Raw genomic sequence first — 72,089 nt, forward strand, 5'->3', positions numbered from 1 at the left:
TAGATCCTGAAGTCTACAGGCTCATGCTTTTCCCTTTTGCTGTAAGAGACAGAGCTAGATTATGGTTGGATTCTCAACCCAAAGACAGCCTGAACTCTTGGGATAAGCTGGTCACGGCTTTCTTAGCCAAGTACTTTCCTCCTCAAAAGCTGAGCAAGCTTAGAGCTGATGTTCAAACCTTCAGACAGAAAGAAGGTGAATCCCTCTATGAAGCTTGGGAAAGATACAAACAGTTGACCAAAAAGTGTCCTTCTGACATGCTTTCAGAATGGACCATCCTGGATATATTCTATGATGGTTTATCTGAGCTATCAAAGATGTCACTGGACACTTCTGCAGGTGGATCCATTCACCTAAAGAAAACGCCTGCAGAAGCTCAAGAACTCATTGACATGGTTGCTAATAACCAGTTTATGTACACTTCTGAAAGGAATCCTGTGAGTAATGGGACGCCTATGAAGAAGGGAGTTCTTGAAGTTGATACTCTGAATGCCATATTGGCTCAGAATAAAATATTGACTCAGCAAGTCAATATGATCTCTCAGAGTCTGAATGGAATGCAAGCTGCATCTAACAGTACTCAAGAGGCTTCTTCTGAAGAAGAAGCCTATGATCTTGAGAACCCTGCAATAGCAGAGGTAAATTACTTAGGTGAACCTTATGGAAACACCTATAACTCAACATGGAGAAATCATCCAAATTTCTCATGGAAGGATCAAAAGCCCCAACAAGGCTTTAATAATGGTGGAAGAAACAGGTTTAGCAATAGCAAGCCTTTTCCATCATCAACTCAGCAACAGACAGAGAACTCTGAACAAAATACTTCTAATTTAGCAAACTTAGTCTCTGATCTGTCCAAGGCCACTGTAAGTTTCATGAATGAAACAAGGTCTTCCATTAGAAATTTGGAAGCACAAGTGGGCCAGCTGAGTAAAAGGATCACTGAAATCCCTCCTAGTACTCTCCCAAGCAATACAGAAGAGAATCCAAAAGGAGAGTGCAAGGCCATTGACATAAGCACCATGGCCGAACCTGTGAGAAGAGGAGAGGACATGAATCCCAAGGAGGAAGACCTCCTGGGACGTCCAGTGATCAATAAGGAGCTTCCCTCTGAGGAACCAAAGGAATCTGAGACTCATCTAGAGACCATAGAGATTCCATTGAACTTCCTTATGCCCTTCATGAGCTCTGATGAATATTTCTCTTCTGAAGAGAATGAGGATGTTACTGAAGAGCAAACTGCCAAGTTTCTTGGTGCAATCATGAAGCTGAATGCCAAGTTATTTGGCATTGATACTTGGGAAGTTGAACCTCCCTTGTTCATCAATGAACTAAGTGATCTGGATCAACTGACATTGCCCCAGAAGAGACAGGATCCTGGAAAGTTCATAATACCCTGTACCATAGGCACCATGATCTTTAAGGCTCTGTGTGACCTTGGTTCAGGAATAAACCTCATGCCCCTCTCTGTAATAGAAAAACTGAGAATCTATGGGGTGCAAGCTGCTAGAATCTCATTAGAGATGGCAGATAATTCAAGAAAACAGGCATATGGACAAGTAGAGGACGTATTAGTAAAGGTTGAAGGCCTTTACATCCCTGCTGATTTCATAGTCCTGGATACTGGAAAGGAAGAGGATGAATCCATCATCCTAGGAAGACCTTTCCTGGCCACAGCAAGAGCTGTGATTGATGTTGACAGAGGTGAAATATTCCTTCAATGGAATGAGGACTCCCTTGTGTGTAAAACTCAAGGATCTCCCTCTGCAACCATGGAGAGGAAGCAGAAAAAGCTTCTCTCCAAGCAGAGTCAACCAGAGCCCCCACAGTCAAACTCTAAGTTTGGTGTTGGAGAGTCTCAACAAAGCTCTGCACATCTGTGAGGCTCCATGAGAGCTCACTGTCAAGCTATTGACATTAAAGAAGCGCTTGTTGGGAGGCAACCCAATGTTTATCTAATTCTTATTTTTATTGTTTTTCATGTTTTCTTAGGTTCATGATCATGTGGAGTCACAAAATAAATATAAAAATTGAAAACGGAGTCAAAAACAGCAGAAGAAAAATCACACCCTGGAGGAGCATCTGTCTGGCGTTCAGCGCCAGAACAGAGCATGGTTCTGGCGCTGAACGCCCAAAATGGGCAGCTTCTGGGCGCTGAATGCCAGAACAGGCATGGTTCTGGCGTTCAACGCCAGAAATGGCACACAAATGGGCGTTGAACGCCCAAAATGGCCACCAACCTGGCACTAACGCCCAGAGTTGGGTACAAAGGCATTTTTACATGCCTAATGGGTGCAGGGATGTAAATCCTTGAACACCTCAGGATCTGTGGACCCCACAGGATCCACTCAGGATCTGTGGACCCCACAGGATCCCCACCTACCCCCACTCACTTCTTCTCACCACTCTCTTTCACACAACCCCATAAACACTCTTCCCCAAAAACCCTTCACCAATCACCTCAAACTCTCTTCCCCATCACCTCTTCACCACTCACATCCATCCACTCTTCCCCATAAACCTACCTCATAAACTCCACCTACCTTCAAAATTCAAAACCAATTTCCCACCCAAACCCACCCATATGGCCGAACCTTAACCTCCCTCCCTTCCCTATATAAAGACCTCCATTCTTCATCAAATTCACACAACACACCCCTCTACACTCCTCTTGGCCGAAACCACATCTCCCTCTCCCTCTCCATATTTCCTCTTCTTCTTCTTCTATTCTTTTGTTTATTGCTCGAGGGCGAGCAATATTCTAAGTTTGGTGTGGTAAAAGCATAGCTTTTTTGTTTTTCCATTACCATTGATGGCATCTAAGACCGGAGAATCCTCTAGAAGAGGGAAAGGGAAGACAAAAGCTTCCACATCCGAGTCATGGGAGATGGAAAGGTTCATCTCCAAAGCCCATCAAGACCACTTCTATGATGTTGTGGCCAAGAAGAAGGTGATCCCCGAGGTCCCTTTCAAACTCAAAAGAAATGAGTATCCGGAGATCCGACATAAAATTCAAAGAAGAGGTTGGGAAGTTCTAACAAATCCCATCCAACAAGTCGGCATCCTAATGGTTCAAGAGTTCTATGCTAATGCATGGATCACCAAGAACCATGATCAAAGTAAGAACCCGGATCCAAAGAACTATGTTACAATGGTTCGGGGGAAATACTTAGATTTTAGTCCGGAAAATGTGAGGTTGGCGTTTAACTTGCCCATGATGCAAGGAGATGAACGCCCCTACACTAGAAGGGTCAACTTTAATCAAAGGTTGGACCAAGTCCTTATGGACATATGCGTGGAAGGAGCTCAATGGAAGGTTGACTCCAAAGGCAAGCCGGTTCAACTAAGAAGATTGGACCTCAAGCCTGTAGCTAGAGGATGGTTGGAGTTCATTCAATGCTCAATCATTCCCACTAGCAACCGGTCTGAAGTTATTATAGACCGGGCCATCATGATCCATAGCATCATGATTGGAGAAGAGGTGGAAGTTCATGAGATTATACCTCAAGAACTATACAAGGTGGCTGACAAGTCCTCCACCATGGCAAGGTTAGCCTTTCCTCACCTCATTTGCCACCTATGCAATTCAGCTGGGATTGACATAGAGGGAGATATCCTCATCAAAGAGGACAAGCCCATCACTAAGAAAAAGATGGAGCAAGCTAGAGAGCCCAGTCATGGAGCTCAAGAGGCGCAAGAAGCTCATTTCCATGAGATCCCTGAGATGCCTCAAATGCACTTTCCTCCACAAAACTATTGGGAGCAAATCAACACCTCCCTAGGAGAATTGAGTTCCAATATGGGACAACTAAGGGTGGAACATCAAGAGCACTCCATCATGCTTCATGAAATAAGAGAAGATCAAAAAGCAATGAGGGAGGAGCAGCAAAGACAAGGAAGAGACATAGAAGAGCTCAAGGACATCATTGGTTCCTCAAGAAGGAAACGCCACCATCACTAAGGTGGATTCATTCCTTGTTCTTCTTTCTTCTGTTTTTCGTTTTCTATGTTATGTGCTTATCTATGTTTGTGTCTTCATTACATGATCATTAGTAGTAGTAACTATGTCTTAAAGTTATGAATGTCCTATGAATCCATCACCTCTCTTAAATAAAAAAATGTTTTAATTCAAAAGAACAAGAAGTACATGAGTTTCGAATTTATCCTTGAACTTAGCTTAATTATATTGATGTGGTGACAATGCTTCTTGTTTTCTGAATGTATGCTTGAACAGTGCATATGTCTTTTGAAGTTGTTGTTTGAGAATGTTAAATATGTTGGCTCTTGAAAGAATGATGACTAGGAGACATGTTATTTGATAATCTGAAAAATCATAAAAATGATTCTTGAAGCAAGAAAAAGCAGCAAAGAACAAAGCTTGCAGAAAAAAAAAGGCGAAAAAAAAATAGAAAGAAAAAAAAAGAAAAAGAAAAAGCAAGCAGAAAAAGCCAATAACCCTTAAAACCAAAAGGCAAGGGTAATAAAAGGGATCCCAAGGCTTTGAGCATCAGTGGATAGGAGGGCCTAAAGGAATAAAATCCTGGTCTAAGCGGCTAAACCAAGCTGTCCCTAACCATGTGCTTGTGGCGTGTAGGTGTCAAGTGAAAACTTGAGACTAAGCGGTTAAAGTCAAGGTCCAAAGCAGAAAAAAAGAGTGTGCTTAAGAACCCTGGACACCTCTAATTGGGGACTTTAGCAAAGCTGAGTCACAATCTGAAAAGGTTCACCCAATTATGTGTCTGTGGCATTTATGTATCCGGTGGTAATACTGGAAAACAAAGTGCTTAGGGCCACGGCCAAGACTCATAAAGAAGCTGTGTTCAAGAATCATCATACTGAACTAGGAGAATCAATAACACTATCTGAACTTTGAGTTCCTATAGATGCCAATCATTCTGAACCTCAATGGATAAAGTGAGATGCCAAAACTATTCAAGAGGCAAAAAGCTACAAGTCCTGCTCATTTGATTGGAGCTATGTTTCATTGATAGTTTGGAATTTATAGTATATTCTCTTCTTTTTATCCTATTTGATTTTCAGTTGCTTGGGGACAAGCAACAATTTAAGTTTGGTGTTGTGATGAGCGGATAATTTATACGCTTTTTGGCATTGTTTTTAGTATGTTTTTAGTAGGATCTAGTTACTTTTAGGGATGTTTTCATTAGTTTTTATGTTAAATTCACATTTCTGGACTTTACTATGAGTTTGTGTGTTTTTCTGTGATTTCAGGTATTTTCTGGCTGAAATTGAGGGACTTGAGCAAAAATCAGATTCAGAGGTTGAAGAAGGACTGCTGATGCTGTTGGATTCTGACCTCCCTGCACTCAAAGTGGATTTTCTGGAGCTACAGAACTCGAAATGGCGTGCTTCCAATTACGTTGGAAAGTAGACATCCAGGGCTTTCCAGAAATATATAATAGTACATACTTTGACCAAGAATAGATGACGTAAACTGGTGTTCAACGTCAGCCTTCTGCCCAAATCTGGCGTCCAGCGCCAGAAAAGGATCCAAAACCAGAGTTGAACGCCCAAACTGGCACAGAAACTGGCGTTCAACTCCACAAATGGCCTCTGCACGTGCAACACTCAGGCTCAGCCCAAACACACACCAAGTGGGCCCAGGAAGTGGATTTATGCATCAATTACTTACTCATGTAAACCCTAGTAGCTAGCTTATTATAAATAGGACCTCTTACTATTGTATTAGACATCTTTGGTCTCAGTTTTAATCCATTGTTCATCTTTGGATTACCTTATGATCCTTTGATCACGTTTTAGGGGGCTGGCCATCTCGGCCATGCCTGGACCTTCACTTATGTATTTTTAACGGTAGAGTTTCTACACTCCATAGATTAAGGTGTGGAGCTCTGCTGTTCCTCAAAGATTAATGCAAGTACTACTGTTTTCTATTCAATTCATCTTATTTCGCTTCTAAGATATCCATTCACACCCAAGAACGTGATGAAGGTGATGATTATGTGTGACGCTCATCACCATCTCCCCTATGAACACGTGCCTGACAAACACTTCCGTTCTACATGAAATAAGCTAGAATGAATATCTCTTAGATCTCTTAACCAAAATCTTCATGGCATAAGCTAGAATGATGGCGGCATTCAAGAGAATCCGGAAAGTCTAAACCTTGTCTGTGGTATTCCGAGTAGGATTCAATGATTGAATGACTGTGACGAGCTCCTAACTCGCGATTGCAGGGCGTTAGTGACAGACGCAAAAGGATAGTAAATCCTATTCCAGCATGATCGAGAACCGACAGATGAATAGCCGTGCCGTGACAGGGTGCGTGAGCATATTATTCACTGAGAGGATAAGATGAAGCCATTGGCAAGGGTGATGCCTCCAGACGATTAGCCGTGCCGTGACAAGGCATTGGATCATTTTCCCGAGAGATGACCGAAAGTAGCCATTGACAGTGGTGATGTATCACATAAAGCCAGCCATGGAAAAGAGTAAGACTGACTGGATGAAGATAGCAGGAAAGCAGAGGTTCAGAGGAACGAAAAGCATCTCCATTCGCTTATCTGAAATTCCTACCAATGATTTACATAAGTATCTCTATCCCTATTTTATTATATAATATTCGAAAACACCATTATCACTTTATATCTGCCTGACTGAGATTTACAAGGTGACCATAGCTTGCTTCATACCAACAATCTCCGTGGGATTCGACCCTTACTCACGTAAGGTATTACTTGGACGACCCAGTGCACTTGCTGGTTAGTTGTATCGAAGTTGTGACAAATTATGAATGTGACATCACAATTTCGTGCACCACTCAACCCCCCGGTTTTGAGGATAATGAGTTTCCAAATCATGTTTTCAAACTAACTAAGGCTCTTTATGGTCTTAGACAAGCTCCAAGAGCTTGGTATGAAAGGCTTAGTGCCTTTTTATTGGAAAATCAATTTCAAAGGGGTACCACCGACACTACTTTATTTATTAAAGCATCTAATGATGATATACTCCTTGTTCAAGTCTATGTTGATGACATTGTATTTGGATCGGCCAATGTGTCCTTGTGTGAAGAGTTTGGAAAACTCATGACTAGTGAGTTTGAAATGAGTTTAATGGGAGAGCTAACTTTCTTTCTTGGCCTCCAAATCAAACAAACTCCTAGTGGTACTTTTATTCACCAAGGAAAGTATGCAAAAAAACTTATCAAAAGGTTTGTCCTAGAAAATTCCAAACCAATGGGTACACCAATGCATCCTAACACAAAACTTAAAAAGGATGATGATGGCCAAGATGTGGATAAAACAAGGTATAGAGGAATGATAGGTTCACTTATGTACCTTACCTCCTCTAGACCGGATATTGTCCAAAGTGTGGGTGTATGCTCAAGATTTTAATCTCACCCAAAAGAATCCCATCTTATGGCTGTTAAATGCATCATTAGATACATTAAGGGGACTTGTAATTTTGGATTATGGTATCCTAAATCTGATGATTTTTGTGCAGTAGGGTTTTGTGATGCAGATTATGCGGGAGATAGAGTGGATAGACGAAGCACATCCGGCATGTGTTGCTTCCTTGGAAGCTCACTCAACATGTGGTCAAGCAAGAAGCAAGCCACAGTGGCTTTATCCACGGCTGAAGCAGAATACATTTCCGCATCTGCTTGTTGCTCTCAATTAATTTGGTTAAAAATACAATTAGAAGATTACAAATTAAAAATAATAGTATACCCTTATTTTGTGATAATATGAGTGCTATAAACATTTCAAAAAATCATGTTCTGTACTCAAGAACCAAGCACATTGAGATAAAATATCATTTTATTACAGAGCATGTGCAAAAGGGTACTATTGATATTCAATTTGTAACATCTGAAGACCAAATTGCTGATATTTTTACAAAACTCCTATGTGAAGATAGATTCTGCACCTTGAGAAAAAGTTTGGGAATGTTTGATTTAAGGGGGACGAGATAAAAATGAGGACATGATGGAAGAGCTATAATTAAGGGGGAGGCAACACAGAATTTAAGTTTCATGGGCCCCACCAAATATCTTTGACCCCACCATGACAGTTTTGTTAGTTTCCCGTTTTTGTTTGAAAAATAAACTCACAAAATCTCTTGGTTGTCTTATCAAATCTTGTTGGAAGAAGCATGTTGTCAAATCAAATCTTTCCTTCCAACTAATCCCTTGATTCAAGGAAACCCTTTTTTCAGTTTTTCGAAACCCCTTTGGATAATAACCGCTCTCTTAATGGTTAATAACTCCCTCCACTCTCTCTTTCCAATCAAGCATTTAATGCTCCTCTAACCTCCTTCCACTCACCTCACCATTCGGCCACCTCTCCCTCTTCAACTTCCATTACCATTCATCTTCCTCATTATGAAAAAGAAAACAGCACCAAGGAAGAGTGAGAGAATTCGTCTATCTCAAAAGCCCTCTACGCCTCAAACACATACACACATACACATTCACTCCACCTCTTCGTCTTCCCCTTCCCCTTCATAAGTTACATCATGTAGAATTTGATGTTGTTTGCACATCAATAAAGATGGATGTTTTCGAAGAAGAAAACACCACAAATAAAGGAGAAGAAAGCACCATCCTAAGGTCATTGTATAAAGCAAACCAAAACGAACTCGAAAGCCAATTGAAGAAAATAATATGCGAAAATTCAATTGGCAAGAGAAAATACATGAGAAAGAAAGGAGTAAGCAAGAGCCTACTACTCCAGCAGAAGAAATAACTGGTCTGATTAAAGACTTAATAGCAGAATCTGCAAAAAAGTATAAAAGGACTTCGTTTGACGAATTTGCTGGCATGGAAACAACCAAGTACCAAATTGGGGACAACATAAATGTAAGTCTTCCTTGTGGTATAATCACTTCCAAGAAAAGGGGCATCAAAGTCATCAAGAGGAAGGAAAAAATCACGAAAAAAAGTCCGATCTCTTTTAAAGGTTTGACTCTACAATGAGGTCAAAAACTCCAAGCTCACAAAAGAAATTTCGACCTCTTTTAGAGCTCACAGAGAAAAATCCGACCTCTATTAAAGGTTGGACTCTACAATGAGTTAAAAAATATCCAAGTTGGAAAAAAAAATCCGACCTCTTTTTGGAGTTTGTGAAAAAATTTGACCTCTTTCATGATCAACTTTACAATAAAGGTCAAAAATCTCGAAGCTTACCAGAAAGAAAATTCCGACCTCTTTTAAAAGTCAGATTCTATAATAAGGTCGATGTTCCGATGGTTACCTGAAACTGAAGGTCGATCTCGAATGAGATCTACTGTGTTGGTCGGAGCTGTCGTGTCCGACTTGTTGGATTTGGTGGAGCTGGAGATGCTGCTGATCCTTCGTCACCGGAGGGTGGTGGTATCTGCAAGAGACTCCGATGCTTAAGTTAGCATGGGCTTTAAGCAAGTTTTTAGTAGAATCAGAGTATGTGTTATACCTGGGCACTCCAATGTATTTACAGTAGTATAGGATGACCTTTTTAGTTATCTTATCTTATCTTTGAGTGAAGTCATCTTATCTTTAAAGGAAACCGTCCTTATCTTTTTAGACTTTAGCTGCCTTTAGATTGGGCTATGTTCCTTTATTTGGGCCTGCTTGGGCTCCTTGTAGCGTTCTGGCCGAACTCCTTGAGAGGAGGTCAGGTAATCCTGACCTGAAGAGGTCGGTCGACTTGTCTTCGATCAGCCCGGGTCCTACAGCTCGACCCAGGGCATCAACAGTGCCCCTGCTTGATCTTGGTCTTTCCTTTGAAGTCGTGTCTTTTACTAGACTTTTGACTTCTTTCAGGGAAGCCGAGCTCGAGCATTTTCGACCTTTGTTGTAGAATTAGTGGCTTGAATGCGAAACGTTTTCTTCTTTAATTTAGTTGTTTTTGTTTTCTTGAAAACGTGCGAGGGTTTAATGCTTATTAACTCCTTTTATCGTTCCTTCTTTCCCTCTTTTGTATCTTTACTTTTGAATTTCAAAAAAGATTTACTTTTCAGTTTCTTCATCTCCTTCAACTTCGTTATTTATTGCCATTTGCTCTGTTCCCTCTGTTTCTCTCACGCCCACGTGCACTTCTCTCCTTGCTGGTGTGGATTTGTCACCGTTTCTTTCTGATCTTCTCCTTGCGCTCGCTTCTTATCCTTTTTACAGGTTAACATTTTTTCTTTTCCCTGCTTTATGTGTTTGATTATCGCCTTTTGTATGGAGAAAACTGTTGCATGTGGTTTTTTGCTGATTGTCAGTTTTGATTCCTTCGAGGAAAAGATTGTGGCATTCCATTTCTATTTTTTCCTGAGAAAACCTGCATCTTTATAGTGGTTCTTGCACTCTCTTGCTATGTCATGCGTTTAAGCAATTTTGCTGCCTTAGGGTTATCGCTGTTTCTTGTTTCTCTTCGTCCTTATATGTCCTCGTCTCTGGGTTCCCTATTTTTGTTTGGCCTGCTGGTAGGGGATGATTGTAGCTTTGCTATTTTGATGATAATGGGTTCCTTGCTGCTTGTGTGAAGTGATGTTGGGGGAGGATTCGTAGTTTGAGAGATTTTTTAGGAGATTGACTGTTGATTTCTTTTTTTCTGGGTTGACTTGGTTCATAACTACCTCCAAAGGATGCCCCTGGACCTTGGTGTGAGTCCTGGGGTTTTCCTTTTACTGCTGTATCTAACTTTTTGCATGCTTTACCTGAGTTATCTCTGTATTTGTCCGAGCTATTTGATTAGTAACCCATTTCTCCTTTTTCTCACTGTAGGACTAGTTGGCCTATGTCTTCTTACAAAAACATTGTCGAGATGTCTTCCAAAGTCCCCGAGGGCATGTCTGACTGGCTGGACTCCCTTGTTTTGATGTGTGTTTCTGTGGTGAATTCTGAATATTGCGTGCAACTTAGGAGGCATCACCGACTTTGTAGTGATAGAGATCAGGAGAAGAATTATGAAGTGATAGCGCCTGATCCAGATGAGAGAGTTTGTTTTCCTTCGCTGACTCAGGGGGACCGTCCATTCTTTTACGCTTATGATTACTTTTTTAGCCAAATGAACATCACCCTCCCTTTGACTTTCTTTGAGACCGACTTGTTGTGGTCCTGTAATGTAGCCCCGTCCCAATTCCATCCGAACTCGTGGAGTTTCATAAAGATCTTTCAATTGTTATGCCAGGAGCTAGATGTCTGACCTTCTCAAACTCTCTTTCTTTATCTTTTTGTGTTGACAAAACCTGGGATGGCTAAGAAGAAGGCTTCCTGGGTTTCCTTCCGAGCTGCCCAGGGGAAGAAAATTTTTTCCATGTATGATGAGTCTTTTAGGAATTTCAAGAATTATTACTTCAAGGTCCAAGCTGTTGAAGGAGCTCGGCCTTTTTTCTTGGAACATAATGATGAGCCTGCCTTCCCTTTATACTGGTAAAAGAATGTGGTAGTGTCTAGGTATTCTTGGGAGATGTTAGATGAGGTCGAGCAGACCTTTGTACATGTACTGGAGGAGAATTGAGGGGAGCCTCCTCATCTTAATACGAAGAGGTTTTTGGGGAATCCCTCCCTCCTTCGAGCTGAATTGGGTAGCTGCCGATTTCTTTTTAGATTCATTTTTATTTTGTTTGTTTTGTCAATATATCCCTTTCTCATTTGTAACTCTGGCCTTTGCTTTGCTTTCTTTTTTCAGAGATGGTGAAAACTACTAATGGTATGAAGGCTTTTAAGAGGGTGAGGAAGGCTACCATGGCTCAGAACATCTCGGCCAAAGGTTCTGGGGAGGAATCTTCGAAGGGTGCCCAGGGGAGGTCGACCTCGGATACTTTTGGACCGAGGAAGATTATCCCTACTCCTCAAGTTCGCTTGGCCTCTTCCGATCCATTAACCTCTGGTGTTGCCTCTCACTCTGCTGCTGGCCTTCCTCCTAAGAAACAAAAAACTATTGAGCCTTTTGACCTAGATGCCCCTGATTTCGATGCTGTGAGGTTTGTTGATAACCAGATTGCTCCCTATGGTCGACTTTCCATGGACGATGTGTCCCTCCTGCGTTATTTGAATTTTATCACCAGTGCTAGTGTTCAAATGGCTCTCATGGGTGCAGCGTTGTTTTGCTCAATTTAAGATTCCCCCGTCCATGCGACGAAGGTATTTATGCTGGAAGCCAAGTCAGAGTATGACAGGATTAAGGGGTTGAAGGACGAGCTGGATGCTAGAGTTATTAAGCTAGAGCTGGATTTAGATAAGGAAAAGTCTCGGGCTACCAAGGCTGAAGCGGCTGCGAATTTGGCCGAGGAGATGGCCAAGAAGTTGAAGGAGTTATACTACTACTTACGGCGAGTTGCTGAAGGTCAGGGAGAGGCTTGAGTCGGCCTATGCTGATTATGCTGAGCTTCAGGGCCATCTTGTGGGCAGTGTGACTGACGCATATGAGAACCTAAAAGCTCAGGTCCGGGTTCTTGCTCCCGAGCTCGACCTGAGTCTTTTTAGTCTGGACAATATTGTTGAGGATGGTAAGATTGTTCCTGCCCCAGATGAGGATGATGATGATGGTCCTCGCCCTGAGCCGTCAGCTAAAGCTTCTGCTGCTCTAACTTTTCCAACTCCTACAGCTGAGGTCAGCCATTCTGAGTCGGACCCTAATGTTCAGATCCTGAACCGGCCGGATGGAACCGTTGATGCTGTCCTGCTTGCGACCCGTCCTCCTTCACCTCGAGATGCCGCTACTGGAGAGTCTTTAAATCCTCTGTAGTTTGTTTACGTATCTATATGGCCCGGCTTGTGGGTCTTTGAACTCTATTTTTTGTAATTTTTTGGATGATTTGACTCTTGCTTTAGGTTGCTTTACTTAGCAACTTTTGCCTTTCAAAAAACAAATACTTTTGAGCTCTTACGGTTGATTTGGAGGTCGCCTTCTTAAGCTTTTATTATAGCATCTTTTTTGCTATACTGGTTTTCACTTCTGCTATTTCCAGGAATTTTTAGAGTGTGGGAGTCTTGCTGTCTGACCTCTTTTGTATGTTTATTTCCTGCTGTAGTCGAAGTGGCCTCTGAGGCTAGCTTTGTTCCTTTTAATATAGAACACTTGCAAGGTCGTGGCTTTTTTCGGGTCGAACTGCGTCCCTTCTAGCGTACATCCTCTCGTTGGTCGATCAAATCTTCTCGAGTTTTTTCTAGTAATCCCTTTTTTAATTGGACCTTGCCGGGTCTCTTTATGGGTTTACTTTTTATAACTTTGTCGCTTAAATCGGCTTGGGCCGACTTCTTCGTGTCGATCCCTTCTCAGTTATTTTTAATAATCCATTTTTAATAAGGGCTGGCCAGGCCTCTTTCTATGGATTACTTTTTATAACTTTGTTGCTTTGGGGGGATTGGTCCGGCTTCTTCATACCGGTCCTTCCCAAGTTATTTTTAGCAATCCATTTTTTCTCAAACCTCGTCGGGTCTTTTTTCTATGGATTACTTTTTATAACTTTGTTGCTTTGGGGGGATTGGTCTGGCTTCTTCATACTGGTCCTTCCCCAGTTATTTTTAATAATCCATTTTTGATAAGGGCTGGCCAGGCCTCTTTCTATGGATTACTTTTTATAACTTTGTTTTAATATGTTTTTATCGCTTTTTCATCTTGCCGATTTTGTCGAAGTCAGACGGTGAGTTTGGTTCTCATTTTGGCCGACCTTATCGAAGTCGGGCGATAAATTTGGTTTTCACCTTACCGACCTGTAGCTTTGTAATCGGGCGATGAATTTTTGTGTTCAGATTAATGCGCTTTGGTAGAGAAATTTTGCAGAAATCTGAAAAGTTTTATTCCAATAGAAAGTAGACATATAGGCAAATAAAATATATACACGTGGGTGTTTTCCCTTTTTATTCAGGCAATTTTACAGATCTTGGCTTGGTACCTCGTTAAAAAACCTTTTCAGGAAAAAAGAGTGCACCTTGACCTAAGATCTTTATTACCTCCTAACTATAGTACCTTCTTAGGTTGCAGGCATGCCACGACCTTGGTAGCTCTCGCCCTTCGAGTTCGGACACCCTGTAGTAACCTTTTCCCAGTACTTCTGTAACTCGGTAGGGTCATTTCCAGTTAGCTGCTAGCTTCCCCTCTCCTAGTCGACTTGTTCCGATATCATTTCGGATTAGGATGAGGTCATTGTTGTCAAAGCTTCGTTGTACTACCTTCCAATTGTATCTTGAGGCCATTTGATGTTTTAATGCCTCCTCCCTGATCCGAGTTCTTTCTCAAATTTTTGGAAGTAGGTCGAGCTCTTCCCTCTGGAGTTGGGAGTTGGCCTCTTCGTTGTAGTAGATCATTCTGAGGAATCCTTCTTCAATTTCTACCGGGATCATTGCCTCCATTCCGTAAGCCAATCGGAAAGGTGATTCCTTTATGGTGGAATGTGGAGTTATCCGATATGCCCATAGGACTTGTGGGAGCTCTTCAGCTCAGGCTCCCTTTACGTCCTGTAATCTCCGTTTTAACCCAGCCAATATGACTTTGTTAGCTGCTTCTGCCTGTCCATTAGCTTGTGGGTGTTCTATGGACGTAAATTGATGTTTGATTTTCAAGTCTGCTATGAGCTTTCTGAAGCCTGTGTCCGTGAATTGCATTCCATTGTGTGTGGTGATGGAGTAAGGAATCCCAAACCTTGTGACAATGTTTCTATATAAGAATTTCTGACTTCTTTGAGCAGTGGCATTTGCTAGGGCTCTGCCTCAATCCATTTTATGAAGTAATCGACCCCTACAATGAGGAACTTGACTTGTCCTGACCCTTGGAGAAAGGGTCCCAGGAGGTCGAGTCCCCATTTTGCGAATGGCCAAGGTGATGTTACGCTGATAAGCTCCTCTGGTGGGGCGATGTAAAAGTTGGCATGTTTTTGACATGGTGGGCATGTCTTGACAAACTCTATTTCTTTTTTTTTACAAGGTCGGCCAGAAAAATCCGGCTCGGAGTACCTTTTTGGAGAGAGCTCGTGCTCCAAGATGGTTGCCACATATGTCACTATGTATTTCTTCCAAGACTTCTTTTGTGTTGGAGGTCGGTACACATTTTAATAGGGGTGTCGAGATCCCTCTCTTGTATAGGATGTTGTTTATGATGGTGTAGTATTGTGCTTCTCGTCTTAACCTCTTTGCCTCCTTCTTATCTGTAGGGAGTATTTCTGACTTAAGATAGTTGACTATGGGAGTCATCCATCCTTGATCTTGGTCTGATATTGCTAGGACCTCCTCTTCCTCTGAAATTGCTGGATTCTGTAGTATTTCTTGGATGAAGCTTCTATTATTGCCCCCTGGTTTGGTGCTGGCTAGTTTTGAGAGTGCGTCAGCTCGAGCATTCTGTTCCCGAGGTATGTGGCGGACTTCATATTCCCCGAGTTATCCGAGCTGTTCTCTGGTTTTGTCTAGGTACTTTTTCATAGTAGGGTCTTTGGCTTGGTAGGTCCCTTCTATCGGTGAGGTAACTATCTGTGAATCGCTGAAGATAATAAGCTTTTGAGCTCCAACCTCCTTAGCCAGCTTCAAACCAGCCAACAGTGCCTCATACTCAGCCTGGTTATTGGAAGCAGGGAACTCGAATTTCAAGAAAAGTTCGATTTGGGTTCCCTGATCACTTTCTATTATCACACCTGCCCCACTCCCGGTTTTGTTTGAAGAGCCGTCTACATAGAGGTTCCATTGTGTAGGAGTTCCCGGGGGTGTCAGTGTATTCAGCAATGAAATCGGCCAAATATTAAGTCTTGATGGCCGTTCGAGCTTTATACTGAAGATCGAACTCAGATAGCTCGACTGCCCACTACAGAATTCTTCCAGCTAAGTCTGTCTTTTTGTAGAATGCCTTTTATGGGCTGGTTAGTCCGAACCTTGATGGTGTGAGTCTGAAAATATGGGTGAAGCCGTCGATAAGTTAGTATGAGAGAGTAGGCGAACTTTTCTATCTTTTGATAATTTAGTTCAGCTCTTTGTAGGGCTTTGCTGATGAAGTAGATGGGTTGTTGCCCACTTTCGTCTTCTCTGACCAGTGCTGAGGCTATTACCCGACTTCCCATTGTAAGGTACAATATCAGTGCTTCTCCTTCCCTTGGTCGAGTAAGAATGGGTGGTTGTCCCAGGAAATTTTTGAAATCCTAGAAGGCTTGCTCGCACTCTGTGGTCCATTCGAACTTCTTTCCCTTCCTTAATGTGGCGTAAAATGGAAGAGATCTTATGGCCGATCCGGCTAGAAATCTGGACAAGACTGCCAGTCTTCCGTTGAGTTGTTGCACTTCTTTAACACAGGTCGGACTTTTCATGTCGAGTATAGCTCAGTATTTGTCCGGGTTTGCCTCAATTCTTCGCTGTGTTAGCATAAAACCCAGGAACTTGCCGGCTTCTACTGCAAAGGCACACTTTGTAGGATTAAGTCGCATGCCATGCTTTCTGATGGTGTCGAATACTTTAGTGAGGTCGGAGAGTAATGATTCCTCCCTTTGTGTTTTTACCAACATGTCGTCCACGTATACCTCCATGAGTTTCCCAATATGGTCCGCGAAGACCTTATTCATTAATCTTTGGTAGGTAGCCCCTGCGTTTTTGAGTCCGAATGGCATGACGACATAGCAGTAATTTGCTTTTGGGGTTAGGAATGAGGTCTTTTCTTAATCCGGCGGATACATTGGGATTTCGTTATATCATGAATAAGCATCCATGAAGGTGAGGTACTTGTATCCGGAGGAGGTGTCCACTAGAGTGTCTATGCTTGGGAGTGGATAAGGGTCTTTTGGACAAGCTTTTTTGAGATCGGTGTAATCGGTGCACATTCGCCATTTCCCATTTGACTTTTTTACCAATAAAATGTTGGCCAGCCATAGTGGATACTTAAATTCTCTTATGAATCCTGCCTCTAGTAGAGCTTGTACTTGTTCTTCCACGGCTTGGGATCTTTCTGGCCCGAGCTTCCGATGTTTCTGCTGTACTGGCCGAGATCCTGGGTATACTACCAGTTTGTGGCATATTAGTTTGGGATCTATGCCGGGCATGTCTGCGGCCTTGCATGCAAAGAGGTCGACATTAACTTTTAGGAATTGTATCAAAGATTTGTTTATGTCTCCTTTCAAAGTTGCCCCAATACTTGTTGTCTTGTCTGGGACGTCCCCAATCTGGACTTTCTCAATCTCGCCCTCCGGTTGTGGACGAAGCTCTTCCCGACCTCAGACTCCCCCGAGTTCGATATTATTGATTTCTTCTTCTTTGCCTCTAAGGTTCAGACTTTCGTTGTAACATCGTCATGCGGTTTTCTGATCTCCTTTTATCTTGGTGATCCCTTCTGAAGTTGGGAATTTCATGCATAGATGTGGAGTTGAAACTACCGCAGCGAGCTGATTTAGCGTTGTCCGACCTATCAAGGCGCTGTAGGTTGAGCCCACGTCGACTACGATGTAGTCTATGTTGAGTGTCCTTGATCGGGCTCCTTTTCTGAAAGTTGTGTGTAGTGAGATATATCCAAGTGGTTGGATTTGAGTGTCTCCTAGTCCAAACAAGCTGTTCAGATATGCTCTGAGCTCTTTTTCTTGTAGGACGAGTTTGTCGAAGGCGGATTTAAACAAGATATCCGCCGAGCTTCCTTGGTCCACCAGTGTGCGGTAGAGATTAGCATTGGCCAATATGACAGTGATGACCATGGGATCATCATGTCCCGGGATGATGCCTGCCGCGTCCTCTTTGGTGAAAGTAATAGTAGGGAGGTCGGGTGCTCTTTCCCCTCCCTCGACATGATATATCTCCTTAAGGTGTCTCTTGCGAGATAACTTGGAGATTCCTCCTCCTGCAAATCCTCCATTTATCATGTGGACATGTCTCTGCGGGGTGAGAGGTGGTTGTTCAATTCGTCTGACCTCCTCGTCCTTTCTTCTTTTCCTGGGCTCATCCGACTTGCTAGCTACGTACCGATCTAATCTCCCCTCTCTTACCAATTTTTCTATGATGTTTTTCAAGTCAAAGCACTCATTGGTGGGATGTCCGTAGATTCGATGATATTCACAATATTCTGTCCGACTTCCACCTTCTCTTTTGCCTTTGATTGGTCGAGTTGGTGGAATCTTCTCAGTGTGGCATACTTCTCGGTAAACTTCCACGAGAGACACCTGAAGAGGGGTAAAATTGTGGTATTTTTTAATCTTCTCTCTATGTTGATCTTCTTTTTTCTTGAGCTCTTTATCCTTGTCCCGAGAGGGGTAGGGGAATCCAGATTTTGAGGTTTCTCCTAATCGAGAGTTTTCCTCCATGTTGATATATTTCTCTGCCCGTTCTTGTACTTCATTCAGAGACGTAGGATGTTTCTTTGAAATGGAGTGACTAAACGGTCCTTCACGTAGGCCATTGATGAGACCCATAATAGCAGCTTCTATTGGCAAATCTTATATGTCCAGACATGCTTTGTTGAATCTTTCCATGTAATTGCAAAGACTCTCCCGATTTCCTTGCTTGATCCCTAATAAGCTTGGGGCATATTTGGCTTTGTCTTTTTGGATGGAAAATCTGGCAAGAAATTTCTTGGCCAAGTTGTCAAAACTTGTGATGGATCTAGGAAGCAGATTGTCGAACCACTTAATTGCTATCTTTGTTAAAGTGGTTGGGAAGGCTTTGCATCGAGTAGCGTCTGAGGCGTCAGTGAGATACATTCTTCTTCTGAAATTACTGAGATGATGGCTGGGATCGGAGGTACCGTCGTATGGGGTCATGTCGAGAGCTTTAAAATCCTTTGGAACCTTAGCTTTCATGATTTCCTTGATGAAGGGGTCTTGATCCTTGTGGGAGGTGTTATCGCGACCGGTTTGGATGGTCTTGGTTTTCAGGTCGGGTTCGAGTTTTAGGAGTTTGTCCTCTAACTCTCGGCGTCGCCTAGTTTCTCTCTGGAGGTTTCTTTTGGCTTATCATTGATGTTCGGCCTCTTTTTCGAGTTGTTTGAGGCGATCTTGTTGAACTTGTAGGGCCTCCATAATTTCTGTGTTTGGCGAATTCTTGTCTTTGTTTGGTTGAGGCGTATCCTTCGGTGTGGTGTCCACGTTCTTATGCGGAGTTTTCTCCTCCAATCTGGAGTCGTGGTCATTGTCAAGGTTGTCTGCCATGGTGATGGGATGACTTCCAAGTTCCCCGGCAACGGCGCCAATGTTCCGATGGTTACTTGAAACTAAAGGTCGATCTCGAATGAGATCTACTGTGGTGGTCGGAGCTGTCATGTCCGACTTGTTGGATCTGGTGGAGCTGGAGATGCTGCTGATCCTTCATCACCAGAGGGTGGTGGTACCTACAAGAGACTCTGATACTTAAGTTAGCATGGGCTTTAAGCAGGTTTTTAGTATAATCAGAGTATGAGTTATACCTGGGTGCTCCAGTGTATTTATAGTAGTATAGGCTGACCTTTTTAGTTATCTTATCTTATCTTTGAGTGAAGTCATCTTATCTTTAAGGGAAACTGCCCTTATCTTTTTAGGCTTTGGCTGCTTTTAGATTGGGCTATGTTCCTTTATTTGGGCCTGCTTGGGCTCCTTGTAGCATTTTGGCCGAACTCCTTGAGAGGAGGTCGGGTAATCCTAACCTGAAGAGGTCGGTCGACTTGTCTTCGATCAGCCCGGGTCCTACAGCTCGACCCAGGCATGAACAGTCGAGAACCTCTAAGGATACAAAAGAAAATCCGACCTCTTTCCAAGCTTAAAAATAAAAATCCGACCTCTTTTCAGGGTTATACTTTACAACAAGGTCGGATAAGCTTAGAGCTAACAAAGAAAATCGGACCTCCTCTAAGGATTTATGCTTATGAAGAAAATCTAACCTCTCCTAAGGATTCAAGTCTACAAATAAAAATTCGACCTCCTTTAGAGTTTATGAAGAAAATCCGACCTCTTTTAAGGGTCAAACTACAATGAGGTTGAAAATTTCTGAGCTTATATGAAAAAATCCGACCTCTTTCCAGAGATACAACTTCTTTAGAAGCAAGATTCCAAGCAAAAACTGGCCATAAGAAGGTTATATGAAGAAGTTTCTCAAATGATGACCTCATCTTGACCCAAAATGACATTGGGCCGAAATTGGACTAAGAAAAGCCGACAACAAAATGAAAAGATCCCAATAAAATCAGTTAAGACTTGGAAAAGAGCTAGTACAACATATCCAACTTGATAGAAGTATTCCAAACCATAAGGCAGCACGGGATTAGGCTAAATTCCACAAAGTGCACCTTCACCATAGAAGCAGAAAAATTTCTGGGGTTCATGCTCACTAAAAGGGGACATTAAAGCTAACTCTACCTGCTTGAAAGGAGGTTCAACAATTAAATGGTATACTTACAGCTCTAGCTTCGTTCTACTATAAAAGAGTTACAATTTCACATGGAGTCAAGAATTTGAACAAGTCTTTCAAAAATTCATACAATTCTTGTCTCACCCTTCAATTCTTACCCAACCTGAAATGGGAGAATGGCCCGTTCTATATTTAGCTGTAGCTGACAAAGCAGTAGCCTCTGCTTTATTCAGAGAAGATGATGATAAGCAAAAGCTCACCTACTTCACCAATAAGGTACTACAAAGAGCTTAGCCCAATTATTAGAAAATTGAGGAAGTTGCATATGTTTTGGTCCTGGCATCCTAGAGATTGTGATTCCACTTTCAAGCTCAAACTGTCAAAGCCTGAACTAATCAGCCCATCAAGCATGTCCTTCAAAAAATGGATAGTGCAGGGCAGATGCTACAGTGAGGTATGGAGCTATTCGAGTTCAATTTGAAGTATGAAGCTCGGACGGTGATCAAGTCACATTACTTGGCCGACTTCCTTGCAGAAAAAACAAAAAGGGAGCTCCACAACTAAAAGATAAATCATCAAACAAATCTGGTAGTGGGGCAGAGATCACCCTCAAGAATGAAGAAGGAAAGATCAGGCATATAAGCCAAGAGCAGAATAGTCAAGTTGATGCCCTCTCCAAACTAGCCAGTACAAAGCCAGAGACAATAATAAAATCGTGATTCAAGAAACACTACAGTCACCTTCAGTATCAAAAGGAGTCAACAAGATGGACATCCTCACAATCTAGGGATGGATAACGCCAAGCATTGAATATATCAAATTCAATTGAATATATCATAGTATTAGTTGAAATTTTTATTATTTATGTGAGCATTAGTATTTTTCATTTTAAAGTCTTTATTACTTTTAAAATTAAAATTTTGAATTTTATTTAATTTAATTTTTGGATGTGTATTGAAATTGTAATTTGTTAGAAACTAAAAATGTTAAAACTGAAATAGAAATTTTAAAGTTTAAATTTTAGTTTTATTTAGTTTGTATTTTGAATGAGTATTTAATTTTAAAAAGACACTAAATCTATTTATGTAAGGCCCACATCGGTTGGAGAGGGGAACGAAGCATGCCTTATAAGGGTGTGGATACCTCTCCCTAGCATGACGCGTTTTGACGAGTGAGTGTGGGGGGCTTCGGCTAGCATCCCTATCGGCAAAGGCAAAACCGTGAGGCCTTGTGTGCCAAAGCAGACAATATCGTGCTAGCGGGTGGTCAGGCTGTTACAGATGGTATCAGAGCTAGAGCCCGGATCGATGTGCCAGCGAGGGCGCTGGGCTCCCTTAGGGGGGTGGATTGTAAGGCCCACATCGGTTGAAGAGGGGAACGAAGCATGCCTTATAAGGGTGTGGATACCTCTCCCTAGCATGACGCGTTTTGACGAGTGAGTGTGGGGGGCTTCGGCTAGCATCCCTATCGTCAAAGGCAAAACCGTGAGGCTTTGTGTGCCAAAGCGGACAATATCGTGCTAGCGGGTGGTCTGGGCTGTTATAATTTAAATGTATTTGTTTTATTTTTTTAAAACATTATAATAAAAAACTGTATAAAAAATTATTTTTAAAGGATACTGTTTCAAAAATTACATTATATAACCATATATTATATTTGTAGTTAATATATATAATCTAAAATATTTAATTAAATATTATTTTATATTTAATTTAAATTTTTTATTATTTTATATGCATTTTTTATATTAATATTTTTTAATTGTACAACCCAGTTAGAAAAATCCAACTGGGCCGGATCACAACATCAAAGAAGAATCCGACCCGAAAAAAAACCCATTCCCAACAAACCCATGCCAACCTAGATCATCATCTTCCCCGTAACTCTTCTGATGCCCTTCAATGACTTCTTGCTCTTCCTTCAATTGGAAACTCCGTCTGCTCCTCTTCCTCACCACACTTCTGTCTCGTTTTTTCAGTCTTTGTAACGCAGAATAAGAAGCTGCTCTGATTTAGTTTCTATTGCCACCAAATGTGCTCCACATTTGCTGAATATTCTAATCATCTGTGTGGCGAGACCAGAAATACCATTGTTGAACATGACAAAAGATGAGTCTTTTGATGATGTTCCAAGTCATCGGGTCTGGTCTTCTCCAACACAGAAAGCTCTGGTGTGTATCCATGTAGGAGGGAGAAGAATCCCTGTAGAAAACGGCGATGATGCTGGCAGTTTTGCTTAATCCATGGAACATGACAGTGACTTCATCAATTTTCCTCCTCCCCAACCCAACATCTTATTTCAGAATATCCCCATGGTCCAAAAACAAACGAACAAAGAGACCCATAACCCAAACTCACCAACTTACCAATTTGCTCGTTACAGAGGCCAACACATAGAGGGGTGAGTCGCATTTGGCTTCACCATCAAGCCATGGCTTAGGGGGACAATTACTGGCAAAAGTCTACTCCATTCTACAATGATAGTATATGTGTCAACCAAGCAACGAATTTCTATATATCTGTATCAATTTTGATATGTACCGGAGAGTAATATAATTAATTATATTTATTTTTTGTATCGTTATTCAAGTGATACTAAACTTCATTATTTTTTTTATACATTTAAATTCAAATAAATTCGTTATTTGTTATTGTATAAAAACGAGTGTTTCTTAAAGTTCTTTGAGTACTTACTAAAGTATTATTAAATTAATTATTGTATTAATACCAAAACACAAACTAGCATTCTCGCAGAATAAGAGTGCGTTTGGTTTGTGTTTTTATTTTCTGTTTTTTTTAGTGTTTTCTATTTTTTGAATTTTGTGGAGGAAAAAGTGAAAATAATAAGATCTTGTTTTCTATTTTATCTTTTCTTTCACAAAATCAAAAAAATAAAAAACACTAAAAATGAAAACAGAGAATGAAAACGCAAACCAAACGCACCCTAAATTTTTTTTTATTTTTTTTATTTTTAGGTATCAATTGTGTCACCCACTTTTTGTTACAGTAAAATCTGTTTAAACTTTAAAGTGCTACTAAATCTTGTAACGGCCACTTTCCATAAAACCCGTACCCCTCTACCCACAAGAAAAAAAAGGCCTCCCAAACTTGCTCTCCGGCAGATAAATCTCCACAGATATTCGTTTTGCTGGAAAAAATTGTCATCCTTAACACATAACACATACTTAATGTTGTGACAATATACAAAGCTTTTTAGTTAATATGATATAATCCAAATTTATGTTTTAATTATAATGTTGGGAAACACATGGTGCCCAACAGCCAGTGGCCTATCTGAAATTGGTGGAATCTCAATATCCCCTTCTAACATCTTCAAAGCATCCAAAATTGTTGGCCTTGAATAAGCTACTACATGAGAAGACAGAACACCAGCCATTAGGAATATTTCTATTATTTTTCTACTAGTAAAATTTTCATCTATTAACAAAGAAGCATCCAAAGCTGATTCTAAGTTACCAGATTTCAGCAATGACCAAACCCAATCAGAGGTAACGAATGCAGGTGCTCCAGATGAAGATAAATCAAGAGCTTTTATTCCACACAATATTTCCAATATAACCACACTAGAACTATAGACATCACTCTTTTCGGATAATTGGCCATAAAGTGCATATTCTGGTGCCAGGTACCCATGAGTTCCAGCAACTCTTGTATTTATCAGAGATATACTTTCAATATTTTGTTTAGCTAACCCAAAATCCGCAACTCTTGCAGTCATACCTGCATCAAGCAGTATATTGGTGGTTTTGATATCTCTGTGGTAGATTGCAGGTTTAACTCCAAAGTGCAAATAGACCAACCCAATTGCCACATCCAAGATTATTCTCTTTCTTTTAGACCAAGTAAGTGATTTTTGCATTTTGGTTGTCCATGGAAGAGAAGAGATGGTCTTCAAGGCTACCATTTGGCATGTAATCATAAACAAGATATCTTTGGCTTACTCTGTACCTGGAATCCTCCTCTTCTTCTTCATCAACCACACAACACCCTCTTAGCAGCACTAGATTTGTGGTGCTTTGATAAACTATTATTTTATGATTTATATTGTATTTAATTGTGTGATTATCAATTCTTTACCTACTTATTCATATGATAAGCATGTATTTACAATTCCTTCCCAAAATCACTCCATGGTTGAAAACTTGCTTTCTAGAGACTTTTAATTATGTATTTTAATTCTTCTTTATCCCATTCGATACCATGATCCGTGTGTTAAGTGTTTCAGGCTTCATAGGGCACGAATGACTTGGAAAGTGGAGAGGAGGCTTGCAAAAATGGAAGGAACACAAGAAACTAAGGAGAAGACCAGCGAGCAACGACGCGAGCACATGGCCCACGCGAAATGAAGAATTCGCAGCGACGCGGACGCGTGCCTGACGTGAACGCGTGGATTGGAGTCTGCACAGGTGACGCAAACACGTGAACCATGCGAACACATGACAAGGAAAATCGCTGACTGACGCGATCGCGTGGACGACGCATACACGTGACCTACGCGATCTGCAAAAATAACAGAATACGCTGGGGGCAATTTCGGGCCACTTTTTGACCCAGTTTTTGGCCCCGAAACACATACTAAACCTAGGGAACATGCAGAAACTCAATAGGCATCCACGCACATTGAGATTCACACATTAGGATTGCTCTTAGTTTTAGATCTGAGTTTTTAGAGTTGCATTACATTGATAGTTTATGCTTTTGCTTGGATTTTTGGATGCTGAAAGTCATTACCTCCGTTGAAGACATTACTTTAGTTTGTTTCCCTACTCCTTTATTTTTAATTAGTTACTCATTGACTCTATTCAATCAAGTATGTTACATTTTGAATTTATTAATATATGAAGTTATTTTTATTTTAATTAATTTTAATTCTCTATTTTATTTTAATTAATTATGTCTTCTCATATTTTTATGATTATTAATTTCATGTCAATGGAGTAGAGTTTCCACTTGACATGGGGTTGATTAAGAGGTGATACTTGAGTTGGAATGCTCAAGTGCTCGGTTAAACTGGGTGTTGTTAGCTAATTCCATACCTACTAACACTAGACCTCCCCAAGGGAGAGGGCTAGGACCTAAGGGTAAGAGTTAGTTCAATCATCATACCTTTCCTTACTTAGTAAGGGGAAATCGAGTGAGAACAACAACCTTTTTACACCACACTTGAGAAGATTCCAACAAGGATAGAAGTTCCACTTAATTATTCCCCCAGTCAAGGCCTTTTATTCAGAGTATCAATAATTATTCTCAGTTTATTTTTATTGCCTTAATTCACAATTATTTTAATTGCTCATTATCAAACTCAACTTTCTGGGAATTTTCTGATTAATAAATTAGCACTCTTCCCTGTAACTCGTTGGGAGACGACCTGGGACTCATACTCCCAGTATTTTATTTCTAAAAATTTATGACAACCCTTTTTAAATTGGTGAGACGGATCTTAGCTGGTTAAGAACTATACGTGCAACGCTGTTCTCTTAAATAAAATCTCTTAATTGGTTAACTTCTGCCGCACACCAATTTTTGGCGCCGTTGCCGGGGAGTTGTAATAGTGTGCTAAATTATTAATTAGTGTATATATTTTATTTTATTTGCATATTTTATTTTTATTTCTGTTACCATGAGTTACATGTCTTTCTCATTGAATGACGCGTTTATTGCCTGATCCGAGTTTATTCCCATTTGATCCTGAAATTGAAAGAACTCTTTCACATATTAGACGAACTCGACGTCGATTAGCCTCTGAGGGTGGTGAAGTGATTATTATCAATTCACCAGTCTCATCTGAGGGCGAATCTGAACCACCATCTGAGAGCGAGACAAGCTCATTTACTACTGATCCAGTTGATTTACGTGCAGAAAACATGGCAGAACCTAGGAGAATCACTCTCCTGGAGGCAGGAGCCCTAGATTTTACACTGCAGCCGTATCAAGTGCATGACCCAACTGCAGCTACAGATTTTGAACTAAAAACCGCACTGATCAACTTGATGCCCAAGTTTCATAGCTTACCTGCTCAAGAGCCTATCAAGCACCTTAGGGATTTCCAGATAGCCTGTTCTACTGTTAGGCGTCATGGTGTAGATGAAACTTCTATTCTGTTAACTGCTTTCTCGTTTTCTCTTAAGGGAAAGGCGAGGGAGTGGTACTACTCCCAACCTGAAGCAACTGTTACCAACTGGGATACACTCAGAAGAGAATTTTTGGAAAAATACTTCCCAGCTGAAGTCACAGATAGACTGAGAAAAGAGATCTCCTGCATTGTTCAAGGTGAATCAGAGACTCTCTTTGAATATTGGGAGCGCTTTAACAATCTCTTGGACGCATGTCCCATCACATGATTGGTAAACTAGTATTGATCAGCTACTTCACTCAAGTCATGAACCCCCAGGATAAAACTACACTGGAAGGTTCCAGTAATGGTTCTCTAAAAAAGTACAAAACTGCAGATGAAGCATGGCAATTGATCAGCGACTTAGCTGAGTCCACTAGAAATCACATACAGAGGCGTAGCCCCAAAGTTGTTGCAGAGATTTCCACTAGCAAAGAGACTACTGCTCTCACCCAGAGTATGTGAAATGACCAACCTACTGAAGCAGATGCAGTTGAATCAACAACAAGCGCAACAAACTCAGCCTTCACCACAACAGAGCCAACAGTTAGTTCCACAAAGAGTATGCGGGATCTGTGCTGATTATAGTCATTATACTGATGAATGCCCGCAACTCCAGGAAGACAACACCGTGGTAGCCACTCACAACTTCTATGACTGCCCGAATCAAGGATACAATCAATAAGGTGGCAACTACAACCAAGGTGGCAATAATAGCCATGGATGGCAGGACAATTCTAACCAAGGTTGGAGAGATAATTCTAACCATGGATGGAGGGATAACTTTAACAGAAGAGGCATAGACAATAATAGAAACCAGAGGTGGAATAATAATAACAACAACAGACAGCAGAATTAGAACTAACCTGACAGAGCACCTCACCTAAGACAATCATAAGGACCCCAGCAAACCCAACAACAAGTTTCTCAGACTGCTTATTCTAGTTCCTCATCAAATGATGAGATGCTCCGTTCTCTTGCACAAGGACAACAAGACATGCATGCTCAACTGAACTCTAGTCTGAATGGCTTAACTGCCACTTTACAAGCTCTCGTCTCCCGGATGGATTCCTCACTTAATTCCACACATCAACCTTCAAGCTCTAATAGAATTCCTTCTCAACCATTGCCTAATTCCAAGGGTGGCATCAATGCCATCACTCTAAGATCCGGAACCACACTGCAGAAGAGGAACCATAAGGAGCCAAACCCACCAGAAAATGTGTTAACAGAGGATGTGGTGGAAGTGGAAGAAGCTGAAGAGGAAGAGAACGTACAAGACATAGTTGAAGAAGAAGAAGCTCAGCCACAGAATGAAGTACCAATGGATGCTGAAGCTACAAATCGTGCCCCTCCTATTCCCTTTCCACAACTTGCAAGGAAGCCCAGAAAATAGATAGAACTTGACCCTAAAATGGTAGAAATATTCAAAAAAGTCGAGGTAACTATTCCCCCTTTTGATGTTATTTAACAGGTACCTAAATATGCAAAGTTTCTAAAGGATTTATGCATACATAAGGATAAAATTAATGAATTAGAAAATATTCCTTTAGGTAGTTCTATATCTGTTTTAATGGAAAATATACCTGAAAAATGTAGTGATCCAGGTCCATGTATGGTTAACTGTACAATTGGAGGTGTGATATTTTCTGACTGTATGTGTGATTTAGGAACATGTGTTAGTATAATGCCCTTGTCTATATATGATACTTTGAGGCTCCCTCCCTTAAAAAGGTCGGCAGCTCGTTTTGTGTTAGCAGATAAAAGCATTATTACAGTAGTTGGAATTGCTGAAGATGTACTAGTAAGCATTAAGGGCCTCACATTTTCCATTGATTTCTATATCCTGGAAATTCCCCCTAATGACTCAGGAAGACCATCATCAATCCTGCTTGGAAGACCATTCCTGAAGACTTCAAAGTTCAAGCTGGATGCATTCTCAGGAACTTACTTTTTTGAGATAGATGACAGAACAGTGAGTTTCAGTTTAAATGAAGCTATGAAGCAGCCTCCGGAAGATCATTCTATCTTCCAATGCGACATTATTGATGAAACTGTAGCTGAAGTTCACCAGGAAGAATTAGAAGAAAAGTACATGGAGCAAGGTCCAAGTGTGGGGACACTTTCTGAAAATAATGAGAAAACTTTACCATTATCACCAGCCTCGAATGATCCAGAGCCCAGCTATGAGCAGAAATTAGAATTAAAGCCCCTTCCTCCACACCTCAAGTATGCTTACCTTGAGGACAAGCAGAAGTTTCCAGTCATCATTGCAAGGGAACTCACTTCTCAACAAGAAGAACAACTACTCAAAGTGCTGAGAAAACATAAGAAAGCAATTGGATAGAGCTTGGCGGATATAGTAGGCATTAGCCCCCAAATTTGTGAACACAGAATATTCTTAGAAGAGGGAGTAAAGCCTGTCCGTCAGCCTCAAAGAAGATTGAATCCCACCATCTTAGAAGTTGTCAAGAAGGAAGTGACCAGGTTACTTGAAGCAGATATTATTTACCCCATTTCAGACAGTGAATGGGTAAGTCCAGTACAAGTAGTGCCCAAGAAGTCTGGAGTCACAACAATAAAGAATGAGCATGGAGAGCTTCTGACAACTAGAGTGCAGAATTCATGGAGAGTTTGCATTGACTATAGGTGTCTCAATCAAGCCACTCGTAAGGATCATTACCCCTTGCCATTCATTGATCAAATGCTTGATCGCCTGTCAGGTAAATCTCATTATTGTTTTTTAGATGGTTATACAGGCTACTTTCAAATTCATATAGCTCCTGAAGACCAGGAAAGGACTACTTTTACATGTCCTTTTGGGACTTATGCTTATAAGAGAATACCCTTTGGTTTATGCAATGCACCTGCTACTTTCCAAAGATGCATGATGAGTTTTTTCTCTGATCTTATTGAGAAATGTATGGAAGTTTTTATGGATGATTTTAGCATATATGGTGATTCATTTAGCCTTTGCCTGGATAGTTTATCTAGAGTGTTAGACAGATGTGTTAATACAAACCTTGTATTAAATTTTGAAAAATGTCACTTTATGGTCAAACAAGGAATTGTACTAGGACATGTTGTGTCTAATACTGGCATTTCTGTAGATCCAGCAAAGGTGGATGTTATTTCTAGTTTACCTTACCCCTCCTCCGTGAGGGAAGTCTGTTCGTTCCTTGGCCACGCAGGTTTTTACAGGAGATTCATTAAGGACTTCAGTAAGGTAGCATTACCTTTATCCAGATTGCTGCAGAAGGAAATTGAGTTCGAGTTTAGTGAAAGTTGTATGCAAGCGTTTGATAAGCTGAAGACTGCCCTGACGCAAGCTCCAATTGTGAGAGGACCAGACTGGAGCCAGCCATTTGAAATCATGTGTGATGCTTCCAACCATGCAGTAGGAGCGGCGCTAGCTCAGCGCAAAGGTAAGGACCCTTTTGTAATCGCTTATGCATCTAAGACTCTAGATGCTGCTCAGTCTAATTATACTACTACTGAAAAAGAGCTTCTTGCTATTGTTTTCGTTCTGGATAAATTCCGAGCCTACTTACTTGGTACTAAGGTAGTAGTATACTCAGACCATGCATCTCTAAAATATTTATTAGCAAAAAAGGAGTCCAAACCAAGGCTAATATGCTGGATACTGCTGTTACAAGAATTTGATTTAGAAATTAAAGATAGGAGTGGTAACCAGAATCTAGTAGCAGACCACCTGAGACGCGTTGAGCACATTAAGGGTGACTCCAGTCCTATAAATAATAATTTCCCATTTGATAACTTACAAGCAGTATCTAAAGTAGTTCCTTGGTATGCACCTATAGCTAATTATCTAGTTAACCACACTTTCCCTCCAAATTTTACTAAGCACCAAAGAGACAAGCTGAAAAGTAAATCCAAATATTATATATGGGACGATCCATATTTATGGAGGTGTGGTGTTGACCAAGTAATTAGACGGTGTGTGCCTCAATCAAAATTTCAGTCTATTTTAGAGGCCTACCACTCATCTGAGAGTGGAGGATATTTTGGCCCTCAAAGAACAGCTAGAAAAATTCTAGACTGTGGATTCTGGTGGCCTACTCTTTTTAAAGATACTGCTGAATTTTGTAAATCTTGTTCCCCATGCCAAATGTTTGGTAATATATCCAAGAGGGATGAGATGCCTCAACAGCTTATGCTTTTCTGTGAAATTTTTTATGTTTGGGGCATTGACTTCATGGGTCCGTTTCCGAATTCTAATGGTTATTTTTATATACTGTTAACCGTGGATTATGTTTCTAAGTGGGTGGAAGCAATTCCCGCCCATACTGATGATGCTAACACTGTTGTTTCCTTTGTTAGAAACCATATTATCTGTCGTTTTGGATCACCACGAGCAATCGTGAGCGATCAAGGCACCCATTTTTGTAACAGGAGACTAACAGGATTACTGAAAAAGCATGGGAAAATTCACAAAGTAGCAACAGCTTATCATCCCCATACCAATGGGCAAGCAGAAGTCTCTAACAGAGAGATAAAACGTATTCTAGAGAAGATAGTAAAACCTCATAGGAAGGACTGGAGTGCCAGACTACAAGATGCACTCTGGGCATATAGAACAGCGTACAAGACACCCATTAGGATGAGCCCCTTTCGCTTGGTATACGGAAAGGCTTGCCACCTCCCCGTAGAGGTGGAACACAAGGCTTTCTGGGTTGTAAGAGAGTGCAACATGAATCCTACAAAAGCTGGTGCTGAAAGAAAGCTGCAACTAGCAGAACTAGAGACCCTCCGCCTAGAAGCATATGACAATTCCAGGCGTTACAAGGAGAAAATGAAGGCTATCCATGACAAGCACATAAAAAGAAAAGAATTCAGACTAAGGGAGTTAGTTCTACTATATAACTCCATATTGAGGCTCATGCCAGGTAAACTGAGATCAAGAAGGGAAGGTCCATACAGAGTAGAAAAGGTAGAGCCATACGGAGTTTTCCACCTGCGTCATCCTGTTAACTCCAAATTTCTTAAAGTTAATGGACATCGCCTAAAGCTTTACCATGGTGAGAAGACAAAGAATAAAAAAGAACTAGACATCTTCCTCTTGGAAGATCCACCAAGAGAAGCTGAATGAGCCTAACGAGCGTCCAACTTAAGGACGTAAAAGCAAAGTGTTAGGTGGGAGACAACCCACCATGGTATGATCGTTCCGTTTCAATCTTAGTTTTATTTTTACTTTATTTTTATGATGTTAATGACTCTTCTCATCATCCCTGCATTTAGCCACATATAGTTTGCATGTGCATTTTGCATATTAGTTTTATTTTAAAAAAAAAAGCAAAAAGCACGCGATGCGGCAGCGTCGATGATGCGTTCGTGTCACAGGTGCAATAGGAAGAAAAGAAAAGTGAACAGCGAGTCACGCGAAAGCGTGGCTGGAAGCGTGCCTTAGGCACAAACATGCCCACGCGTCCGCGTCACCCACGCGTCTGCGTCGTTTGCGAAATAGCCTCCCCACACGTCCGCGTCACCCACACGAATGCGTGGCCCTGTAAAATCAACGTAAATAGGTGTATGGCAGCATGTTGCGATGGAGCTGGGCTGGCCTTATGCTAGAAGCACCAGCTACATCACGCGACCGCATCGTTTTCAACACATCACCATTCACGCAATCGCGTCAACCACGCGATCGCGTCACCTTAAAAATTTGGCAAAAAGAGTTTGAAACAGAGAGTCGCGCTAACGCGCGGCTGCTCTCGCGCTATTCGCACAATTCAAGTCACGCGACCGCGTGACTTACGCGTCCGCGTCACTTAACAAATTCACATGCCCCGCGACTGCGTGACCCACGCGTCCGCGTCGCATGCAGCGCACAGAATATCCAGATTAGCCAAAATATCTTATCTTTTCTCCCCCAAATCCTAATTTCTCTTTTCCTTTGTTATTTCTTTCTTTCCCCTTCTTCTTTCTTTACTCATTCTCACTTTTTACCTTCTCCTTCCTTATTTTTCACACCCATCATCAAGGTTCTTTTCTTTCTTTCTTTACTTTTTACTTTCCCTTATCAATTTTATTTATGTTTTAAATTTTTCTTTTCACCTTCATTATCTATATTTTCCCTTATTTTTTTCTTTCTTTTTATCCCTTTTTATTGGTGTTGAAAATTTATTTCAGTCTTTATTTTCCATATTTTGCTTGTGGATTATCATGGATTTGTTTGACAATTATATATTACTTTTCATAAGGGTTGCTTGCATGTTCAAATTTCCTACTTTCAATAATATTTTCATCATACATGCCACGTGTTTGTGAAAAAGCCGTATAGCATTACACATTATTTTAATTTATTCTATTCCACTACTTTAATGCCTGCTTTTCACAAAATTCTTTTTATATTTTATTGATTAAAATATAATTGTCCATACAAACAGATTGTTAGTTTGAATGATGTGGTAATCTAACTTGGACATTGAATACTTGATCTATGCTACTCATGCCTTTGCGAGCATGCTAATAAACATCTAGCATTCAATTACCATCACATGCACTTACTATATTACATTTGATGAACTTTTCATATGTAGTCTAGACCATGTGTTAACAACATCCCTGTTTGCCGTGCATTGATTCCACTCATCATATTCGCTCCCTTGCTCGAACCCTTAGCTTTACATATTACTTTCTCTTCCCTTTTTAAAGATGGCCACCAAGAAAGGAAAGGAGAAAGCCACTCCCAACCCACCAGCAAGGAGAGGAACAAAAAGAGCATTAGTGGCTGAGCCATCTTCAACAGCAGTAAAGCCCTCAACAAAAAGAATCAAGAGGATGATCAAGGTCGATGAAAAAGAAAAAGCCTTTCCAGCAAATGACACTGCGCGGTTTCCTTACCGCTACTGTGAGCAGATGTTCCCCATCCTGGCAAAGAGGAATTACAACAATGAATACCTTCTCATCCTCCCAATCCACATTGCTGAATTTGTTGAGCCGTAAATTGAATGAAGACAATGGGAATTCCTACGGAGACAGCCACGGCAGGTTAATCTCTCATGGGTAGTAGAATTCTACTCCAACTTTGACGTGCCAACCATGCAGTTTGTCTATGTCCGTCAGAAGCAAGTCCCCATAACTGAAGAGGCCATTCAACAAGCTTTAGATCTTCCTCCTGCTCCAGAAGGATTGGACGCATTTCAAGAAGTCTCACTCAAGCGCCAGACATACCAATTTGACTGGGACGCCGTTCTCAGAGTTATAGCACAACCTGGCAGCAGATGGATATATGGATACCATCGATCCTGACCAAAAGGGATATCGGCTTCAGTACTTACCTTGGAGGCTCGAGTATGGGCACAGATTATGTCCCATTATATATTTCCAAGCACTCACGAGTCCTCCTTCACTGCAGACATGGTTGTTTTACTCTGGTGTATCCTTACAGACCAGCACCTAAACTTACCAAGACACATTCGGAATGCAATGGGACACGTATAAATTGCAGGCAACCTACCTTTTTTTGCCTTGGTTTCAGATCTCATCTCAGTAGCCAGAGTCTCCTACAGAGCTGGGGACACCAAAGCCTTCCTTCCACAGGATGATCAGTACGTCCCTAACGGAAAATATATCAGACCATCAGCAGCCACTACAAGTCAGCCTACAGAACCGGCTGAAGACATTCTCCCTTCAACACCACAAGCACCCACAACAAACCAACTGCTCCATCAGATACTTGAAAGGTTGGATCAGCAGGAACACAAAGCAAAGCTAAGAGAGCGCCATAACAAGCGCCGATTCACATACCTCAAGGAGCTACTTTTGGGAAACTACAAAGACCCAGACACCTCGGAGTCCACTTCATTTACCAGCACAGGGAGCCATGACGATCCCGATGGTGGAGATGCTACTACCAGCCCCCTCTGTTCCTGACAGATGGCACCGAGGACGGTGCAAAGCCTTAAGTGTAGGGAGGTCGGTCAGTACCTGACTTCCGGAGGTAACTTCTTTTCCTTAAATACCAGTAAAATAGGATATTTAGTTAATTTTTTTTTGTTTAGAATAGAATAGATTGCATAGTAATAATTAGTTGCATGCATGTTCTACTTGATTGAAAATAATAAGTTTCTTCTAAAGACCCTATTTTCTGAAAAATTTCACTAATTTAAATCAAAACCTTTGTGTAAACTTGTTTGAAGTTGTATTTGAAACATAGTTTAAAAAGCTAAGAACACACAACCTGTGAGATTTGAGCTTAATTACATGGTTACATTATTTAACCATAAATGTTTTATTCTTGTGTGTTTGCTTCTCTATGATTGTAATCTTATTTTATTTCATCCTATATGTCCAATGTTTAATATGTTATATGCATGCGTATGATTGAGGCCATTATTTGTTTAGCTCACTTTTCCCAAATAAGCCTACTCTTTAAATTACCCTTGTCAGCCACTTTGAGCCTTTTTATCCCATTTGTTCTATATTTTACTACATTACTAGCCTTAAGCGGAAAAACAATTAAATACCCTAAGTTGAATCTTTAGTTAGCTTAAGATAGAAATTGTGTGTTAATTGAGTATGGGAAGATCGTGGGAATAAAGGTTAATAAAGGAATGTGTCACGATAAAATAATGGGAATCTGGGTACCTACTCATGTGAGACTAGAAAAATTAAAAATCCATGTGCATTGATAATGTTATGTTTATTTTTATTCTAATTAAAAAAAATCCAAAAATATTCAATAAATAAGTAAATAAATAAGGGGATAAAATTACCCCAACGTTAAGTTAATGAAAAATTAATGCATATGTGATAAAATTAAAGAAAAGTTGATACATGAGTATGTAATGCAAAAGTGAGAATTTTGGGTAGCTAGACATGATTCTAGAGTTATATAGAGTGTATGTATGTTAGGTGAAAGCTTAGGTTAATTAAAGATTCAATTTATAAAGCTCACTTAGCCATATACATATACCCTTACCCTTACCTTAGCCCCATTACAACCTTGAAAAGACCTCATGATATTTGCATTAGTATGTTAAATATTGTTGATTGGTTAGGTGAAGAACAAATTTTAGAAAGCATGATTAGAGAAGAGTAGAGTGATTACCCTATACACTTGGGTGATTAGAGTGCACATACACCACCAGTAAGGGTTCAGTGCTTAATTCTATGTTCCCTGCTTTCATGAGCTATCTTCTTACAATGTTACCTGTATTTACTATATGAATTAAGTTAGTAAAATCTAATTTATATTTGTCTTGAAGAGCTTATTTACTTTTAACCAAATATACAAGAAGCATATAGTTGCATTCACACACACACACACACACACACACACACACACACACACACACACACACACACACACACACACACACACACACACACACACACACACATAGGTTGCATTGCATTTCATGAGTTTCACATGTCCCTACTCATTTATTTTATCTCCTTCAACTAAGCATGAGGACATGCTAATGTTTAAGTGTGAGGATGTTGATAAATCATTATTTTATGATTTATATTGTGTTTAATTGTGTGGTTTTATCAATTCTTTACCCACTTATTCATATGATAAGCATGTATTTACAATTCCTTTCCAAAATCACTCCATGGTTGAAAACTTACTTTCTAGAGACTTTTAATTATGTATTTTAATTCTCCTTTATCCCATTCGATGCTGTGATACGTGTGTTAAGTGTTTCAGGCTTCATAGGGCACGAATGACTTGGAAAGTGGAGAGGAGGCTTGCAAAAATGGAAGGAACACAAGAAACTAAGGAGAAGACCAACGAGAAATGACGCGAGTGCATGGCCCACGTGAACGCGCAAAATGAAGAATTCGCAGCGACGCAGATGCGTGCCTGACACGAACGCATGGATTGGAGTCTGCACGAGTGACGCGAACGCGTGAACCATGCGAACGCGTGACAAGGAAAATCGCTGACTGACGTGATCGCATGGACGATGCGTACGCGTGACCTGCGCGATCTGCAAAAATAACAAAATACGCTGTGGGCAATTTTGGGCCGCTTTTTGACCCAGTTTTCGGCCCAGAAACACATACTAAACCTAGGGAACATGCAAAAACTCAATAGGCATCCACACACATTGAGATTCATACATTAGGATTGCTCTTAGTTTTAGATCTGAGTTTTTAGAGTTGCATTACATTGATAGTTTATGCTTTTGCTTGGATTTTTGGATGCTAAAAGTCATTACCTCCGTTGAAGACATTACTTTAGTTTGTTTCCCTACTCCTTTATTTTTAATTAGTTACTCATTGACTCTATTCAATCAAGTATGTTACATTTTGAATTTATTAATATATGAAGTTATTTTTATTTTAATTAATTTTAATTCTCTATTTTATTTTAATTAATTATGTCTTCTCATATTTTTATGATTATTAATTTCATGTCAATGGAGTAGAGTTTCCACTTGACATGGCGGTTGATTAAGAGGTGATACTTGAGTTGGAATGCTCAAGTGCTCGGTTAAACTGGGCATTGTTGGCTAATTTCATACCTACTAACACTAGACCTCCCCAAGGGAGAGGGCTAGGACCTGAGGGTAAGAGTTAGTTCAATCACCATACCTTTCCTTACTTAGTAAGGGAAAATCGAGTGAGAACAACAACCTTTTTACACCACACTTGAGAAGATTCCAACAAGGATAGAAGTTTCACTTAATTATTCCCCCAGTCAAGGCCTTTTATTCAGAGTATCAATAACTATTCTTAGTTTATTTTTATTGCCTTAATTCACAATTATTTTAACTTCTCATTATCAAACTCAACTTTCTGGGAATTTTCTGATTAATAAATTAGCACTCTTCCCTGCAACTCGTTGGTGAGACGGATCTTAGCTGGTTAAGAGCTATACGTGCAACACTGTTCTCTTAAATAAAAATCTCTTAATTGGTTAACTTCTGCCGCGCATCATGCTTCAAGTTGCTAATATTCTCCACCTCCCTGTAGAATTCTTCATCTCCTTAAGAATCCGACTCTTATATCCTTTTAGCTGCAACCATTGTGCCATCAGGTAGAATGCCCTTGTAAACTAAGCCAGAACCGCCTCTGCCAATGAATTTATGGGTTGAAAAATTGTTAGTGGCCTTCACTAGGTCCTCAAACTTGAACCAAATTGACCCTGTATTTGGTCTCACTTGAGTCCTAGACCTTTGCACTGTCGGTTCAGCACAGACATACAAATTTTCTGCAGCTTTGCTCATCCCCAACCTGTCATACCATAGACACAAACCTATCAAGGAAGACACAACCAAGATTCCAATTGAAGCTCTAATTAAACCCAATACAAGAGCATGATTATGGCTCTTTCTTCTGGCACCTCTCCCTTGATCATTAATAAGTGGCAACTCATAAATACAAGCCATAGCACATCTACTTTCGTGGCCAAGCTCGTTTGCAATTCTAGCAGCATATAGAATTAAAAAATAAAAATATTCTTGGAAATGAGAAGCATTTCCATCAATAGCATTCATCTTTTGCAGAACATTTAGACCTTCTGTGACACAAACATCGCAGTTGGCAAAGACACTGAAGTTTAGCTTACCCCGAGTTGTAGGACCAAGATTGTTGATCCAGTCTTGCTTAGATTGGATGTTAGCACATAGGTTGGGACTGGCAACAAATTGAAGCGGGTCAAAGCAAGAGGTAACAAGATTGTTAGGAAGTGAGAGAGCACGGAGCTTGGATTGGAAGTGATGAAGGCAGGATTTTGAGGTAGGAAGAGTCGGGAGCTGGAAAAGAGAGTTTTCTTTGAGGTTTTGAGCAAGTGCTATGCCAAAGAGGGATAACAGAGTTGTGCAACAAAAACTTGAACGTTTTTTGTTTTTTGGATGTGAAAGATTGGAAATTATGGCAGCTAGAGGAGTTCCAAGGGACTGTTAGCACATAATCCAAACCCACTTGGCATGCAGAGTTGTTGCTGCCAAGGGAAATGGTGGGAGTAGACAAGTTTGGTGGTAAAAGGAATGAAGAAGCAACTATGGCTGGCAGTAGGATGTTCATGAGTTGAGTGAAATCGAGTTTGATGTGACTCAGATCCGACCTGAAATATAAATCGGGTCTATTTGTTAGACTCGAACTCGGCCCTAGACCCGATCACGATTATACCGGGTGTTCCGAGGGTTACCTGAAACTGAAGGTCGATCTCAGATGAGATCTGCTGTGGTGGCCGGAGCGGTCGTGTCCGACTTATTGGCTTTGGTGGTGCTGCCGATCCTTGATCACCGGAGGGGGGTGGTACCTGCAAGAGACTCCGATGCTTAAGTTAGCATGGGCTTTTAGCAGGTATTTTTTGTAGAATCAGAGTATGAGATATACCTGGGTGCTCCAGTGTATTTATAGTAGTGTAGGCTCACCTTTCTAGATAAGGTAAGTTAGTTATCTTATCTTATCTTTAAGTGAAGTCATCTTATCTCTAAGGGGAACTGCCTTTATCTTTCTAGGCTTTAGCTGCCTTTAGATTGGGCTGTGTCCCTTAGTTTTTGGGCCTGCTTGGGCTTCTTATGGCGATTTAGCCGAGCTCTTTGAGAGGAGGTCGGGTGCGATCCAACCTGAAGAGGTCGGTCGCTTTTGTCTTCAGTCAACCTGGGTTGCGTAGCACAACCCAGGGTATGAACAGTGCCCCTACTTGAGCTCGATCTTTACTTTTAAGGTCGTTTCTTTAGACTTCGATTCTTTGGAGAAGTCGAACTCGAGCATTTTTTCCTTTTAATCGATCTCTGTATAACTCCTGGAGGACTCCTTGAATACGAAGCGTTTTTTCTTTTTTTTTTTTTTTCTTTGTTAATTGCGACGCGCGTTGTGCTTTCTTGGGAATGTGCAAGGGTTAAATGCTCATTAACTCCTCTTTTGCCGTTCCCTTCTTTCCCTCTTTTTATTTCATTTTGAATTTTTAAGCCTCATCTTTCAGTTTCTCCTCTCCTTTCTTTTTGCTCTTGCTCGCTGCAGTGCTTCGTTCTTCTACCCCTTCTGTTTTCGCGTCTTCGTGCTTCCCTCTTTCCTTGCTTTGAAAGCGATTGTTGGTGTGGATTCATCATTGTTTCTTCCTGATCCTTCCTTCACGCTTTCTTCTTCTTCCTCTACAGGTTGGTATTTTCTTCCCCTTTTATGTTTTCGATAGTCGCCTTCTTGTATATCTCCACTGTTGCATGTGATTTTTACTGATTTTGACCCCTTCAAAAAAAGATTGTGTCTTTCTTTTTGACATTTTGTTTTCATGATTTTCTGAAAAAGCTTGCATCTTTATGGTGATCCCTGCACTCTTTTTGCTGTGATGTGTGCCTGATAATTTTTGCTTCCTTAAGGTTTTATTGTTTGTCACAATTTCTGTCTCTTTTCGTGGTTGTATCCCCCTGATCAAGGTCTTGGCTTTTATGGATTTGTTGGTAGATTTATAGCTTTGAAAACTTTTTGTAGCTTTGATGATAAAGTGTCAGTAGAAAAGGTTGTAACTTTGATGTTTTTTATTGGTGATGATGACTTTCTTGCTGTTTTGTGTGGAGTGTCGTTGCCCGAGAAGGATTGTATTTTCTTGATGAGAGATGTTAGGGGATAGACTGTCGAGTTCTTTTTTTTCCGGGTTCTTGCCTTGTTACTACCTCCAAAGGGGTGCCCCTGGACTTTAGTGTGAGTCCTGGGGTTTCCCTTTTACTGTCGTGTCTGACTCTTGATGTTCATATGTTATTGTCCGAGTTGTTTCCATATTTGCCCGAGTTGTTTGGTAGTAACCCACTTTTCCTTTTTCTTACTGTAGGAATAGTTGACCTATGTCTTCTTGCAAAAACATGGTTGAGATGTCTACTAATATTCCGGACGGCATGTCTGACTGGCTGGATTCCATAATTTTGATGTGTGTTACTGTGGCTGACCCTGAGTACTGTGTGCGACTTAGGAGGTACCATAGAATTTGTAACAATAGGGACTAGGAGAAAAATTATGAGTTGGTGTCACCTGACCCTGAGGAGAGGGTTAGTTTTCCTCCTTTGACTCAAGGGGAGCGTCCTTTTTTCTATGCTTATGACTACTTCTTCAGTCAATTAAACATTATCATTCCTTTTACCCATTTTGAGACCGAGCTGTTGTGGTCTTGCAATGTAGCCCCTTCCCAACTTCATCCGAACTCATGGGGTTTCATAAAAATCTTTCAATTTGTTGTGTCAGGAATTGGATATCCAACCTACTCAAACTATCTTCCTTTACCTTTTTGTGTTGACGAAGCCTGGGATAGCTAAGAAGAAAGCCTCCTGTATTTATTTTTGAGCTACTCAAGGAAAGAAAGTGTTCTCTATGTATGATGAGTCCTTTAGGGACTTTAAGAATTACTATTTCAAGGTCCGAGCTGTTGAGGGTGTCCACCCTTTCTTCTTTAATGAGAATAATGAGCCCACCTTCCCTTTATGCTGGCAGAAGAATGTAGTAATAGCTAGGTACTCTTGGGAAAATCTGGATGAGGTCGAGCAGGCCTTTGTAAATGTGTTAGAGGAAAATTGGGGGGAGCCTCCTCATCTCAACACAAAGAGGTTTCTAGGAGATCCTTCCCTTCTTCGTGCTGAACTGGGTAGTGACCGATTTTTTTTCAATAGTCTTGCTTTGTGGTTGAATTTTGCCTTTTTCTATTTGTGACTTATTTTCTTGGTTCTTTCTTTGTAGAGATGGTGAAATCTACAGACTCCATGAAACACTTTCGGAGGGCTAGGACAGCAACAGCTGCTCAAAACATCTTGGCCAAGGCTACAGAGAGAGAGTCTTCTCAGGTGCCTCCAAAGAAACCAACATCGGGTGCTTCTGGGCCGAGGAAGGTTATTCCAATTCCTCAGGTCCAGACTGTCCCTTCAGACCCAGCTTGACCATCCTCTGGTGCCACTTCATCCCCTACTGCTGTTGGTCCTCATCCAAAAAAGCAAAAGACTGTTAATCCCTATGAATTGAATGCCCCTAATTTTGATGCTGTGGGGTTTGTGGATAATCATATTGCTCCCTATGGCCATTTTCCCATGGACGATGTGTCCATCCTTCGTCATTTGGACTTCATTACTAGCAAAAGTGTTCGGATGGCTCATATGGGAGCAGCTTTATTCCATACAGTCCAGGGTTCCCCAGTCCATGCGACGAAGGCTTTTATGGAGGATGCTAAATTGGAATTTGATAGAATCAAGGGGTTAAAGGATGAGCTTGATGCTAGGGTGGCCAAATTGGAGCTCGATTTGGAGAAGGAAAAGTCGCGGGCTACTGCTGCTGAGGCTGCTGCCAACCTGGCTGGAAAAACGGCAAAAAACTACAAGGAGAGCTATACCCGTACTTATGCCAAGCTGTTGGAGTTTAGGGAGAGGCTTGATTCTGCCCAAGCGAATTACGCCGATCTCCAGGGTCATTTGGTAGATACTGTGACGGGGGCTTATGAAAATTTAAAGGCCCAAGTCCGAGTTCTTGCCCCTGAGCTCGACCTGGCTCTCTTCAGCTTGGATAACGTGGTAGAGGATGGCAAGATAGTGCCCATCCCGGATGATGAAGATGACAGACCTCCTCCTGCACCGCCAGCCAAAGCTTCTGCAGCCACGACTTCTTCAATTCCTTCTGCTGAGGTCGACCATCCCGAACCTGATCTTGATTGTCAAATTCTTAATCGGGATGATGGGACTGTGGACGCCACCCCCAGGAAGATCATTCCTCCTCCTTCAGCCACGGATGCTACTACTGGCGAGACTTTGGACCCCTTATGATTTCTTTGTTTTATCTGTACAGCCCGATTTGTGGGCTTTTGAACTCTATTTTTGTATCTTTTGATGCGGTAGACTTCTTGACCTTAGTTGCTTCTATGCAACTTCATTTTGAAAAAACAAAACACTTTTAAACTCTGACGCTGCCACTTAGGTAGCCCTTTGAGTCTTTTAATATTTTATTTTGATGGGTATATTTCTCTGATATACTGTTCATGCCTTTGCAATTTTTGTAGATCTTTATAGAGTGTTGATACTCTGCTGTCCGATCTCTTTTTTATCAGATCTTGTTTTGTCTGCCTTCTGTTTGGGCGAGATGACCCTTGGGGCTAACTTGTCCGACAACTTTTTAGTGTTCTGGTAGAACCTTTTTAGTTAGTCTGAACAATTTTGATAGCCTTGTCGTGGAGCCATGGCTTTTTGGGCAAAGCTATTAGCTATGTCCCTTTTAGCGCACGCTTTTTGTTGGTCCGACTTCTCTTGTCGGTTCAAGCCTTAACTTTCGTTGGTCTAACTTTTCTTGTCGGTCCAAGCTGTAGCTTTCGTTGGTCCGACTTCTCTTGTTGGTCCGAGATGTAGCTTTCGTTCGTTCGACTTCTCTTGTCGGCCCAAGCTGTAGCTTTCGTTGGTCCGACTTCTCTTGTCGGCCCGAGATGTAGCTTTCGTTGGTCCAACTTCTCTTGTCGGCCCAAGCTGTAGCTTTCGTTGGTCTGACTTCTCTTTTCGGTCCAAGCCAAGTTATTTTTAGTAGTCCATTTTTTGTCAGACCTCGTCAGGCCGCTTTTTATGGATTACTTTTTATAACTTCTTGCGTTAATCTGTTTTTATCACTTTTACCTTGCTGACCTTGTTGTAATCAGGCGATGAATTTGGTTTTCACCTTGCCGCCTTGTCGTAATCGGGAGATGAATTTGGTTTTCACCTTGCCGACTTTATCGTAATCGGGCGATGAATTTTTTCGGTCAGATTAATGCGTCTTTGTAGGCAACTTTTTAGGGAATCTAAAAACTTTATTCAAGTAGAAAATAGGCATATAGACAAGAATGTATACATATGAGAGCTTACCCTTCTAAATCGGGCAATTCTGTAGATCTTGGCTTGGCGCCTCATTAAAAAACCTTTTCAGGAAAAAGAGTGCACCTTGGCCTAAGATATTTATTACTTTCTAATTGTAGTACCTTCTTAGGATACAGGCATGCCATGACCTTGGTAGCTCTCGTCCCTCGAGGTCGGACACCTTGTAGTAGCCTTTTCCCAGTACTTCTACAACTCGGTAAGGTCCTTTCCAGTTAGCTGCTAGCTTCCCTTCTCCTGATCGACCTGCTCCGATATCATTTCGGATCAAGATAAGATCGTTGTTGGTGAAACTTCGCTAGACTACCTTCTGATTATACCTTGTAGCCATCCGATATTTTAACGCTTCCTCTATAATCCGAGCTCTTTCTTGGACTTCTGGAAGTAGGTCGAGCTCTTCCCTTTGATTTTGGGAGGTGGCCTCTTCATTGTAGAGGATCATTCTGGGGCATCCTTCCTCTATCTCCACTGGGATCATTGCCTCCATTCTGTAAGCAAGTTGGAAGGGTGATTCTTCTGTGGTAGAGTGCGGAGTTGTCCGATATGCCCATAGGACTTGTGGGAGCTCTTTGGCCCAAGCTCCCTTTGCGTCCTGTAGTCTCCATTTTAACCCAGCTAGTATGACTTTGTTGGCAGCTTCTGCCTGTCTGTTAGCTTGTGGGTGTTCCACGGATGTGAATTGGTGCTTTATTTTCAAGTCAGCTACCAAGTTCCTGAAACCTGTATCAGTGAATTGGGTGCCATTATCTGTGGTGATGGAGTAAGGGACCCCGAACCTTGTAATAATGTTCCTGTATAGAAATTTCCGACTTCTTTCAGCGGTGGCATTAGCTAGGAGCTCTGGCTCAATCCATTTTATGAAATAGTCTACCCCTATAATGAGGAACTTGACTTGTCCCGATCCTTGGAGAAAGGGTCCGAGGAGGTCGAGCCCCCACTTTGCGAACGGCCAAGGTGACGTTACACTGATGAGCTCTTCTGGCGGAGCGATGTGGAAGTTAGCATGCTTCTGACATGGTGGGCATGTCTTGACGAAATCTGTCGCTTCTTTTTGTAGGGTTGGCCAGAAGAATCCAGCTCGTAGTACCTTTTTGGAAAGAGCTCGTGCCCCCAAGTGGTTTCCACACATGCCACTGTGTACTTCTTCCAGAAATTCCTTTGTATTGGAGGTCGGCACACATTTTAGGAGGGGTATTGAAATCCCTCTCCTATATAAGATGTTGCCAACTATGGTGTAGTGTTGTACTTCTTGTACTAGTCTTTTTGCCTCCTTTTTGTCTGTGGGGAGTGTCTCCGTCTTGAGGTGGTTGATTATGGGGGTCATCCACCCTTGATCCTGGCCTGATATGGCTAGGATCTTTTCTTCCTCTGAGATTGATGGACTTTGCAGTGTTTTCTAGATGAGGCTTCTATTATTGCCCCATAGTTTGGTGCTGGCTAGTTTTGAGAGTGCATCAGCTCGAGCATTCTATTCCCGAGGTATATGTTGGACCTCATATTCCCCGAGTTGTCTGAGCTGTTCTCTGGTCTTGTCCATATACTTTTTTTATGTTGGGATCCTTATCTTGGTAGCTCCATTCTATTTGTGAGGTAATTACTTGTGAATCGCTGAAGATGGTGAGCTTTTGAACCCCTACCTCCTTAGCCAGCCTCAAACCAGCTAGTAATGCCTCGTATTCAGCTTGATTATTTGAAGCAGGGAATTCAAACTTTAGTGAGAGTTCAATTTGGAGACCCTGATCGCTTTCTATTATCACACCTGTGCCACTCCCGATTTTATTTGAAGAGCCGTCCACGTAAAGATTCCATTTTGTGGGAGTTCCCGGGGTATCAGTATACTCGGCAATAAAGTCAGCCAGATACTGTGATTTGATGGCTGTCTAAGCTTCATATTGAAGATCAAATTTGGACAACTCAATCGCCCACTGCAGGATTCTTGCAGCTAAGTCTGTCTTCTGTAGGATGTCTTTTATGGGCTGGTTGGTCCGAACCTTGATAGTGTGAGTTTGAAAGTATAGGCGAAGTCGTCGAGAAGTGAGTATGAGAGCGTAGGAGAACTTTTCTATCTTTTGATAGTTCAGTTTGGCCCCTTATAAAGCTTTGCTAATGAAGTAGATGGGCTGCTGCCCACCTTCGTCTTTTCTGACTAGTACTGAAGCGATTGCCTGGTTTCCCACTGCGAGGTATAATATGAGTACTTCTTCTTCCCGTGGTCGGGTAAGAATTGGTGGTTGCCCCAAGAATTTTTTGAAATCTTGGAAGGCTTGCTCACACTCTGTTGTCCATTCAAACCTCTTTCCTTTCCTTAATGTGGCGTAAAAGGGGAGAGATCTGATGGCTGACCCGGCTAGAAACCTGGACAGGGCTACAAGTCTTCCGTTGGTTTGTGGCACATCCTTTGATGTGGCATCCGTATTTTTAAGCAGGGTTCTTTCCTCCAATCCAGAGTTGTGATCGTTGTCAAGGTTGTCTGCCATGATGAAGGGATGACTTCTAGGTTCCCCGGCAACGGCGCCAATGTTTCGGGGGTTACCTGAAACTGAAGGTCGATCTCGGATGAGATCTACTGTGGTGGCCGGAACGGTCGTGTCCGACTTGTTGGCTTTGGTGGTGCTGCCAATCCTTGATCACCGGAGGGGGGTGGTACCTGCAAGAGACTCCGATGCTTAAGTTAGCATGTGCTTTTAGCAGGTATTTTTTGTAAAATCAGAGTATGAGTTATACTTGGGTGCTCCAGTATATTTATAGTAGTGTGGGCTGACCTTTCTAGATAAGGTAAGTTAGTTATCTTATCTTATCTTTAAGTGAAGTCATCTTATCTCTAAAGGGAACCGCCTTTATCTTTCTAGGCTTTAACTGCCTTTAGATTGGGCTGTGTCCCTTAGTTTTTGGGCCTGCTTGGGCTTCTTATGGCGATTTGGCCGAGCTCTTTGAGAGGAGGTCAGGTGCGATCCAACCTGAAGAGATCGGTCGCTTTTGTCTTCAGTCAACCTGGGTTGCGTAGCTCGACCCAGGGTATGAACACCGAGTAAAAACCGGATAAAAACCGGGCCGTTAACATTACATTACCTTGATACCTTCTTGTAAGCTATCATGTGAAAATATCCAAATTTCCAAAATTCCAGCCATTATTTGACATGGTAAAATTCACTTAGAAAAATATAACAAGAATCAACCCTTCTCTAAAATTAAAGCATAACCATATTGTCTAATAACACCAAATATTTAAATCGATACAAATAACACAATATTATGCCTTAGTCTAAAGTTTTATGCATTTTAAACATAAAATATTAATTTATAGTCTTATAATGACTAATACCACAAAATATTAAGGTTTACAATACTTAAATTCCACATAAGAATAGTCATCATCCACCACTAACAACACAAAATATTAATTGTGTATGATGACCGGGTCACCGGACCGAGTTCGGGTGACCCGAACTATAGTCTGGACCCGACCCAAAATAATGACAATGTCTATTTTGAGACCCTTATCCGATCCTAAACCCGTTGAAATCATACCAAATTAGCCTCTAAAGTATTTTGAATCGGATCGGGTCTTCAGGTCGGACTGGACCATACACACCCCTAGCTGATAGGGCCTTTGATATTAGTGTCTCTTCTCAATTTTGCAATACAGCTTATATCTATAATGTTTGTGGGCCATCTTGGTGAGTTGGCTCTTTCGGGCATTTCCAGGGCCACATCCTTTTCTTCTATCACTGGCATTGCCCTAATGGTGATCAGTTCGCTTTTTCTTTATCTCTTCATACCCTTTTCACTAATAGAAATTTTCTCCTCCTTATTTCATTTATTATTTTAATTTATTAAAGAATATCAAAGCAATTCATTAGAAGTTTTTGAGAATAACTTTTTGTTTATCATTGCCAACTATTTCTATTGAATTTGAATTATTACTGATGAACTTATTACTATGTCCTTAGTTTGAACTCCTTGTTGGTTTCATATTATAACAGATGAAAATGGCAAGTGCCTTGATGAACTTATTACTATGTCCTTAGTTTGAACTCCTTGTTGGTTTCATATTATAACAGATGGAAATGGCAAGTGCCTTAGATACATTTTGTGGCCAATTATATGGAACAGGGCAGCATCGCATGTTAGGCTTACACGCGCAAAGAGCCGTGCTTGTTCTTATGATCGTATGCATACCCGTTTCCATTATTTGGGCAAACACAAAATCCATTTTGATTTTATTTGGCCAAGATCATGAAATCTCTGCAGAAGCGGGAAGATTTGCTCAGTTAATTATTTCATGTCTTTCCGCCTTTGGTCTTCTTCAGATTCTTACAGATACAAAACATTGTATTTCCGATGATGCTCAGCTCCGGGACAACTATTGTACTACATGTTGCTTTGTGTTGGGTGTTGGTGTTCAAATCTGGATTAGGGAGCAGAGGAGCTGCCATATCAAATTGTGTTTCTTATTGGGGGAATGTATTGATACTCGCTCTCTATATCAAGTTTTCTCCTTCATGTTCACAAATTTGGACTGGGTTTTCAATGGAGGCATTCCATGGCATCCCTTCTTTTTTTAGACTTGCTATTCCTTCTGCTGTTATGATTTGGTAAGTCTCTACTGAACCTCAGCACTACACTGTTGGAGATCCTCAATTAATGTTTTTGTTTGGTTCCCCCTTGTTCAGAACAACACAAAATAAATGTGTAAATAAATTACTATGCAAGAATAAAATATAAAATTTAGGGTTAAGTACTTTTTTCGTCCCTAAGGTCTGGGGTGAAAATTAAATTCGTCTCCGGCCTTTTTTTGTTATTAAAATCATCCTCAAGATTACAAAACGTTATAAAATCATCCTTTTGTCCATAAACAATATTTTTTAGACTATTTTGCCCTCACCACTAACCCCCAACCCCTTCTTCATCATCAATGAGCCTCTTACTCTTTCTCTTTCTCCCAGACTCCTGTTCTCCCTCATCACCAACCCCTAACCACATCAACGATCCAGCAACAGCAACAATTATAAAATAAATAAAAAATCCAACAATAGCAACAATCACAAGTATAACCATCACACCTCTACTAGAAGAAAGAAAATTAGAAAAATAAAACAATGAAGAACAAATTGAAATCCAGGATATCAAGTAAAAGGAAGAAAAAATGGAAGAAAAATTTGGCTAAAATCCAAGAAATAAAACACAGAGCTACTGCAACAACAACAAACCACAAAACACAATGTTTTTTTCTGTATTTTATACCAAGATAAACCAAAAATACAATATTTTCCTCTGTAACAACAAAACACAGAAGCCACTAGAAGCCAATGGAGCACTTCCCCTCAACAAACCCTAGAATACCCAACACCCACTTCCCCTTATGCATGGAGCACTAAAGCTTATGACTTTACTCTTGTCGAAGACTTTCTAGAAGCAACGGATCTAATGCTTAATGTGTGTGCCTTCGAAGAAGCAGAACAGAGAGAATCAAAACACAGAAGGAGAGAGAGATAGAGGAATCGAATAAGGATAAGAGGTTGAGCAAGACGATGCTGGCGACGAGCAAGACCATTGTTGACCACGACCAAGGACGAATCATAATCGCTATTCGCTGCGCCAGAGGTAGCAACGGCAACAACGGCGTGTCAAAAATCGGCAACGGGACAGTCAAACCCGCACATCCCAGCTCGAGCGAACACTTCGAAGAACATAACCGGGCGAGCCACCAGGAACACCATTGTTGTGTCAGCAGAGGCGACTAAGGGGGAGAGTGTGAGATCGTGGTTACTATTGAATTCAGTTTTTCATTATTTTATAGCAACAAATTAAAATCGTTCTCTTTGACTATTTTAAAGAACGGTTTTATAACTGTTACCATGATTTGTTTTTAAGCAATGATTTTTTATTGTTGTTTAAATAATTGTACAAAAAAAACGCATAAAAGCCGTTGCCAAAATGCTACTCTTTAAAACCGTTCTATTAGATGGTCTTAGACAACGGTTTTCACAGTGTTGCTGTTGAAGTTCAATTTTTTATTACGTTATAGCAACAAAATAAAACCGTTTTCTTTGACTATTTTAAAGAACGGTTTTATAACTATTACAGCAATTGTTTATCAAACAATAATTTTCTAATATTATTTAAATAATTATATAAATTAAACAATACCAATAAAAATACTTTTAAATAATCATATAAATTGAAACTATTTTTTCTATAAATACTAAATTTATAAAATACACAAAAACTATTGTTATAAATATATAACAAGTATTATTTAAAAAAAATAAAATTAATATAAATTTATAATAATTATTATATATTTTTATTATAAATATATAACAAATATTATTTTTAGAAAAAATAAAGTTAAATACATTTATAATAAATATTATTATAAAAAAATAAAATTAAAATAATTTTAAAATAAATATTAAATATTTATTGAAAAATTTTTTCTCTAAGATAACCAAGGACTCTTCTCAAAATCAAAAACAAAAACCAAGTACTCTACTGATCTCTTAGAAAAGAAATCAGAGCGCGTTCTTCTTCCTCCCTCCACCATCAAGGTAACCCTAACCCACACCAACCCAGGCCATCAAACCATCATCGCACTGCAGCTCACCATGTAGACCTAACCCATTGTCGAAGATAGAGTTCCCGGTGCACCGTCCTTCTTTTCGAAATCGTCGCTGCTTCCATCTTCCTGAAATCATTGCTGCGTCCTTCTTCCCAAAGTCGTCACTGCATCCTTCACTTCCCGGAGTCGTTGACTCTCCCCTCTCCATGGCGCCGCTGCTTCTCCCCTCTCTGTCGTGTCACTGATTCTCCGTTCTCCGAGGCCTCCTTGCTTTTTCCCTGTTCTGCTTCTGCTTCGCTGCTTCTACCTCACTGCTTCTGCTTCACTGCCTTGGCTGATTATGGGTTGTGATTCTGCTTCGCTGCTGCTTTGCTGCCTTGGCCATTTGTGGGTCTGTGGTAAGTGATTTTTGTCTTTGATTTTCTTTTGTTTAGTTAGGGCGTGTTTGGCTATTGGCCATTTTTGTTGGAGTTAAGAAGAAGAAAAGAAAGTGGTTCTGTGAGTTTCTGCTTTTGTGTTTGTTTCAGTCCTTTGAATAGTGCTTTGAATAGTGCTGTATCGAGGGTAGTCATCGAATATTGGTGTATGAATTTCTGGAGAACAATAGCCTTGCAAGTTCTTTGCTTGGTAAATGTTATAACAACTTGAATGTTTATTTATCTGTGAATCCTTCCTGAGTTGGATGGCTAATTGGCTACTGAACCTTTAGATTTTTAAACATTATTAGAGTTTGGATCGAGATGAGACATGATTAACTTATTATGGTGTTGCGATTAGGGAGCGGAATAAAGTATGGGAATATGGGATTTGCTAATCTTTTGTCGTTGCTTTTGTTCATTAAATTATTATTTGGAAATGCTGTTGTGATTTTATTTTGATTTTAATGTTGATTTTCTGGCCCAATTTTAAGCTTAAGAGATAAACAGTTACTTCAATTGAAGGTAGAGACAGCCGAAGACACCAAAAAAAAAAGGCAGAGACAGGCGTTCATCTTAGCCGTTTCGAGAGCAGATGGCGTCTTGAGAGACCACTGATCTAGGGACAAGTTGGAGCATGGTTGGCAATTTCTTTGACGGCGGCGGCAGCTTTAGTCAGTCCTTGTGGGCTTGTAGAGGAGTCTTCGTGGTGGTTCGCTCTGTTCATATAAAGTGGTATGAAAGTTGCACTCCATCTGTTTGATGTTTTGCTTCATATATGTTGTTGTAATAGTTCACCTCAGAAGTTGAATATATAATGCCATATACTTAAAGCAGCTAGGAATTCTATGATTTGCTAGGCTTTTGCATAATCCCTATGGACACAAAATGGGTAATCGTTCTCTGTCAATGCTGCTCTGATTTTGTTTTAATTTTAATATAAATTTGTTATAATACTGTTATGATTTTGATTTGGTAATTAGTTCTTTGAAAATGTTGTTCTGGTTTTGCTTTGATTTTAAACTTAATTTTATATTAATTTAGTATAATGCTATCTGATTTTGATTTAGAAATTGGTTCTCTGGAAATGCTATTTTGATTTTAATATTGATTTGGTATAGTGCTATTCTGATTTTGATATGGTAATTGGTTATCTGAAAATGCTGCTCTAATTTTGTATTGTTTTTAATATTAATTTTGGTCATTGCACTGTTTTGGTCATTGATTTAAAATAGAAAAATATTACCACAATTATGAAGATTTGTATATGGTTGATTGGTTTTACTCGTGCTATTATTTTGAGTCTATTTGAACTATTCAATGCAAATAAGTTTGATTTTGTTCTTAATTTTTGGATGTCATAAATCAGAAAAGTGTTTTGGTTCACTAAGTACAGTGAATTTGTCTATTTGTATCGGTAGATAGGTTGAAGGTGCTTTTGTTACGTGGTAACTAGAGTCTTTAGTGTGTTTTGTTTGATTTATAGGTGCTAATGCTAGTGTGTAGTCATGGAAGCGATAGTAACATTAGTATTAGAGTTATGGTTATAAATTGCTTATATTTTTATTCTTTGTTGTTGTTGTAGTTTGCCTCTTTAAAACCAGAAAAAAGGAATCAAATAGTGCGTCTCTCTGTAGCTGCCACTATCTTAGACATTGAGCTACACTACACGTAAATCATTTAATATATTATCTTTTTAAATTCATTTGAAGTCTTAATTGTTAAGAATATTTAGTGATTGATTGATTGATTAAGCTTCTTTGCATAGTTTGCTTGATACAAATTGTTAGTTTCATGATTGGTTGAGATGTTAGCTGCTCAACTAGGAAGTATTTTAGGCAATCCGAACAATGATGCGCATGAGGAGGTATTATTTGTTGTTAAAGTTTCTATATGTTATCATATCTTAAATATGGTTGATTATGTTGATGTTGATTCAATTGTTTTAATTTGTGTATCTAAATAGAAGAATGTTATGATATATTGATATATATGCTTGTCCTCTCTCTCTCAATCATCTTTGGTAAACATTATTAGTATTAAAGATGTGTAGTTTTATATTTGATTTTTTTTTTGTTTACAGGAAAAGCATGTTGAAGAGGAAATCGAACTTGATTAAGGTCAAACTTTTAAGAGCAAATGTTACAGAGTAAAAGTCATGAACTTGTGGACATGATGATAAATCTATTTGCTACTTAGCTATTTCAACTCTTTTTTGTTATTATATTTTTTACAAAATTAGATGATATAGTTCGAGGTTGTCATGACTTAGGCTATAGTATTATGGTATTTTGAAAAATGATGATGATATAAGTACAAGTAGTTATGACCTAGACTAGTATTATGTTATCTTGCAATGATAATATAATGTGATTGTGGATCTTATAACAATTTTTATAAGTCAAATTTGATGGGAAATGTTCAATTATTTTTCTTTAGTGACTTGATTCAAATAGTTTAGATTATTTATTGACACTACATAATTAAAAAAAATTGGAATTAATTTTATTCACAAGAAAACTACTATTGTAAAAAAAAAATTATATATTATAAAAAACTGTTGTCAAAAGTTATAAAAGACAATGGTGTTAAAATCGTTGCCAAAAAATGACACCAATGGTAACGATTTAAAACCGATGTCTTAGACGACTATAAAATGGCAATGGTTTTAAAACTGTTGCCAAAAACTATACCAATTGCAATGCTTTAAAACCGTTGTCTTAGACGACTATAAATTGGCAATGGTATTAAAATCATTGCCAAAAAATGACACCAACGGTAATGCTTTAAAATCGTTGGCTATGTGAATAATAAAATTATAACAGTCTAAAACCGTTGCCTATCCAGTAATGGTTTTAAACCGTTAGATCATGAAAGAGAACGGTTCAAAATCATTGCTTATCAAGTAACGGTTCGAAACCGTTGTTTAAAATTTTCTTTCAAAATTGTTGCTTATGCCAGTAGCTTTGGCAACGGTTTTTTGTTGCCGTTGCCTTAGGTAAAAAACTGTTGCCTATGAGCATTGGTAACGGCCGCATATACCACAGGTCAAAAACCATTGCCAAAGTGTTGCCTAAAGTTTTAGGAACGGTTTTTCGATCTACGATAACGATTTTTTACCATTGCGAAAATCTTTTTTGTTGTAGTGAGCATTGGCGGCGTGGGTGCCGGTGGCGGAGGAGAGGAAGAGTCTAGAGTGCTGCTCTGGCTAGGACTACATGCGGCGGCGTTGTTGATGATCTCGGATGGTAGGATGGGGTTTCGGGTGGGGTGGGGAGTTCAAAGAGGCTCAGAGTGTAGGAGGAACGGGATTGGAGGTGGGAGGAAAGAGGGCGAAGAAGAGATGCTGGGAGTCGGGTGGGTGGGGTGGGGAGGGGTGGGGTTTTTCTTTTTTTAATATTATTTTTATTAATAGTTAAGGGTAATTTGGTCAAAAAATATAATTGAAGTAGAAAAGGATGATTTTATAACGTTTTGTAATGTTGGAAATGATTTTAATAACAAAAAAAGGTCGGGGACGATTTTGATTTTCACCTCAGATCTTAGGGACGAAAAAAGTACTTAACCCTAAAATTTAAGTATAAATGAGATAATGCTCACTTGGTCTCTAAAATTTCCAACGCTCATTAAAGGAGTTTATGACTTTCAAAAATAAAAAATTGGCTCATGAATTTATAAATTGTGAATCTCTTTCATCCCTCATTCAACTGTCGATAACACAGTATTGATATGTAGCATTAAAATGTTTGTGTGACCGTTCCAACTATAGTTATTAAAACCGGATCCAATACTGGTCTGGTCTAAGATTAGAACTACTTAAGGTAGAGAATGGGTACAAATTGGACCCAATATTGGTCCGGTCCAATATTAAGACCGCTAAAGGTAGAAAACCAGTACAAACGGTCAAACTCGATATGAACCGGCCAAAATTAGTAAAAATCGGACCGGACTGAACCGCTCAGTCCTGATTGAAAGCGAATCTACGACGCACCAGGGTTCTGCAAGTCCACCGTGCTTCATCATCCCACCAAGCTACAATGTTTCTTACTAATATATATACAATTATAATATATAGCAATCTTTGTTTTACTTATATTCAATTTATTTTAATTTTAAAGTCATTCATTTTTAAATTAATTATATTTTATTTAACTATAAATTTTATTAAATATATATAATTAAAAAGATAAACAAAAAATTTTATTAATCACAATTTATTTTTTCTTTTCTTGATTATATGATATCTATTAATATTATTTTTTCAATAAATACTTGTAGTATATAATAATAGGTATAGACTCACATGCAGTTGTCTTCATATGAAGTTGATATTTGAAAATCGTTAGATGATATTTAGTCAAACTTGTCAAATCATCTAACTGTTCTTAAATATCAATCTCACATGAAAACAAATGTACGTGAATTTTCACCTATAATAATATAATAATACAATAATATAAACTAACTAATAAAGTATTAAAATTTGCAAAGGATAATTATTTTTATAAAAATAAAATAAAAGTACTTATAATAAAAAATAATTAAAATTTATATAATTATTTAATTATATTGAGTTAATCGGTTCGACCAGTAATCTATCAATTAAATCAGTGATCAAATAATCTGACCAATTTGATTATCAATTCAATTCTGACAACTAAAATTTCAGTTCGATCAAATAGATGTTCTAAATTGATTAATTAAACCCAGTTTAGTTAATTGATTTTATACTAGTATTTGATAGAGATACTAAAATAAGTTCAATTAATTAATTTGGGATAACTATTTAATTATATTGAGGTTTAAGCCATGTCATTTAGAGAGGTATGTAGGAGATTCACAATTTTATATATTCAGTGACTAATTCAATCATTTTTTAAAGTTGAAACTATTTTAATGAAAGTTAAAAATTTCAAAGACCAAATTGGGTTATATTTTAAGTTGGACTATACGATATATTTTAAGCGACCAAAAGTCCAAAAGCGAATAGTAAAGGAGACAATGAGGACAAGTGGAATAAGAACATGCATTCATAGAAGGGACAAAGACTCCTTCCAAGCAATACACAACATGGTGCCTCTCGAGATAAATACATAATGGGACGAACCAAGCAAAAACATCCAATTGGTTCAGTTAAATAACTCTAAACTTGTTATCATTTGCCGCTATTATTCATTCCGATATTAAATATCTGAACCAACTTCAATTTAATTTCACAAGGCACATGATAAATTGTTTGTTATTGCAAGATGTATGAAGAAAATCTCTTCAAGCTGTAATGTTGATGGTTTGATGAATCAGAAGGAATTAAGAGAGGGAAAGAAATAAGTTCTTCTCATTGTTGAAGAGAATGAAAAATCCCTTTAAAAAATATTTGTTGAGTTATTACACCTTATATACTATGTACTCTTTATGTACTCTAATTAAGAAAATAATTACAATCAGTGGCGGATTGATAGGGGGCCTAAGGTGGCCATGGTCCCCCCAAATTTTTTTAAAAAAATTAGTAAGTAGTAATAATTAATAATATTAAATATTTTTTATATATAATATTAAAAAAATAAATATAAGTTATAGAATTTTGTAAATTAAAATAACTAAAAACTGCACTATGTATTGGATATTTGGATTATTGTTGTTCTTGTTAACAAATAGCTCATTCTAATAATTAATAAAAATAGTTTTATGATACTAGCCCAATAGACAATAGCCCATATTATTAATTAAAGTAGCACTAGTACATCTTTCAAACATTTTTTTTAATACATCAGAAGCATTAGCGCCACTTTTCTCTCTCTTTTAGTGGCTCCCATTTGTGCAAACTTTTGGTCTTCTACTCTTCTCATTCTAATTTTCTTTTCATACCAAAACAAGACAAATGAAGAAAAATCATTGAAGATTTGAAGTGAACAATTAAATATTAACCATTGAATGCACAACAAAGACTCAAAGAGGTATATCTCAAATTTTTTTTTAAGTTAATAATAATGTCAAGTATTATTTATATTATTTATTTAAAATAATTAATTTTTTTATAATGAACAGTGTTCAAAGATTGAAGTGAGGGCAAAACTCAATAGAGTTATTTTTGGGTGAGACTTGGAACAAAAAATAATCAGGTAAATCAATAACTTTATTTTTGGTTATTATATATTTATGTTTCTAAAATTATTTGTTATTACTCAATAGGTTTAATATTTTTTTTTAAATAACATATATGCAATTATTTTTGTTTTTTTTTGTTAGATAGTTCAAGTTAAAAATGTCAAAGATGAAAACAATTCACTCATTTTTTAAGAGAAAAGAGAGAATAAATGATGAACAAAATTCAGCTTCAGATTCTTTGAGTAATGTTCAAAATATTATTGAACAACCTAATATACAACCTGTGACACAACTTGTTAAGCAAGATATTCAACCCCCTGCTTCCAAAATAACAAGGATTAAAATAGATCAAGTTAATATTGATACATTGATGCGTGATCCTGGAAAGCATCCGCAAATTTGGAATTATCCTATCAATCAACAATATGAAATCCGTAGAGCATACATAAAGTTTGGACCATATCAATTTATTATGGATGAGTACCCTCTTTCTGGTCTAGAAAGTCATCCTCGTCATTTCAAAACTCATTGGTTTAAGAGTTTTTCTTGGCTAGAATATTCGCCAGAAGTGGATGCTGTATTTTGTCTTCCATGTTATTTATTTTCTAGAAAATCAAGTCCATTCACATCAGGAGGATTTCGTAATTGAAAAAAAGTGAATAATAGAAAGGATTGTGCATTTTTATCTCATGTGGGTAAATCTCTTAATTCTCCTCATAATATTGCTGTTAAGTCTTGTAAAGATTTGCTTAATCAATTATGTCACATTGACAAAGTATTGGCTAAGCAAAGCTCACAACAAGTTTTAAGCAATAAATTACGTCTTAAAGCCTCTATTGATACTGTCAGATGGTTAACGTTTCAAGCTTGTGCTTTTAGGGGACATGACGAAAGTCATGAGTCTCAGAATCGAGGAAATTTTCTTTAAATGTTAAAATTATTAGATAGATTGATTCGTCTTGTTTTGACTCTTCCTGTGACAACAGCAACAACTGAACGGGCCTTTTCAGCTATGAAGATTATTAAAACAAGGCTTCGGAACAAGATGGAAGATGAATTTTTAGCAGATTATATGATTGTATATATTGAAAAGGAGATTGCTTCAAAATTCACTTCAGAGATGATAATTGATGATTTTAGTTCCATAAAGCATCGTCGAGCAAGTTTAAAAATACAAAAATCTTAAAGTATGTAGTTGAACATTGACTTTTATATAATATAATTACTCCTTGATTTTGTTAATTTTTTGTTATATTTTATATTTAATTGGCCCCCTCTTATGAAATTTCTGGTTCCTCCACTGATTACAATGGTAAGCCTATTATTGATAAAGAAATAATCTAGGTAACACCCTCCCGCAAGCTAGAATTGTGTAAATCTAACAATCCTAGCTTGGAAACATTAGCAAGAAAAGGACCCGTGGCAGAGCTTTGGTAAGAAAATCAGCAAGTTGATCCTTGGAACGAACTGACATAAAATGAATGAGACCAGACAAATACTTTTTACGAACAATGTGGCAGTCCACTTCAATGTATTTGGTTCTTTCATGAAAGATGCGATTATTGGCAATGTGAATGGTTGACTGGTCGTCACAGAATAGAGTAATAGACTTTTGAAGTGGCAAACCCAGAAAATCCATTAAGAAAGATAACCAACTAGCTTCACAAGTGGCAACAGCAAGAGACCTATATTCAGCTTCAACGGAGCGACAAGTATCGGCACAGATAGCCCAGTCAGCGTCGGCAAATCCAATGAGATGCAGATTAGAAGTAGAGGAGAAGAAGAGACCAGTTGCAGGTCGGCCTTTTAAATATCGGAGGACGCGAAAAGCAGCCTGTAGGTGAGAAGTGGTTGCACAGTCCAAAAATTGGCTCAAACGTCCCACAGTATAAGAGATATCGGGTCTAGTGTTTGTGAGGTAAAGGAGTCGGCCAATGAGCTGTCTGTAAACAGTGTTGTCTGTTAAAATGGTACCTGATTCCTTTGAGAGTTTCTGACTAAAATCAAATGGGGGTAGAGAGAGGCTTGCAATCTAGATAACCAAAATTCCTGAGAAGGTCCATGGTGTACTTCCGCTGATAAATGTGAATTCTAGAGTTAGAGCATGCTACTTCCATTCCCAAGAAGTATTTGAGATCACTAAGATTCTTTATTTTGAATTTGTCATCCAAATTTTTCTTGATAGAATTGATTGTACCAATGTCATTCCCAGTTAAAACCAAGTCATCAACATATACGAGAATGACAGTGAAGCTTAAAAAATCTTTCTTGATGAAGAGTGAATGATCATCAAAAAACTACTTATAACCAGCATCCACAAGAGTTTGAGTGAGCTTAATGTTCCATTGCCTGCTTGCTTGCTTAAGCTCATATAGAGATTTTTGTAATTTACAAACCAAACCTGGTTGTGACACAGCCAAACCAGGTGGTATCTTCATATAAACTTCCTTGTCCAAATCTCCATGAAGGAAGGCAGTGTTGACATCCAGCTATTTCAAATGCCATTTCTTTGCCGCTGCTAATGCTAGAGTGAATTTTACCCGAAAAACCCATTTGTAACCCACAGCCTTCTTGTCTTTTGGGAGTTCAGTGAGACACCAAGTTCTGTTCTGATCTAGAGCTATCAATTCATCTTATATTGCCTTTTTCCAATATTCATGTACAGCCGCTTCCTCATAAGTGCTAGGTTCTTGATTTGAGGTGATGGCTAGAGAAAGTGACTTATATGTTGGGGTTAGTTTATCATATGACAAGTGTTGTGAGATAGGATCTAAAGAGTTAGAGTTGACAAAGTTGCTAGAGTGAGCTGTGTAGGTTGTCATATAATGATAGTCCTTCAAATAAGCAGGCGGTTTCTTGACATTTTCAGACTTTCTAGTAATGCAGTCATGTGTGATGTCAGAGTGTTGTGATGCAGGTGCATTGGTAGTGTGTGGTGTGGTAATAGGTGCAATGGTGTGTGAGGAAATTGGTGAGTGCATTGAGCTTGAGAAATGTTCATTTGAATCTGTGAGTGTGGTATGTGTGGGTGATTGCAAATGATGTGTGGATGGTGTATCATATTAAAAAATATCAATGCATTGTGGAGTACGAATGGGTACCACAAAAATGTCAGTGCTAGTGGAATGTAAAAAATGAAAAATGAGTTTCATAAAAAGTTACATTTCTGGAAATGAAAATTTTCTTTGATTTTAAATCAATAAGTCGAAAACCCTTTGTTCCTAATTTAAATCCAAGAAAAGTTGTTTTTCTGGCTCTTGGGTCTAATTTTGTTCTTGAATTTGTTAATGTGGAGGCATATGCAAGAGAACCAAATACTCTTAAATATAAAAGGTCAGGTAAGTTACCATACAAAAGCTTGTAAGGACTAGCATTATCCAGGTTAGTGTTGGGCAGCCTATTAATTAGGTGAATGGCGTGAGCAACTACATATTGCGAAAAACAATGTGGAATTCCTGATTGAAATAGCATTGCTCTAGTAACACCTAAAATATGCTGGTGTTTTCTCTCTACAATCCCGTTTTGCTCCGGTGTTTCTACACAAGAAGTTTGGTGTAAAATTCCAGTTGATGCAAAAAAGGATTTTAGAGTGAACTCTGGCCCATTGTCAGTCCTTATACACTTAACTTGTTTTTCAAATTGTACTCTGACAAAATTCACAAAATTAATAACCAATTGTGATGCTTCAGATTTGGTTTTCATAAAAAAAATCCAAGTGAATCTACTCTTGCCATTCACCACAGTCAAAAAATACATATGTCCTTCATTGGAAGGGACAGAAATAGGACCCCAGATATCCATATAAACTAAGCCAAAACAATCTTTTATTTTAGTTGTACTAAGATTAAAAGATAATTTCTTTTGTTTTGCAAAATGACATGAATCACAAGGAAGTTTTGAAGCAATACAATCTATAAAAGGATAAAACTTCTTCAGAAAAATCAATTTATGCATGGGTATGTGTCCTAATCTAAGATGCCAAATGTTGTTGTGCTCACTGTGTGAAGGTGTGGTAGGATGAGTAGTAGTCGTAGTTGCCGCCAATGAAGCTTGCTTTGTTGGAAGAGAGGAAAAGTGAGAGAATTCTGGTTCTCTACTCATTGTATATAACCCTTCTATACACTCAGCAATGCCAATCATCTTTGATGTGAATCTATCTATCTTGTATCTCACAACACTTATCATTGATTAACAGTTGATAATGTAAGTTTGAGGGATATCAGTTTAAAATTAAAAGAAGGAATGGATAAAACATTTTTGAGAAAAAAATTTTGAGAGAATGTGATTGTGCCAATGATGGTGCTAACAGTTTTGGTCCCATTTGGCAATATCACATTGATTGGAGCAATATTTTGAAAACTTGCAAAATCTTTTAAGTCAAAAGTCACATGATCTGTTGCACCGAAATCAATGACCCATAGTGCAGATTTTGGAGTGATAATACTCATAATTCTCGCATTAAAATGTAATGCAATGGTTTTACCTGGAGTTGAAGTCTGAATGGAATTAGTCAAAATTTGATTTGCATTATGAGGTTGTTGCTGCACACTTTTGTCTTTGATCAACTCTAACAAGGCAAATCTTTGCTCTGGAGTGAACCCAGATCTTGATATTCCAGTGTTCTCTTGGAGACAATTGAGCGGGGATTGTTTGTCACTGAGTATATCATCATGCCCCTCAGTGATCACGTGATTAATGGTGGTGTTATGTTGCTGCCATTGATAGAAATGGGAGGAGTACCCATGCTTCTTATAGTATACATCTTCTATGTGGCCTTGCTTATTGCAATGAGAGCAAGCCAATATAGCTCCACGACCTCTACAATGGGAGGATATGTTTACCATGTTCGCTATTTTGAGAAATCAATGAATCATAGAGTAATAAGGATTCAGATCTTCTTTCTTCCAACTCGTTGATCGGAACAGCTATGTTCACCAAGAAAGAATCTTGCGAAATAGCCTCTCATCAAACTCTATTGGATGAGTTTGAAGGAAGAGGTAAGAATGGAGGAAAGAAAATGTCGAAAGAAAAATTAGGGATAGAAAGAAAATGGCAAAATTGGATTGATCTCAATTCACAACATTTTTTTATTTGATTCACAGCTTGGTTGCTCTCCACGCTCACCGCACCATGAAGAAAATCTCATGCCCTAAGCTGTTCAAGCTGTGATGTTGATGGTTTGATGAACCAGAAGGAATTAAGACAGGGAGAGAAATAAGTTCTTCTCATTGCTTAGTGGCATGTATTTCCATGGTGCTCGTTTTTCCAATTATGAAGCATGGCTAAGTGATCCAACTCACATTGGACCTAGTGCCCAAGTGGTTTGGCCAATAGTGGGCCAAGAAATATTAAATGGTGATGTTGGCGGGGGTTTCCGAGGAATACAAATAACCTCCGGTTTTTTCCAGATTTGGCGAGCATCTGGAATAACTAGTGAATTACAACTTTATTGCACCGCAATTGGTGCATTAGTATTTGCAGCCTTAATGCTTTTTGCTGGTTGGTTTCATTATCACAAAGCTGCTCCAAAATTGGCATGGTTCCAAGATGTAGAATCTATGTTGAATCACCATTTGGCAGGATTACTAGGACTTGGATCTCTTTCTTGGGCCGGGCATCAAGTACATGTATCTTTACCAATTAACCAATTTTTAAATGCTGGAGTAGATCCAAAGGAGATTCCACTTCCTCATGAATTTATCTTGAATCGGGATCTTTTGGCTCAACTTTACCCCAGTTTTGCCGAGGGAGCAACTCCATTTTTCACCTTGAATTGGTCAAAATACGCGGATTTTCTTACTTTTCGTGGAGGATTAGATCCAGTAACTGGCGGTTTATGGCTGACTGATATTGCGCACCATCATTTAGCTATTGCGATTCTTTTCCTGATAGCTGGTCACATGTATAGAACCAACTGGGGGATTGGTCATGGTATAAAAGAGATCTTAGAGGCCCATAAGGGTCCATTTACAGGCCAGGGTCATAAAGGTCTATATGAGATCCTAACAACTTCATGGCATGCTCAATTATCTATTAACTTAGCTATGTTAGGCTCTTTGACTATTGTTGTAGCTCACCATATGTATTCTATGCCTCCTTATCCATACCTAGCTACCGACTATGGGACCCATTGTTGAAGAGAATGAAAAATTCCCTTAGAAAATATTTATTGAGTTATTACACCTTATATACTATGTACTCTTTATGTACTCTAACCAAAAAAATAATTACAATGGTAAGCCTATTATTGATAAAGAAATAATCTAGGTAACAATGTAATCTCGACTCCACTGAACATTGTTTTCCCTCAAGTACAAATATTTTGTGCCACATGATGACTTCTTTGTTCATCATTTATTCTGTACACTACTTGAAAAACAATGGATAAATATAACCAAAAAAAACTCATCCACCGTGAACAAGTACTTACATTACTGCTGCAATAGCTCAAGGGCTTTCTGCAATAATGTAGGTCTAAACCTATTGAGATCTAGCATCACATTCTGTTGCTCCAAATGCACAGACTTGAATCTTTCCCATCCAAGTTTCCCAATGGATGGGGGGTGCTTTATGATCATGTGATCTTGTGGATATTGCTAAATAAGAGGGCTTTCTTCCACACTTATCTTTTAATCCAAGTACTTTAGTCCCATGTCCTTTGAGGGCAATTCAAAGTCATATTTGGTAAGCCATTGGAAACCACCATGAGGAACTACTTGTATCAAAACTGCATTCTCATGAAGGAAAACAATGTTAGTGAGGCCAGCTCCATGAACTCCCAATATCACATCACAAGAATTCACCACATTTGCAAAGCTTGACATGCTTCCACCAGCTTCCATTACGATGGGCCTCGTCGAATCCCATGCTTCTAGCCATCTTTGCTATTTCAGCTGTGTTAGTGAATGATCTTGTTCTTCTTCTTGAAAGAATCAAAAGCCTTGGCTGCTGGTTCTTATTCTTATTATTCTCATCTTCACCCTCCTCTCTCAATTTGATTGCATTAACTCTCTTCAGTGAATAGGAGTCTCTCAAAAAACTCCTAAAGTCTTTCATGGAATAAGAGTACTTTTGAGGGTCAATGCTTAGATCTTTCGGATACCTTTTGAGACCAACATTCACAACTAGTAGGAGTGTTTCTGGATCGGGTGAAATTAGATTTGTTCTGACTCAGACTCGACCCTAAATATATATCGGGTCTATTTTTTAGACTTTAATTCGACTCTAAACTCGATAAAATTTAAATATTTTATGATGCACTTATTCATAAAAAAAAAAACTTATTACTGAAAAGTTAATATCTATATTTTAACTTGAATTTGTCTATAAATTCTGATTTGATATTTCTTTGATCTATTTTTTAATTTAACAAGTATGATTAAAAATAAAACAATAAACTTATAATTAATATAACATAATATTGAAATTAAATTAAAATATATATACCTTTTTTAGTTTCCTTAGGTAACATTTATTTTGAGGTACTAAGACAAGTATCATGTTTGTTGGTTCAGAGACTGGTACTAAATTTTCTGTCTCTGTCCCCAAAATTTCAGTATTTCAGTACCTCCAAAAAATAGGGACACAGGGAACTAAAATTTTTAGAGATGGAGACTGAAATTTTAATAACATTTTATATCTAAAATACACTCATTTCAATTAATTAATTCCAATTTTACTCTTTGTGCAAATTAAATTAGAGTTTTATTCTTGTTTCAACTTTTTGTCTCCCACTTTGCACCAAAAAGAATACTGATATTTATTTCAATATCTGTCTCTTATGTCTCTGTCTCTCGGTCTTAGTATTTTCGTCCATGTCTCTCCACCAAACCTACCTTAAGATACACATGGGACGGATGAAGTCAGATTCGACTTAATCCGGTCCGAAATAATAGCCAAGTCTATTTTCGATATCCTTAGCCCCTAGACCCGTTAAATCACACCAAATTAGTCCCTAAAATATTTAGGACTGAGTTGAGTCATCAGACCGGGTCGGGCCATGTGCACCCCCTACCTGAGAACCAGTGAACTTGGTTATCTTTGCCAATGTTCAAGACCTCATAATTGGATAGCTTACCGAGAATTGCTTGGTACTTAGAAATCCACCAAGGACGCATTTCGGAAACACCAAATTTAACTTGTCCATTGAATTGTGTAGAAGTCAGAAACAGTGGGATGATGGTGTCTGTGAATTCATGGAAGTGGTTGCCAATATAGCTTGAAGTAGAGAGTATCACAGCTGGAATGCTGTGATGTTGTGTGCACTGTGGCAATTTTTCATGCCATCTTTCATTGCCTTTAGCAACCATTCTCTTACACGCCTCATTGCTTCTGCATCGTCCTTTCGCGCATAAGGCCTTATGGTCCATGAGGAGTTTTCTGGTAAGATTGTTGTTTTAGGTCTCACAATGTAAACAGAGGAGGATTTTGTGCGGTTCAAATGCAAGAATGATTAGCAGAGTAACTCGGACCGATTTAGGATCTGATCTACCAATTTTTCAGTCGAACCGACTAGACCGATCTGAGTTTATAACCATGCGGAAAGTTGCTTCCTACCTTTCCTTTATTCATGTGGGTAACATAGATATACCAGCCACTCACACTCACCACTCATCACTGCTTCTTCTATCATTTCTTCATTCATGTGTGTAACATGCACCATATACCGGCCACTCGCACTCACCACCACCACTCACTACACTACCGCTTCTTGTCCCATCTCTTCTTTCTTTTTATTTTCTCTCTTCAACAACAAAACCCAAAATGTAAAGATATTTTTTTGTGTTTGCTTTTTAATCTTCGATTATACGATTATGGGTAATTTTGAAGCTACGAATGTTTATTATGCGTCAAAGATAGTTGGCCACTACTGTTTTATCGATTTTTAGTAAATCGATGGTAGTTCCATTTTAATGGTTTAGGAGCGAAACCAACATCTCTTTTGCGAGTATCAGTTTTTTTTTAAAGTGCATTAAAGATCTTCGAATTAGACGAAATTTAAAGAAAAGTCTAAAAAGGTGTTAAATAAAAAATTTTAAAAGTAAAATTGACTAAAATCGAAATGGCTTTTATTGAATTTAAATAAAGCGATAGAATGTCTTCGACTGAATCAAAGAACTTTTGACATGGAAATTGAAAGTGGTAAAATGTAAATTTGACAAGAAAATTAAAGTTGCTTAAAAGATAAATTAAACATGAAAACTAAAGTTTTGTAGAAATTATAAAAGAAAAGTAAAAAACAAGTGGAATGAACTTTACAGAAATTTGACTCAAAGTAGACTCAGAAAGTCGCTGGAATGTGAGTGTGCATGAGTAATTTCTGAAACCAAGTTCCAATCCTTGTATCTTCGAGTCTTCCAATATTTATAGCCATATCCTCAACTGATAAACTTTAAAAAACATAACTCTTTTGCTTCGATTCTGTGGCAGTTGCTAGATAATCGTTGACTTTGAAACTCTTCGATTTACTGTGCTAATCAAACTTTTGCTTGACATCCCCAAATGCGCTTCCTGCTATACCAACTACTGCTCCGAAAGCTTACCTAATACTTCGATTCACTCCCTTCTTCGAATTTAGTTATTTTTTATTAACAGCCACACTAGTGCTTTCTATTTGGTTGGTTCTCACGGTTCTTAGCTACCAGCACTTTACATGTTATTGTGGATATTATTATTTGAACCGATCTAATCATTAATGTTGGGAATTTCAGTATGAATACAGCATCAACTTCTGATGATCCGTTAGGATTAAGTGGAGCTATAAGGTAACTTAGTTACTACTGCGTGCTCATGAACATTTAGAATTCTGTGACAACAAATGTCGAGATCAAGTGAACGTTGCAATTGTATAATTATTTGTTTGTGTTGCAGCACTCTTGTATCTAACAAAGTTAGAGCTGGTAATGCTTGGCCTGCACGTTTGGCAGTGCGTGTAGTGTTAGTAGGCTGCCGTCATTATTGAGAGTACCCTGGTTGCAACACTGATGATAATGATACGTAATGTTTGGGGCCACGTTTATAGTAACGACGTACAAGTGGTTCGATACGTGGGACTCATGCTGCCAATTCTTGTAGCATCCAATTTCTTGGATGGGCTGCAATTGTTAGAGGATGCCGTTGACAAAAAATGGGTGCTTTTAAGTTTTATTAACTTAGGATCATATTATGTAATTGCAGTTCCGTCAGGTATTGTATTAGCTTTTCTTTTGCATCTTGAAGTAAAGGTATGTAAATACTAAACTGAAATCTATTATTATTTGTGGAGTGTCTTAATTATTAGGTATTGTACAGGAACTCTAGCTTGAAATCATATGTGCCCTTAATTGTTTAAGTACTTAGTCTGATAATCATAAATAATTAAGACACTCCACAAATAATAACAATAAATTTCGGTTTTGTATTTACATACCTTTGTTCCAAAATGCAAAAAGAAAGCTAATACAATAGCTGACGGAATTCCAACTACATAATATGACTCTAAGTTAATAAAAGCACCCTTTTTTCGGCAATAGCATCCTCTAACAATTCCTGTGAGAACACCCTGCAGCCCGTCCAAGAAATTGGATGCTGCAAGAATTGGCAGCATGAGTCTCACGTGTCCAACCACGTCGTTACTATAAACATGGCCCCTATCATTATCATCAATGTTGCAACCAGAGTACTCTCAATAATGACTGCTGCCTACTAACACTACACGCACTGCCAAACTAATTCAGTGACTAATTCATAGAAGCGACAAAGACTCCTTCCAAGCAATACACAACATGGTGCCTCTGGAGATAAATACATAATGGGACGAACCAACCAAAAACATGCAATTGGTTCAGTTAAATAACTCTAAAATTATCATTTGTCTTTATTATACATCATAGAGATACAAAAAGTTCCCACAGTAAACATCTCGACCCCACTGAACATTGTTTTCCCTCAAGTACAAATATTTTGTGCCACATGATGACTTCTTTGTTCATCATTTATTCTGTACACTACTTGAAAAACAATGGATAAATATAACAATAAAACAAAAAAGACTCATCCACCGTGAACAAGTACTTACATTACTGCTGCAATAGCTCAAGGGCTTTCTGCAATGTAGGCCTAAACCTATTGAGATCTAGCATCACATTCTGTTGTTCCAAATACACAGACTTGAATCTTTCCCATCCAAGTTTCCCAATGGATGGGGGATGCTTTATGATCATGTGATCTTGTGGATATTGCTGAATAAGAGTGCTTTCTTCCGCACTTATCTTGTAATCCAAGTACTTTAGTCCCATATCCTTTGAGGGCAATTCAAAGTCATATTTGGCAAGCCATTCGAAACCACCATGAGGAACTATTTGTATCAAAACTGCATTCTCAGGAAGGAAAACAATGTTAGTGAGGCCAGCTCCATGAACTCCCAATAGCACATCACAAGAATTCACCACATTTGCAAAGCTTGACATGCTTCCACCAGCTTCCATTACGATCGCCTCGAATCCCATGCTTCTAGCCATCTTTGCTATTTCAGCTGTGTTAGTGAATGATCTTGTTCTTCTTCTTGAAAGAATCAAAAGCCTTGGCTGCTGCTTCTTATTCTTATTATTCTCATCTTCACCCTCCTCTCTCAATTTGATTGCATTAACTCTCTTCACTGAATAAGAGTCTCTCAGAAAACTCCTGAAGTCTTTGATGGAATAGGAGTACTTTTGAGGGTCAATGCTTAGTTCTTTTGGATACCTTTTGAGACCAACATTCACACATGTGAAGCAGTGAACTTGGTCAACTTTGTCAATGTTCAAGACCTCATAATTGGACAGCTTACTGAGAATTGCTTGGTACTTAGAAATCCACCAAGGACGCATTTCGGACACGACAAATTTAACTTGTCCATTGAATTGTCTAGAAGTCAGAAACAGTGGGATGATGATGTCTGTGAATTCATGGAAGTGGTTGCCAATATAGCCTGAAGTAGAGAATATCACAGCTGGAATGCTGTGATAGTGTGCACTGTGGGAATTTCATGCCATCTTTCACTGCCTTTATTGACCATTCTCTTACACGGCTCATTGCTTCTGCATCGTCCTTTCGCGCATAAGGCCTTATGGTCCATGAGGAGTTTTCTGGCAAGGTTGTTGTTTCAGGTGTCACAATGTAAACAGAGGAGGATTTTCCATGGACTCTGATATCTCCCTGTACCTGGTAAAAATTTGTCCTTTCTTATGAAAAGCATCCTTGCTCCATTTTCTTTGTTTCTGTCTCTTCAACTGCAAAATGAAGAAGTTTCTGTCAAAATTATTGGCGTCATCACCCTTATTCAAGTTTCTGTCTCTTCTATTTACTTTTCTTCAGAAGGAAGTTATCTTATCTGTGTGACTAAACTATAAATAGACCTGAATCAATGTCTTACCTCTGGCTGTTTGTGGAAAGCTGCTAGTTTCATTCAGCATCAGCATTTTGGTGTCAAAGCTGACATAGAGCTTCAGCTTCACTGTGGAGAAACAGAAACAAAAAAGTAAGAACTAAGAAATGAACATGAGTAATCCACCATGCATGGATGTTTATTAAGAACTAAGAGTTGAGGACTCACAAACATGAATAGGACCTATGTAAGGCTTAAAGACTGTGCAAAGACTCAAAACTATTATTAAGCATCCCACAAATGCTCCATATCCCAATTTTTTCTGCTCATAACGGCTAAAGCTTTTGGCAAATATTGAATTGTACATCATTTTGGAATTTGGATGGATATGATCAGATAATACCAATCAATCTTATGCAGCTCTGAGCACTGAGGAGACTAGCTAAAATGCTGCCTCACATTAACAAATAGAAGACATTTATGCTTAGTGGATCACCATTCACCACTAGCATGTTGGCCTCCACATACTTTCTTGAACCAGGAGGATCCTCTATATACTAATATAGTATTCCCTATGAATGAATATGATTTTTTGGTTGACTGTTTAGACATGGAATCCCTTACAATCATTACTATTAGTTAGCTTATATTCTTTATTTCTATTTCTTTTTTCATGTATCAACCAGATGAACTGCCTGCAGGGCCCACCTTTGAAAAATATTAACCAACTACAGCTTCTTTAAAAAAATTTATTTTTTCATATCATCAATTATTGCAATCACCCTGAGTTAGTACCACTACTAGCTAGCACTACACTTCCATAGTTGGTGTCACAAAGTTATTTTTACTTATAGAATCAACCTCTGCATGAAGAAAGGCAGCTCAGTTAACTTAAGAAACAAAAAACCAAGGACACAAACAAAATGATTAAAGTGTAGCATGGACCAATTTATAATTAGAATAGTATGTTGAATATAACCTAATAGATGAACGTGGCATCATATATAAGAAGAGTTAACAAAAGTTAAATTAGATTGTCGGCAGGAATTGAATTGAAGCTGGTTTTAATTAATAATTAACGTTAGTTGTAGCAAGAGAATACATTCAAATGAAACAAGGCGTTTGGTAGCAGAGAGTAAGACATGTTAACAAGCTTAGTATTTTTCTAATTGTTTTTGTACAGTAGGATGGGGTGCATGATGAAGCAGAAGTAGTAGGGGCTTTCCAATGGTACCATATGTTTTTTTTTTTTGGTGATTGAATGGTACCATATGTTTGATTTCTTGTAGAGGAATGCGTGTGCCTCATAAAATAATTAATTAGTATTTTTTTTATTTTCCAAGTTAGGTTGAAATGTTAATTTGGATTTAATTATCTCGGAGTGCAACCACCCTAGTCCTTAGCAGATTGAGACACACGGAGGGATGCATGTATAGGAACTCAACATATTTAGAAGCAAGGTATCGAATAATCCAAACACAAAACACTCAACTAACAAATCATTGACCTTTATATTTTGTTACATCGCATGCCAATTTTGATCTTTATAATTATAGATTATAAGTCAGCGTTAGGTAGTAAATTGTAGGAGTAGGAGCATACATAATATATATAACTGCAATGTGCCCTCACAGTGCGATCAACAATGCTGAGTTTTTTTGTTTTAATTCCTCTTCTGTTTTAAACTAAATTGGTTCGAATTAATATGTTTTCGAGGTAAATACCAAATCGGTATCTGAAAAATTCTCGCGTTGACAAAATAGTACCTGACTTTTGTTATAGATAAAATAGTTTTTAAATGATTTTAAAATTTGACAAGCGTGTCCCTAAGCTCGTCGGAGCACATTTCTAATGAGAATGATGCTAAAGTGGCCACCGAAAATTCCAAGGTAGAATTTTTAATTAATTAATTATCCAGAATCTAATCCCCCAATCCCGCTTTTGAATCCCCCTCCCTTCCCCCTTTGAATCTAATCCACCCTCCTCAACGCACTCTCCCCAAAACGACATAGAGCTCAACCTTCTCAGTCTACAGAGTCGCTGTCACCGACATCGCACGGCTGCCATCTTGTCGTCGGGTCTTCTGCGTCTGCCAACTCCTGTGTCGTCTGTTTCTTCTGTCGGCATCGCATCGTTCGTGCGTCTCACTCATCGGCCTCGTTTCTGTCACCTCCGCTTGCTAACCCACCACCAGTCGCCGCTTGTAGCTGTTCGCTGCTCGCCGCCAGTTGCTGCCCTACCTCCTCTGTCTGTGTTCTATCTTGGCTCTGCCGTGTGGTGCCTCTTCTGTTTCTTATTCTTTTGGCTTGGTCTAAATCTGCCTTTTGCTTCTGTGGTGTTTGTGTTGAGTTTTATTTTATTTTATTTTATTTTAATTATTGTATATGAATCTGTTTGTATATCTCTGAATTTTATTGTTATTAATCTTTTTGAATTGTAAATTAATCTGTAAATTTGGAACAATTCATGATTGAAAAAGTGAGAGTGTGATGAAGAGGGAGGATCTCTTACTAGATTAGGGTTCAAGAGGATTTTCAAGTTTATGGCAATTCATGAGCGAGAGTGTGTGTTGGAGAGGGCGGAGGTTAAGATTCAGAGGAGAAAGAGAAGGGGGATTAGGATTTAGAAATGGGAATTTTAGATTTTTCAAGTTGGACTGGTTAATTAATTAATTAATTAATTAATTAATTAATTAATTAAAAATTTCATCTTGAATTTTTCTATGGCCACCTCAGTATCTTTTTCATCGGAAATGTGCTTCGACAAGCTTAGAAACACGTTTGTTAAATTTTAAAATCATTTAAGAATTATTTTGTTAATAACAAAAATTAAATACTATTTTGTCTGCGTCAAAATCTTTTAAATACCGATTTCATATTTACCTCCTATTTTCTTTTAATCAATTTTTGTTAGTACTAGGATCGTCGGATGGGAAAAACATATCAGGTCTCCCTAAACCTAAATTTAAAGCTATTTCAAATTCACTGGATCATCTCTTATATGATTGGTTGAATTGGTTGGCTAAATTATAAATAAAATAGTTATATAAAATTCTATTTTTTTAATAATTAATAATTTTATAATTATATTTTTTATTAAATTAATTATTATTTTTGTATTTTAATAATTTATTAATTAGTTTGTATTATATTTTTTAAGTATCTTTTTAAAAAATATTAATAAATCAAATAACTATGATGAATAGAAAGAATATGTTATGACTAATAAAAGTATTTTTGTATTTTTTTTAATTTATAGATGTTTAATAAAATTTAATATTTATTTTAGAGCAAATCACAATACTAAATCAAATGGGAGGATAAATTACAGGATTCGACCAATTGCAAAAACGTAATATGGATCAGCCAAAAACATGTTTCTATGTAATTCGAATCAATCAAATTCGAACTTTAAAATTAGAAGTAATTCGAATCATATCAATTCGAATTAGTAGGGAAGTGTAATTCGAATTTGATCAATTCGAATTATGCATTTATGATGTTCTACGTAATTCGAACCGAACTGA

At 38.8% G+C, this 72,089-nt stretch overlaps 1 non-coding gene and 3 pseudogenes across 2 annotated transcripts; all 4 read right to left on the reverse strand.

Annotated features, from left to right (window-relative positions):
- Positions 1-155: 155 nt before the first annotated feature.
- Positions 156-263, reverse strand: LOC148566487 (small nucleolar RNA R71). The gene has a single exon (XR_015881764.1). It is a non-coding gene; the product is annotated as a small nucleolar RNA R71 (small nucleolar RNA).
- Positions 264-23,455: 23,192 nt separating this feature from the next.
- Positions 23,456-38,350, reverse strand: LOC107635844 (putative receptor-like protein kinase At1g11050 pseudogene; annotated as a pseudogene).
- Positions 38,351-62,651: 24,301 nt separating this feature from the next.
- Positions 62,652-64,648, reverse strand: LOC107635845 (alpha-1,3-arabinosyltransferase XAT3 pseudogene; annotated as a pseudogene).
- A 2,523-nt stretch (positions 64,649-67,171) lies between these two features.
- LOC148566488 (alpha-1,3-arabinosyltransferase XAT3-like) lies at positions 67,172-69,118 on the reverse strand (annotated as a pseudogene). Its single transcript, XR_015881145.1, has 3 exons — positions 68,792-69,118; positions 68,612-68,692; positions 67,172-68,468 (listed from the first exon to the last, which is right to left on the reverse strand). The product of XR_015881145.1 is annotated as an alpha-1,3-arabinosyltransferase XAT3-like (transcript).
- Positions 69,119-72,089: the final 2,971 nt, after the last annotated feature.

The sequence above is a fragment of the Arachis ipaensis genome, chromosome B4, assembly GCF_059453495.1.
Source record: "Arachis ipaensis isolate K30076 ecotype BB chromosome B4, ASM5945349v1, whole genome shotgun sequence".
Taxonomy (NCBI): Eukaryota; Viridiplantae; Streptophyta; class Magnoliopsida; order Fabales; family Fabaceae; genus Arachis; species Arachis ipaensis.